Here is a 72089-nt window from a genome sequence, read left to right as displayed (position 1 = left end):
TTGTAGAAAATCCGAGCTGTGTCGGAAACAACAAACGAACGATTGCCGATTGTCACCGCTTCCCTTGCCGCTCTAACAGCTTTGCCAGTAAACCATCGTAAATATGTATGTTTATGTATGAGCATGCATATATGTATATCGACGCAGATTTTTGCGAGCCATATAAAAATATTTTAAAATTGTAAAATATTTTAAATCGACAAGAGCTATGTTGCCATTTTTGTCACTTTTTTCTGTGTTTGCCGGGTTGACACTTTTCCTTTCAAGAAGGAACATCAGAAAGTTGTTCAATTTATGATTTTTAGCTTTTGCCATCGTCGCGAAAAGACGCTTGTGGGCAAACACATGCTCGGGAAGATGTGTATGGTATGGCGTTTACTTTTATGAATGAGTCAACTTCGCTTGTTAAGAGTAAGCCTGCGTTCATGAATAAAAATGTTGTTGTTGTGTGATTTACTATAAATCTGGCTTCGACACATTGATTCTCTGGAATGAAAGCAAAAAAACGTGAAATTTCGCATGAAGCAATTAGTATACATATTTACATACATATGTACATATGTTGTAGGTAGACAGATATACAAAAAGTATGCGTTCTTTCATATTTGTTTAGATGCACACATAATTATATACATATATTTATATATATATGAGCATTAGACTGCTTTTTTTTTTGAACTATTTTTTTTTTCGATCCCATGGTAATATTTTGTTGGAAATACCAAAACAAAAATTCCGTAAAAATTTGGGACTTTAATTTTAATATTAAGTACTAGACCTAGGCCTGTAAAGATTTCCCATATAAAATACACGTAAAACTTGATTTTTTTTCTTTTTAATTTTATAACTCAGCGGCAGTTGATGGGATTATCTCACCCGTCATTAGGTATTCCTCAAAATTGAACGCTCTACAAAAGTCTCCTTTGCGGTAAAGTTATAACTTGCATCTGCGGGGTAGTACGGGCCCCCAAACCTAATTTTTTCATGAAATTCGCGTTTTTGTGGAATTATCTCGTAAACAACACTAGATACAGAAAAATTGTTAATAACAAAATTGTAGGAAATTTAGTATGGAATTTTTATAGATTTCTGAAACTCAGGTGAGGTCATACCACTTCAACTTAAAATCTCTGTATCTCAAAGAGTATTAATATTATCGATTTGGTGCCAAAGACTTTTTTGTAGGAAATTAAATTTCCTACAATTTTGTACTACCCCACAGGTGCAAGTTATAACTTTACCGCAATGGAGACTTTTGTAGAGCGTTCAATTCTGAGGAATACCTAACGACGGGTGAGATAATCCCATCAACTGCCGCTGAGTTATAAAATTAAAAAGAAACAAGTAAGGAAGGGCTAAGTTCGAATGTAACCGAACATTTTATACTCTCGCAAAGTCAAATGGTATACTCGTTTGAGATTTATTTGTGGATTGACTGATATTTTCGGTAGAAGGTCAACTATAGGCACTGGAGTCCACATATTTAGTAGGTTTGAACAGTTTTGGTTCGATTTAGAGAATTTATGACCACAAGGTGGCATACTTTAATTGCATTATTCACGCAAAGTTTTACCCCGATATAATCATTGTTACCTGATTTGCATAGTTGAAAGTGAAAGAATCAGATGGAATTGAAAATGGTGTTACATGGGAAGTAAGCGTGCATGTAGTCCGATTTCGCCCATTTTCACACTATGGCATAGAAACATGAAAAGAACGTTATGCACCGAATTTGGTTGAAATCGGTTGAGCAGATCTCAAGATATGGGTTTTCACCTAAAAGTGGGCTGTGCCACGCCCACTGCTTATTTTGAACGCGGTTCCTATAAAGCCAATTTATATCATCTCAGAGATAAAATTTAATGTCTCTGGCGTGTTTAGTGCTTGATTTATCGCGCTTTTAGTAGTTTTTAACAGTACCGTTATATGGGGAGTGGGCGGAGTTGCCACCCGATTTCAACTATTTTCACATCGTCAATAGAAGTGCTAAAATCATTTGCTTCTAGTGAATTATTATTATAGCATTAGCGGTTTAGGAAATATGCACATTAAACCTATTAGAGGCGGGACCACGCCCACTTTTTAAAAGAAAGTTTTAGTTGCAGATGCCCCTCCCTAATGTGATCCTGTGTACCAAATAACAATCTTGTATCTTATTGCGGAGCTTAGTTATGGCAAGTTATTTGTTTTTGATTAATGGCGTTTTGTGGGCGTGGCAGTGGTCCGATTACGCCCATCTGCAATACCAACCATCTCACGGTACCAAGTTTCATAAAGATATCTCAATTTTTACTCAAGTTAGAGCTTGCACGGACGGACGGACGGACGGACAGACAGTCACCCGGATTTCAACTCGTCTCTTCATCCTGATCATTTATATATATATAACCCTATATCTAACTCGATTAGTTTTAGGTGATACAAACAACCGTTAGGTGAACAAAACTATTATACTCTGTAGCAACAGGTTGCGAGAGTATAAAAGTAAGGAAGGGATAAGTTCGGATGTAACCGAACATTTTATACTCCCGCAAAGTTAAATGGTATATTCGTTTGAGACTTCTTTATATATTTTAATAATTAGAAGTAGGAACTGTTGCCTTAGTTATTTACTTTTCACTCACAGTGAAAATAATTAGAGCAATTTGTAAACTAAATTTACTCAAATTATGAGAAATCGTTCTTGTGCTTTTTGTATACGCTTATAATTGATTTTATATAGAATGCATTACAACTGTATTGAGAAGTATGAAAAGAAATCGGTTTTGAACAATGATTAACATTTTATATTTATTATATCGATATTATTATACATGTTTAGCTTAAAAATAATAAATATTAACAACTTTAAAAATGATATAATATTATTATATTAATTTGTATATAATATTTACAATATTAAACATAAATTTTTGTAGAGATTCTTACACATATATCCAAATTATATTTCTTTTTTCCTTATACTATTTAATTTCTATCATATATTTATACAATAATGTCATATATAATAACAAATTATATATATAATTTAAATTTTCTTAATTAGATTATTCACATATTTTTCTTAAAATTGTTTTAAAAACTACTGTCAAAATTCCTATACCATTCCAATTCGATTATATTTGGAAAAAAAAAATGAAGAACTATTGCACTAAGTCTGAAAACTTTAATTCGAAATAGACACACAAATACTGTCATGATAGCTGTGTACTGTCTCAAAAGTAATTGCATTTACACGGGAAGCATCCATGTTTGAAAATGCCCAATCAATTTGTGTACCGGCAGGTGTAGTTGAATATTCTGCACCAAGCAGGGAACTAAAGTTTTTTTCTTGGAGCAGATTTCTTATTGCAGTCCCTGTAGACATTAAACAAATGTTAAAATCTCCAACAATTACCACATTTTGATTGCCTAACTCAGAAGTACTTCCTGAAGTTCTACAATTAATTGTCTGACAGAGAAAGCTGAATTTCTATATAGAACCAGAATATTAATATTGAAACATTTAAACAAAACCGCTTCTAAAACTTTGCGGCCTGAATAAATTTTCTTTACAGCCTTTGATTATATAGAGCAAGCAATACTATGCTTTGCATATATTATAATGCCCCGTTTATTTCTGTTGGTTGTTTCCGTGCTATCTATCCTCAGCTCGTTAATTGGAGTAAATCCTGGTATATCAAAATTTTCGCAAGGATAACTCCAAGTTTCTACAAAACATAAAATATCTGAAGATAGCATCAAACAGTCGCTTTTTATATCATTAATGTGAGCGTGAAGACTCTGAACATTATGGAATAAAATTTGATGTCCTGATGTTCGGGAAATCATAAAATTGAAACTTGTTGTCAAAGCTTTATTTGTGTTCAATTCCCTCAGTTCCCTAAATACGGGATCCGATTCAGAAAATTTGTTAGGAGAAATAAAATTTCCTATGATGAATAGACCTTCTGCAGAAGTAGCTCGACTACAAGCGACATATATTGAAGCTCTAGGCATTCTGGGTCGAGTATGAACTACAACTTTATTATATGTGGCACCCTGACTTTTATGAATAGTTATTCCCTCAGCCGGAACAACTGGAAGCTGATTTCTTTCAATTGAAATTTGTTCATTTCTTTTATATTGAAAAGATTTTAGAACTTTTTCAGTTGGTGTCCAAGAACTTTCTAGAGGATGAGGCTTTTTTGATCGTGCTATCAAACCAACAGAAGGTTCCAAAAATTTAATCCACAGAATTGTTGGAAAAGAACAATGGAAATCAATTTGCATAAGTTGTCCAGCTGCCCCATTAACCAAGCCATCACACGTGTTTATGTTCACTGTAATCATATATTTGGCGGAGGTTTTTAGTGTCAATTCATAGGGCAGTCCCTGCGTTTCAGAAGTTTTGAAAAGTTTAACTCTTTCCAAAATATTATCACTTTCATTTATACCAATTCCTTTATTTGAGTCTTTTGCAGTTGAAAGGAAAGCTTCTGTTGGGATTCGACTGAGCTTAAGGGCATTGAAATTATTTGTCTCTTCATTGGACCAAAATAAATGTATGGCATCATCGGGAACTTCTTCGAAATTAACTACTCGAGTTTCAATGAGTGATATGTCCTCATTTGTCATAGTACCAGATGCCATATGATTTAATGCAATTGCAAAGGCCTGATCCTCCCGTTGTCTCATTATCTCTGTTAATTACAAGTATTTAAACAACTCCTACAAAGGGGAACCAACTAAAGTGCTGTATGCATCATTGGGATTAGAAGAGAATATCCACCTATCTCCAACAGGTTAGAGTTGCTTCAAATCACCAAACACTATGATCGGTATACCACCGAAGGGGCTGTCTGTTTTGAAAATTTGTTTTAATCTCGCATCAACAGAGCTAAACATACGAGCACCTACCATCGATATTTCATCAATTATGATTAATTTTAAATCGACAAGTCTGGAATACAATGAATTCACTGTGTCATTGCTAAGTGGCCTCAACTCTCTATTCAACTGATTAACAGGTAAAGAGAATATTGAATGAAGGGTCATTCCACCTATTCCGAATGCTGCTTTACTCGTAGGTGCGCAAAGAAGAACTTTTAAGGAACTTGGATTGGATCCAGGTGTAGAATTGTAACGATGGTTAAGAGCTTGATATATTGCAGATATCAAACGACTCTTTCCTACACCTGCACCGCCGCCAATGAACTCATAAAATGGGAGATTTCTTTTTAGGTGGTGCATCAAATGTGTCAAATAGGTTCTTTGCTTAGTATTTAGACTTTGAACTAAAGAAAATAATTCCTCAACTGGAATTAAAGGGGGTAGTTTAATAAGTCTTATATTGCAATCAGATTCAGTGCCATTATCTGTTGAATCTTCGCCATGCAAGTCTAGCAAATTTATATTTGGGTTTATTTCTGGAAGTGCCAACACTCGGAACTCATTTTCCACGATAGGTAGTTCATTTTGAGCACCTTCGTCCAAGTCTATTTCATTATAAAGACTTTCTAGAACATTTTCAAGTTCTCTTTGCTCAAAAACATCATATTTTCTTTGATTTTCCTCAATTATAATACGATGTGTTATGCAAGTCTGCTCATTATCGTTTTCAATGAGATCTTGCTGTTCATTCCGCCAAGGATAGTAAAGCATTAACATTTCGCGGAAATACTCAACTCTGCCCAAATCTGGGTTAAACCTTCTATACCGAATAATACAAGGTTTGGTACGTTTTTTCACAAAACCGCTACCGTCTTTAAGAGGTATGACAACTCCGCTTTCTGGTAAATTATCGTCTTCCCTCTCTTCTTCTTCATGATCACTATCTTGTGCTCTTCTACTAGATTTAAAAAATTTATACCTAGATGCAAAATCAGCTAAACAAAGAGTTTCTAACTGATCGGATCTTTGAACATAACGGTCTAAAATACCGGCTACGAATATTTCAGTCGAACCTGAAGGAAGGTTCTGAAGTTCCGCTCTAGGTTTTACCATTCGATCACGTTCCTCAGGTCGAGAGGTATTTATAAATATTTCTGCATTACTTGCTTCCGAAAGATGGAGCCCAATGCAGCAATATACTGCTTCTTGTGCAGATATTTCTGTGCCTGATATAAATTTGTGACCTATATGTTTAAGTTTTTGCTTAATAGTATAATTTCCAGCATTTACCTCTGATATAGCTTCATTTAAGAGCCTAGAAATTCCCCTGTTAGACTTGTTAATATAATTAATTATATATGAACAGCAAGCATATGCATCCAGTATATATTGGACATCCATATTTGCTCTATGGAGTTCCAAAATCAGAGGATTATAAGCGTTTATAAAACGATCCTGTAATTTTCTTTTTGGAAAAATTTTGGGTTTTGTTAAACTTGACCTAAGGGCAAACAAATAGTCATCAAAAGACATATTTATTGTACTATAAGACAGGAAGTGTTCAAAATCGTTTAAATTAGAAATAACTTATGTAGTCATATTTGAATTTAAAACGTTTTGAATTTTGAAAAAGTTTTCCTTGTGTCTTTCTGAATTTTGACTTGTTTCTGTAAGAGGTAACAGTATTTGCGTTGAAGGCATTGGTGGATATGGAATACCAAAACGACAAAACTGTTGTCCTCTTATTTCCCTAGTACAAGACCGACTGTGGTTATGCTTTTGATAACCCAAATAATTTTCTAAGTGGCTGATCGAACCATCAGTAGAAATATAATTGTCAATAAAACTAATGACATAAGGGAAAGTCTGAGGATCTTGAAGGTTGATCCTGGGAGCATTATTAAGCCAATACATGCCATGTACATGCGGGGAACCTCTCTGTTGAAACTCCACTCTCCAGTAGAAATTTGTAACAAAACTCTCTCCAAAAATGCCGGCGTTATCTTTAAAAAGCTTAAGAATTTGTCGATAGCGGTAGTCAAAATAACTAGCTCAAGTAACCGCGTCTGACCGAATTAAGCGATATATATCCAAAGCTCAAACCACTGATATTCTGCAGCCGATAAAGTGATAAAGAAATTTGGAAGCCCAAATTGGCGAATCATAGCGATTGCCTTTTTTTTCAGCTTCCCAGTGCGCAGGTGAGAATTTAACGCCTTTCAAAACCTTGTAACCATCATCGTGTCGAATCAAGTTGTGAACAAAGTTTTCGTTTAATAGATTTTGGGCCGTAACTCGGTTGCGACCTGAAAAGTTTCTAAGGCAAATGGATGTACTATTCTTAATTTGTAGCAGTTCTAATTTTTTATAATCATAGAACAACTTTGGAATGGTTATTAAATTCTGAAATCCAGTTTTCATTAATATGTATATTGTGCTCACGATACAGAGGGGTATTCACTAAGAACTGCAAAGCTTCCATAATCTTTGCGGGGCGTATGGTATCGATCATGTAATCATGATTGTATTCCAAACGCCTTCTTAAGTGAATTTGTATAACATGAGCCTCATCAAAGGACCTTGGTAGAGATGTCACAATATTGTTAACAGAAATTGTTATATTAACAACAGCACCTTTGAGCAAACTCTGACCTTGATATCCTAACGAACGGATTGTCATAAAAGGCAATCTAGACATTATGAGACGTTCTTCAATTGGAGTTAAACCTTTCAAACAATCCGGTATTTCAGGAAAGTCTAAAACGTTAGCTAACCATATTTTTGGAACGTTCTTTTTAACAATCGCATTTTTGCAAGTAGCACAAAAATTGTAATTTCCATCTTCTGAAAGAAATTTTTTCATTAAAAAAAAGGCGGATGCAGCATTCGGGTGACCTTGCGCAATAGTTTCGAAATTTAATTTGCGAACTTGGTGTGAAAACCATAAGCCGCCGCAGCAAATACATATTTCAGTAGGGCCCTTACTTATATTTTGTAAATAAATGTTTTTGAAATCTGTTAAATTGCCACTATTATCAGTTTCTATAACATTATTTTCTCTCGTTAATCGGATTCGTTGGGACTGCCTTTGGTTTTCAATTTGTCTATTGAGTGGGTTATCTCTACGAAGGCGAACTAGACCTTGTCTAAGACGTCTCTGATTCAAAATTTCTTCCCTCATACCCCTCCTACTAAGCTGTCGACGTTTTGTTTCTCTATCACGCTCCTCTCTCCTTATTTCAGGATTTCTTCTTGCATGTTCCCTTTGCATTTGATCACGAATGCGCTCTAAATTCCTATACTCAGGATTTCTTGCGCGAAGTTCTCTATGATCCCTAGTGTTCCTACTTTGTTCATCATAATGTACCTCAGGATTTTCCCGACGGGATCTATGACCTCGAGTATTTCTTATTTGCTCTTCAGAGCGAATTTGGGGATCTTGCCGCCTTGTTCTATGTTGAACAGTATTTGTAACTTGCTCAACAGATCGAACCTCGGGGTCTTCACGCCGAGATCTATGACCTCGAGTATTTCTTATTTGCTCTTCAGAGCGAATTTGGGGATCTCGCCGCCTTGTTCTATGTTGAACAGTATTTGCAACTTGCTCAACAGATCGAACCTCGGGGTCTTCACGCCGAAACCTATGACATCGAGTATTTCTTATTTGCTCTTCAGAGCGAATTTGGGGATCTTGCCGCCTTGTTCTATGTTGAACAGTATTTGCAATTTGCTCAACAGATCGATCCTCGGGGTCTTCACGCCGAGACCTATGACCTCGAGTATTTCTTATTTGCTCTTCAGAGCGAATTCGCGGATTTTCCCGCCTGGTTCTATGTTGATTTGTATTGATTATTTGTTCGGACAGACGTACATCGGAATCTAATCTACGATTAGCGTGACTTACAGTATTTTGTGACTGCTCACTATCTCTATATAAAGAGTTCGCACGAAGAACTCTCATACGTCTTCTATTCTGAAGACGACTTAGTAATATAGATTTTCTACTTAATCTAGGCATAATTAATTAATAATAAATGGGTTAATATATAAAATACTTATGGATAATACTTATATAATTCAGTCCGTTCGGGTGTTAAAAGTTGGATCCTAGGTGCTGCTCTCTTTCACTGTTTCCTTGTAAGTCCTTGCTATGCTATTGCTCGTCACTGTACACTGTACTGTATAATACACTAAAATTAGTTTGAATTAAGCACTTTGCTTGTAAAGACATCTAGTGAAACTGAAACTACAAACACAGTGTACTGATATTTATTATACTCTTGCAACATGTTGGTACAGGTACTTTTGTATACCTATATATTATTTAGCTATTTACTAACATAAGAATACATAATATTAATATTAAGTTCTCGGAAAATCCCTCCGTAAATTACTTTTGTTAAACGCTTTCTAAAACAGGGGGATCTATGGTACCTATTTTGAAGGGTCTACCCATGAAGGCTAAATTAACAATAACTTACATACATTTAATTATGGTATACACATATGTAGAACAGGTATGTAGATTTTCTTCTTTCTGTCTTAATATCTAAACCTTTCATAAGCTGCCAACGGCGCTAGGTAAAAATGTAATTTTCTTGAGTTTACAGTTCACTTCATGACCTTCATATTAAAATGTGTCGCTTTTGATACTACATTACTAATATTTATTTCATGCAATTTTTTGTAGAAAGATTTTTTGCTCTATACAAAGTCCAGCACTCTAAGAAACTTTTTTAGCATTGTTGTCTGGTATATTTTATAATAAGTTCAACATGATGGCTGAGAAAATATACCTAACCACTGATTATCACCAAATATTAGAAGAAATATATGTATATAGAAATCTATATCTATCACTTTAGGTGATGCAAACAACTCTTTGGTGAACAAAACTATACTCTGTTGCAACATGTTGCGAAAGTATAAAAATGTTGCGAATTCAACATTCATTAATCGATTATTATTTGGTATCTTATTAACTTATGTTATTGATCATAGATTGATTTTGTGTCAATACTATTTTTTTCTCCGAAATGTTAACTTTTATAAAAAGAAGCTATTTAACTCAAACATGGTATATGTGATATAAACTGAACCAAATGGGTTAGATTTAATATGTGGGGTATATGAGGTTGCTGTTGTAACAGAGGAGCGGAAATCAGTATATTAGGGTTATAAGGTTTAAACAAAGTCTAGACCAATTTCATTCATATGCAGCGATATACATTATTTTTAAGAAAAACTGTCCATTTAATTTCATTAAATTATCAAATTGACGAAAAAAATTATACCATAAGTAGTACATGTGAGCTGGGAAAATCAAAGACCAGAAAATTCCTCCAAACCGTATATTAAAAAATGTTGATTAAACATCCATTATTAAATGATATCGTGAATAATTTACAATCAAATTTGGTATCTTCTTGACTTATATTAAAGGCCATAAACTTAGTCTCAATTTTATTGCTTGAAGTGAGATATACATAAGTATGAATGTGATATTAACTCCACCAAAGTGGCTAAATTTTATATTATAAGCTTAGGTTAGCAAACGTCAACCAGAGAATCGGAATTCATTATATGAAGGTGTGAGGTTTAGACTTAGTATATACTAATTTTATTCTATTTCAGCGTCAAACCACATAATTGTTAAGAAATCTTTTCCACTTAATTTCGTTAAAATATCACGTTGATCAACCGGAACGGTGTAAAGTCAGGTGGAAAGACGGAAATCATATATACCTATATTGGGGATAGAGAAATATATTAATTTTGACATTGCTCAGCTATACTCGAGAACATATTTTAAAGCAATTTTATATATAAAAAAAAATATTAATACTCACTGACCGACATATTCGGCATAAAACTGGTTAGAATAACGAAAAGCATTATAAGTAGTATATGGAATTTGAAGGCAGTATTAACCCGATTTTATTAATTTTTTCCAATACCACATACTACTAACATGCCACAGACTAATAAAATGCTCCCACTGTTTCATTAAGGTACCTCACATACCATCACCAATCAAATGGAGTAAAGTCAGACGAATGTTCGAAAATCCTGATATTAGTTACATGGGGGCTAAGGAAAATTTTCACCCGATTTGATCTTGTTATGAGTAAAACACGCTCTCTCATTTTCATTGAGATAACTCACATATGCGGTATAAAGTCACGCGGAAGTTCAAAAATATTTATATTAGATATATGAGGGCTACGAGAACTATTGATCCGATTCAACCCATTTTTGAAACAAAGACAAACTATTATCGATAATTTCATTTATTTATTCTATTATATGAATTGCAATTATATATATTACACAATGGCCGATATTTACGGTAAAAAGTCAACTATAGGTACTGGGGTCCACATATTCAGTACCTAGGGGCTTGAACAGTTTTAATTCGATTTAGAGAATTTTTGGTCACAAGGTGGCATACTTTAAACGTATTATTCACGCAAAGTTTTACGCCGATATAATCATTGTTGCTTGATTTGCATAGTGGAAAGTGAAAGAATCAAGTGGTATTTAAAATGGTGTCATATGGAAAATAGGCGTGGTTGTAATCCGATTTTGCCCATTTTCGCACTATAACATAGAAACATAAAAAGAACGGTACGCACCCAATTTGGTTGAAATCGGTTAAGCAGATCTCAAGATATGGGTTTTCACCTAAAAGTGGGCTGTGCCACGCCCGCTGTCTAATTTTAAAAGCGGTCCCTATAAAGTTATCTTATACCATCTTAAAAATAAAATTTAATGTCTCTGGCGTGTTTAGTGCTTGATTTATCGCGCTTTTAGTAGTTTTTAACAGTACCGTTATATGGGGAGTGAACGGAGTTGCCACCCGATTTCAATTATTTTCACACCGTCAATAGAAGTGCTAAAAACATTTGCTTCTAGTGAATTTTGTTATTATAGCATTAGCGGTTTAGGAGATATGCACATTAAACCTATTAGAGGCGGGACCACGCCCACTTTTTAAAAAAAAGTTTTAACTGCAGATGCCCCTCCCTAATGTGATCCTGTGTGCTAAATAACAGTCTTGTATCTTATTGCGGAGCTTAGTTATGGCAAGTTATTTGTTTTTGATTAATGGCGTTTTGTGGGCGTGGCAGTGGTCCGATTACGCCCATCTGCAATACCAACCGTCTCACGGTACCAAGAAACATGTCTACCAAGTTTCATAAAGATATCTCAATTTTTACTCAAGTTAGAGCTTGCACGGACGGACGGACGGACGGACGGACAGACAGTCACCCGGATTTCAACTCGTCTCTTCATCCTGATCATTTATATATACATAACCCTATATCTAACTCGATTAGTTTTAGGTGATACAAACAACCGTTAGGTAAACAAAACTATTATACTCTGTAGCAACAGGTTGCGAGAGTATAAAAATGCCGGCGTTATCTTTAAAAAGCTTAAGAATTTGTCGATAGCGGCAGTCAAAATATCTAGCACAAGTAACCGCGTCTGACCGAATTAAGCGATATCTATCTTGGGTTGTTAAACTGTTGGCTTCCTCTTCCGAAATATCTTTAGAATCAACAGTTTTAGAGAGGATGACCAAACCCACTGAGATTCTGCAGCCGATAAAGTGATAAAGACGGTTGGAAGCCCAAATTGGCGAATCATAGCGATTGCCTTTTTCTTCTCAGCTTCCCAGTGCGCAGGTGAGGATCTAACGCCTTTCAGAACCTTGTAACCATCATCGTGTTGAATCAAGTTTTGAACAAAGTTTTCGTTTAATAGATTTTGGGCCGTAACTCGGTTGCGACCTGAAAAGTTTCTAAGGCAAATGGATGTACTATTCTTAATTTGTAGCAGTTCTAATTTTTTGTAATCATATAACAACTTTGGAATGGTACACGCTCTTCTGTCAAAACGACGAATTTCAGAACGTATTATCTTGCTATACGTTTCAGAGCATGTACGCTTCTGCCCAACGTATATTGTTCCAAATGACAACTCTTCTGAATTATTATCTTGAATTATGTCAATTGGTCTTTGTCCTTCACCTGGCGCTATAACTAAACGGTTATAGTCTAAGTTTTCTACAGGAATATTGTCCAAAAGAGTTTCTTGACCGCCTGGATTTAGCTCTGAAGGTAAAAGACCCGTGGGAATATTATTACCTGAGGGATTATCATAGGAAGTTTGTCCCGCATGAAAAGATTGAACCAATCGGGAATCCTCTGCAGATGCAACAAACGGAACTTCTTCTTAGTTATTAAATTCTGAAATCCAGTTTTCATTAATATGTATATTGTGCTCACGATACAGAGAGGTATTCACTAAGAACTGCAAAGCTTCCATAATCTTTGCGGGGCATATGGTATCGATCATGTAATCATGATTGTATTCCAAACGCCTTCTTAAGTGAATTTGTATAACATGAGCCTCATCAAAGGACCTTGGTAGAGATGTCACAATATTGTTAACAGAAATTGTTATATTAACAACAGCACCTTTGAGCAAACTCTGACCTTGATATCCTAACGGACGGATTGTCATAAAAGGCAATCTAGGCATTATGAGACGTTCTTCAATTGGGGTTAAACCTTTCAAACAATCCGGTATTTCAGGAAAGTCTAGACCGTTAGCTAAACATATTTCTGGAACGTTCTTTTTAACAATCGCATTTTTGCAAGTAGCACAAAAATTGTAATTTCCATCTTCTGAAGGAAATTTTTGCATTAAAAAGAAGGCGGATGCAGCATTCGGGTGACCTTGCGCAATAGTTTCGAAATTTAATTTGCGAACTTGCTGTGAAAACCATAAGCCGCCGCAGCAAATACATATTTCAGTAGGGCCCTTACTTATATTTTGTAAATAAATGTTTTTGAAATCTGTTAAATTGCCACTATTATCAGTTTCTATAACATTATTTTCTCTCGTTAATCGGATTCGTTGGGACTGCCTTTGGTTTTCAATTTGTCTATTGAGTGGGTTATCTCTACGAAGGCGAACTAGACCTTGTCTAAGACGTCTCTGATTCAAAATTTCTTCCCTCATACCCCTCCTACTAAGCTGTCGACGTTTTGTTTCTCTATCACGCTCCTCTCTCCTTATTTCAGGATTTCTTCTTGCATGTTCCCTTTGCATTTGATCACGAATGCGCTCTAAATTCCTATACTCAGGATTTCTTGCGCGAAGTTCTCTATGATCCCTAGTGTTCCTACTTTGTTCATCATAACGTACCTCAGGATTTTCTCGACGAGATCTATGACCTCGAGTATTTCTTATTTGCTCTTCAGAGCGAATTTGGGGATCTCGCCGCCATGTTCTATGTTGAACAGTATTTGTAGCTTGCTCAACAGATCGAACCTCGGGGTCTTCACGCCGAAACCTATGACCTCGAGTATTTCTTATTTGCTCTTCAAAGCGAATTTGTGGATCTTGCCGCCTTGTTCTATATTGAACAGTATTTGCAACTTGCTCAACAGATCGAACCTCGGGGTTTCACGCCGAAACCTATGACATCGAGTATTTCTTATTTGCTCTTCAGAGCGAATTTGGGGATCTTGCCGCCTTGTTCTATGTTGAACAGTATTTGTAACTTGCTCAACAGATCGAACCTCGGGGTCTTCACGCCGAGATCTATGACCTCGAGTATTTCTTATTTGCTCTTCAGAGCGAATTTGTTGATCTTGCCGCCTTGTTCTATGTTGAACAGTATTTGCAATTTGCTCAACAGATCGATCCTCGGGGTCTTCACGCCGAGACCTATGACCTCGAGTATTTCTTATTTGCTCTTCAGAGCGAATTCGCGGATTTTCCCGCCTGGTTCTATGTTGATTTGTATTGATTATTTGTGACTGCTCACTATCTCTATATAAAGAGTTCGCACGAAGAACTCTCATACGTCTTCTATTCTGAAGACGACTTAGTAATATAGATTTTCTACTTAATCTAGGCATAATTAATTAATAATAAATGGGTTAATATATAAAATACTTATGGATAATACTTATATAATTCAGTCCGTTCGGGTGTTAAAAGTTGGATCCTAGGTGCTGCTCTCTTTCACTGTTTCCTTGTAAGTCCTTGCTATGCTATTGCTCGTCACTGTACACTGTACTGTATAATACACTAAAATTAGTTTGAATTAAGCACTTTGCTTGTAAAGACATCTAGTGAAACTGAAACTACAAACACAGTGTACTGATATTTATTATACTCTTGCAACATGTTGGTACAGGTTACGTACTTTTGTATACCTATATATTATTTAGCTATTCACTAACATAAGAATACATAATATTTAGTTATATTTATATTTTAGAAATTAGTAGTTTATTTCATTGTATTGAAATTAAGTTCTCGGAAAATCCCTCCGTAAATTACTTTTGTTAAACGCTTTCTAAAACAGGGGGATCTATGGTACCTATTTTGAAGGGTCTACCCATGAAGGCTAAATTAACAATAACTTACATAAATTTAATTATGGTATACACATATGTAGAACAGGTATGTAGATTTTCTTCTTTCTGTCTTAATATCTAAACCTTTCATAAGCTGCCAACGGCGCTAGGTAAAAATGTAATTTTCTTGAGTTTACAGTTCACTTCATGACCTTCATATTAAAATGTGTCGCTTTTGATACTACATTACTAATATTTATTTCATGCAATTTTTTGTAGAAAGATTTTTTGCTCTATACAAAGTCCAGCACTCTAAGAAACTTTTTTAGCATTGTTGTCTGGTATATTTTATAATAAGTTCAACATGATGGCTGAGAAAATATACCTAACCACTGATTATCACCAAATATTAGAAGAAATATATGTATATAGAAATCTATATCTATCACTTTAGGTGATGCAAACAACTCTTTGGTGAACAAAACTTTACTCTGTTGCAACATGTTGCGAAAGTATAAAAATGTTGCGAATTCAACATTCATTACTCGATTATTATTTGGTATCTTATTAACTTATGTTATTGATCATAGATTTATTTTGTGTCAATACTATTTTTTTCTCCGAAATGTTAACTTTTATAAAAAGAAGCTATTTAACTCAAACATGGTATATGTGATATAAATTGAACCAAATGGGTTAGATTTAATATGTGGGGTATATGAGGTTGCTGTTGTAACAGAGGAGCGGAAATTAGTATATTAGGGTTATAAGGTTTAAACAAAGTCTAGACCAATTTCATTCATATGCAGCGATATACATTATTTTTAAGAAAAACTGTCCATTTAATTTCATTAAATTATCAAATTGACGAAAAAAATTATACCATAAGTAGTACATGTGAGCTGGGAAAATCAAAGACCAGAAAATTCCTCCAAACCGTATATTAAAAAATGTTGATTAAACATCCATTATTAAATGATATCGTGAATAATTTACAATCAAATTTGGTATCTTCTTGACTTATATTAAAGGCCATAAACTTAGTCTCAATTTTATTGCTTGAAGTGAGATATACATAAGTATGAATGTGATATTAACTCCACCAAAGTGGCTAAATTTTATATTATAAGCTTAGGTTAGCAAACGTCAACCAGAGAATCGGAATTCATTATATGAAGGTGTGAGGTTTAGACTTAGTATATACTAATTTTATTCTATTTCAGCGTCAAACCACATAATTGTTAAGAAATCTTTTCCACTTAATTTCGTTAAAATATCACGTTGATCAACCGGAACGGTGTAAAGTCAGGTGGAAAGACGGAAATCATATATACCTATATTGGGGATAGAGAAATATATTAATTTTGACATTGCTCAGCTATACTCGAGAACATATTTTAAAGCAATTTTATATATAAAAAAAAATATTAATACTCACTGACCGACATATTCGGCATAAAACTGGTTAGAATAACGAAAAGCATTATAAGTAGTATATGGAATTTGAAGGCAGTATTAACCCGATTTTATTAATTTTTTCCAATACCACATACTACTAACATGCCACAGACTAATAAAATGCTCCCACTGTTTCATTAAGGTACCTCACATACCATCACCAATCAAATGGAGTAAAGTCAGACGAATGTTCGAAAATCCTGATATTAGTTACATGGGGGCTAAGGAAAATTTTCACCCGATTTGATCTTGTAATGAGTAAAACACGCTCTCTCATTTTCATTGAGATAACTCACATATGCGGTATAAAGTCACGCGGAAGTTCAAAAATATTTATATTAGATATATGAGGGCTACGAGAACTATTGATCCGATTCAACCCATTTTTGAAACAAAGACAAACTATTATCGATAATTTCATTTATTTATTCTATTATATGAATTGCAATTATATATATTACACAATGGCCGATATTTACGGTAAAAAGTCAACTATAGGTACTGGGGTCCACATATTCAGTACCTAGGGGCTTGAACAGTTTTGGTTCGATTTAGAGAATTTTTGGTCACAAGGTGGCATACTTTAAACGTATTATTCACGCAAAGTTTTACGCCGATATAATCATTGTTGCTTGATTTGCATAGCGGAAAGTGAAAGAATCAAGTGGTATTTAAAATGGTGTCATATGGAAAATAGGCGTGGTTGTAATCCGATTTCGCTCATTTTCGCACTATAACATAGAAACATAAAAAGAACGTTACGCACCGAATTTGGTTGAAATCGGTTAAGCAGATCTCAAGATATGGGTGTTCACCTAAAAGTGGGCTGTGCCACGCCCACTGTCTAATTTTGAAAGCGGTCCCTATAAAGTCATCTTATACCATCTCAAAGATAAAATTTAATGTCTCTGGCGTGTTTAGTGCTTGATTTATCGCGCTTTTAGTAGTTTTTAACAGTACCGTTATATGGGGAGTGGACGGAGTTGCTACCCGATTTCAATTATTTTCACACCGTCAATAGAAGTGCTAAAAACATTTGCTTCTAGTGAATTTTGTTATTATAGCATTAGTGGTTTAGGAGATATGCACATTAAACCTATTAGAGGCGGGACCACGCCCACTTTTAAAAAAAAAAGTTTTAACTGCAGATGCCCCTCCCTAATGTGATCCTGTGTACTAAATAACAGTCTTGTATCTTATTGCGGAGCTTAGTTATGGCAAGTTATTTGTTTTTGATTAATGGCGTTTTGTGGGCGTGGCAGTGGTCCGATTACGCCCATCTGCAATACCAACCGTCTCACGGTACTAAGAAACATGTCTACCAAGTTTAGTTTCATAAAGATATCTCAAGGTTTACTCAAGTTAGAGCTTGCACGCACGGACGGACGGACAGACAGTCACCCGGATTTCAACTCGTCTCTTCATCCTGATCATTTATATATATATAACCCTATATCTAACTCGATTAGTTTTAGGTGATACAAACAACCGTTAGGTGAACAAAACTATTATACTCTGTAGCAACAGGTTGCGAGAGTATAAAAAAATCAAGTTTTACGTGTATTTTATATGGGAAATCTTTACTGGCCTAGGTCTAGTCTAGGTTAAAGTCCCAAGTTTTTAGGGAATTTTTTTTTTGGTATATCCAACAAAATTTCACCATGGGATCGAAAAAAAAATAGTTCAAAAAAAAAAGCAGTCTAATGAGCGCGTCTAACAATGTTCACCTCGTTTAGATGCTTAAATGTTAACCTCGAACTCTCCATAAGTACTCTCCTTTTCATACTTCATCGGCGTTCCGCTTGTCTTAAATCGAAACTCATTAAAACATGAGCGCTCACTGTTCACTTACAATGCGCCCCGGGACCCCCCAAATCCCTTACACGGGTCTATCTAAGCACCACAAGCACAAAACCACAAAATATACAAAAAATTCTCACGCTCGCATACACACAGACACACGGGAGCGCTGAGACAGTTTTGCGGTTTTGCAGTTTTGCGGCATTTCTATACTACTATGGGTTGAATCGGATCAATAGTTCTTGTAGCCCTCATATATCTAATATCAATATTTTTGAACTTCCGCGCGACTTTATACCGCATATGTGAGTTATCTCAATGAAAATGAGAGAGCGTGTTTTACTCATAACAAGATCAAATCGGGTGAAAATTTCCCTTAGCCGCCATGTAACTAATATCGGGATTTTCGAACATTCGTCTGACTTTACTCCATTTGATTGGTGATGGTATGTGAGGTACCTTAATGAAACAGTGGGAGCATTTTATTAGTCTGTGGCATGTTAGTAGTACGTGGTATTGGAAAAAATTAATAAAATCGGGTTAATACTACCCTAAAATTCCATATACTACTTATAATGCTTTTCGTTATTCTAACCAGTTTTATGTCGAATATGTCGGTCAGTGAGTATTAACATTTTTTTTTTATATAATATATAAAATTGCTTCCAAATATGTTCTCGAGTATAGCTGAGCAATGTCAAAATTAATATATTTCTCTATCCCCAATATATATATGATTTCCCTCTTTCCACCTGACTTTACACCGTTCCGGTTGATCAACGTGATATTTTAACGAAATTAAGTGGAAACGATTTCTTAAAAATTATGTGGTTTGACGCTGAATTAGAATGAAATTAGCATATACTAAACCTCTAAACCTCACACTTTCATATAATGAATTCCGATTCTCTGGTTGACGTTTGCCACCTAAGCTTATAATATAAAATTTAGCCACTTTGGTGGAGTTAATATCACATTCATACTTATGTATATCTCACTTCAAGCAATAAAACTGAGACTAAGTTTATGGCCTTTAATATAAGTCAAGAAGCTCACATGTACCACTTATGGTATAATTTTTTTCGTCAATTTGATAATTTAATGAAATTAAATGGACAGTTATTTTTTTAAAATAATGTATATTGCTGCATATGAATGAAATTGGTCTAGACTTTGTTTAAACCTTATAACCCTAATATACTGATCTCCGCTCCTCTGGTACAACAGCAACCTCATATACCCCACATATTAAATCTAACCCATTTGGTTCAGTTTATATCACATATACCATGTTTGAGTTAAATAGCTTCTTTTTATAAAAGTTAACATTTCGGAGAAAATATTAGTATTGACACAAAATAAATCTATGATCAATAACATAAGTTAATAAGATACCAAATAATAATCGAGTAATGAATGTTGAATTCGCAACATTTTTATACTTTCGCAACATGTTGCAACAGAGTATAGTTTTGTTCACCAAAGAGTTGTTTGCATCACCTAAAGTGATAGATATAGATTTCTATATACATATATTTCTTCTAATATTTGGTGATAATCAGTGGTTAGGTATATTTTCTCAGCCATCATGTTGAACTTATTATAAAATATACCAGACAACAATGCTAAAAAAGTTTCTTAGAGTGCTGGACTTTGTATAGAGCAAAAAATCTTTCTACAAAAAATTGCATGAAATAAATATTAGTAATGTAGTATCAAAAGGGCTAAAGACCCTTTTTATGTGGTTATTGCGACACGTTTTAATATGAAGGTCATGAGGTGAACTGTAAACTCAAGAAAATTACATTTTTACCTAGCGCCGTTGGCAGCTTATGAAAGGTTTAGATATTAAGACAGCTCTACATATGTGTATACCATACTTAATTATATGTAAGTTATTGTTAATTTAGCCTACATGGGTAGACCCTTCATAATAGGTACCATAGATACCCCTGTTTTAGAAAGCGTTTAACAAAAGTAATTTACGGAGGGGTTTTCCGAGAACTTAATTTCAATATAATGAAATAAACTATTAATTTCTAAAATATAAATATAACTAAATATTATGTATTATTATGTTAGTGAATAGCTAAGTATATATATATTATATATAGGTATACAAAAGTAGGTAAGCTGTACCAACATGTTGCAAGAGTATAATAAATATCAGTACACTATATTTGTAGTTTCAGTTTCACTAGATGTCTTTACCAGCAAAGTGCTTTATTCAAACTAATTTTAGTGTATTAGTTATATAGTGTTTAAAATATTATTATTAGTAGAAAATCTATATTACTAAGTCGTCTTCAGAATAGAATCATGCTAATCGTAGATTAGATTCCGATGTACGTCTGTCCGAACAAATTATCAATACAAATCAACATAGAACCAGGCGGGAGAATCTCGAGGTACGGTCTTTTGAGCAAATAAGAGATACTCGAGATCATAGGTCTCGGCGTAAAGACCCTGAGGTTCGATCTGTTGAGCAAGTTGCAAATACTCTTCAACATAGAACAAGGCGGCAAGATCCCCAAATTCGCTCTGAAGAGCAAATAAGAAATACTCGAGGTCATAGGTCTCGGCGTGAAGACCCCGAGGTTCGATCTGTTGAGCAAATTGCAAATACTGTTCAACATAGAACAAGGCGCGAAGATCCGCAAATTCGCTCTGAAGAGCAAATAAGAAACACTCGAGGTCATAGATCTCGTCGAGAAAATCCTGAGTTACGTTATGATGAACAAAGTAGGAACACTAGGGATCATGGAGAACTTCGCGCCAGAAATCCTGAGTATACGAATTTAGAGCGCATTCGTGATCAAATGCAAAGGGAACATGCAAGAAGAAATCCTAAAATAAGGAGAGAGGAGCGTTATAGAGAAACACAACGTCGACAGCTTAGTAGGAGGGGTATGAGGGAAGAAATTTTGAATCAGAGACGTCTTAGACAAGGTCAAGTTCGTCTTCGTAGAGATAACCCTCTCAATAGACAAATTGAAAACCAAAGGCAGTTCCAACGAATTCGATTAACGAGAGAAAATAATTTTATAGAAACTGATAATAGTGGCAATTTAACAGATTTCAAAAACATTTATTTACAAAATATAAGTAAGGGCCCTACTGAAATATGTATTTGCTGCGGCGGCTTATGGTTTTCACACCAAGTTCGCAAATTAAATTTCGAAACTATTGCGCAAGGTCACCCGAATGCTGCATCCGCCTTCTTTTTAATGCAAAAATTTCCTTCAGAAGATGGAAAGTACAATTTTTGTGCTACTTGCAAAAATGCGATTGTTAAAAAGAACGTTCCAGAAATATGTTTAGCTAACGGTCTAGACTTTCCTGAAATACCGGATTGTTTGAAAGGTTTAACCCCAATTGAAGAACGTCTCATAATGCCTAGATTGCCTTTTATGACAATCCGTCCGTTAGGATATCAAGGTCAGAGTTTGCTCAAAGGTGCTGTTGTTAATATAACAATTTCTGTTAACAATATTGTGACATCTCTACCAAGGTCCTTTGATGAGGCTCATGTTATACAAATTCACTTAAGAAGGCGTTTGGAATACAATCATGATTACATGATCGATACCATATGCCCCGCAAAGATTATGGAAGCTTTGCAGTTCTTAGTGAATACCTCTCTGTATCGTGAGCACAATATACATATTAATGAAAACTGGATTTCAGAATTTAATAACTAAGAAGAAGTTCCGTTTGTTGCATCTGCAGAGGATTCCCGATTAGTTCAATCTTTTCATGCGGCACAAACTTCTCATGATAATCCCTCAGGTAATAATACTCCCACGGGTCTTTTACCTTCAGAGCTAAATCCAGGCGGTCAAGAAACTCTTTTAGACCATATTCCTGAAGAAAACTTAGACTGTAACCGGTTAGTTATAGCGCCAGGTGAAAGAGACAAACCCCATTTGACATCATTAAAAAAGAGTTGTCATTTGGAACAATATACGTTGGGCAGAAACGTACATGCTCTGAAACATATGACAGCAAGATACTACGTTCTGAAATTCGCCGTTTTGACAGAAGAGCGTGTATCATTCCAAAGTTGTTCTATGATTATAAAAAATTAGAACTGCTAAAAATTAAATAGTACATCCATTTGCCTTAGAAACTTTTCAGGTCGCAACCGAGTTACCGATGATGGTTACAAGGTTTTGAAAGGCGTTAGATCCTCACCTGCGCACTGGGAAGCTGAGAAGAAAAAGGCAATCGCTATGATTCGCCAATTTGGGATTCCAACCTTCTCTATCACTTTATCGGCTGCAGAATCTCAGTGGGTTGAGCTTTTGGTCATCCTCTCTAAAACTGTTGATTCTAAAGATATTTCGGAAGAGGAAGCCAACAGTTTAACAACCCAAGATAGATATCGCTTAATTCGGTCAGACGCGGTTACTTGTGCTAGTTATTTTGACTACCGCTATCGACAAATTCTTAAGCTTTTTAAAGATAACGCCGGCATTTTTGGAGAGAATTTTGTTACAAATTTCTACTGGAGAGTGGAGTTTCAACAGAGAGGTTCCCCGCATGTACATGGCATGTATTGGCTTAATAATGCTCCCAGGATCAACCTTCAAGATCCTCAGACTTTCCCTTATGTCATTAGTTTTATTGACAATTATATTTCTACTGATGGTTCGATCAGCCACTTAGAAAATTATTTGGGTTATCAAAAGCATAACCACAGTCGGTCTTGTACTAGGGAAATAAGAGGACAACAGTTTTGTCGTTTTGGTATTCCATATCCACCAATGCCTTCAACGCAAATACTGTTACCTCTTACAGAAACAAGTCAAAATTCAGAAAGACACAAGGAAAACTTTTTCAAAATTCAAAACGTTTTAAATTCAAATATGACTACAGAAGTTATTTCTAATTTAAACGATTTTGAACACTACCTGTCTGATAGTAAAATAAATATGTCTTTTGATGACTATTTGTTAGCCCTTAGGTCAAGTTTAACAAAACCCAAAATTTTTCCAAAAAGAAAATTACAGGATCGTTTTATAAACGCTTATAATCCTCTGATTTTGGAACTCCATAGAGCAAATATGGATGTCCAATATATACTGGATGCATATGCTTGCTGTTCATATATAATTAATTATATTAACAAGTCTAACAGGGGAATTTCTAGGCTCTTAAATGAAGCTATATCAGAGGTAAATGCTGGAAATTATACTATTAAGCAAAAACTTAAACATATAGGTCACAAATTTATATCAGGCACAGAAATATCTGCACAAGAAGCAGTATATTGCTGCATTGGGCTCCATCTTTCGGAAGCAAGTAATGCAGAAATATTTATAAATACCTCTCGACCTGAGGAACGTGATCGAATGGTAAAACCTAGAGCGGAACTTCAGAACCTTCCTTCAGGTTCGACTGAAATATTCGTAGCCGGTATTTTAGACCGTTATGTTCAAAGATCCGATCAGTTAGAAACTCTTTGTTTAGCTGATTTTGCATCTAGGTATAAATATTTTAAATCTAGTAGAAGAGCACAAGATAGTGATCATGAAGAAGAAGAGAGGGAAGACGATAATTTACCAGAAAGCGGGGTTGTCATACCTCTTAAAGACGGTAGCGGTTTTGTGAAAAAACGTACCAAACCTTGTATTATTCGGTATAGAAGGTTTAACCCAGATTTGGCCAGAGTTGAGTATTTCCGCGAAATGTTAATGCTTTACTATCCTTGGCGGAAAGAACAGCAAGATCTCATTGAAAACGATAATGAGCAGACTTGCATAACACATTATAATTGAGGAAAATCAAAGAAAATATGATGTTTTTGAGCAAAGAGAACTTGAAAATGTTCTAGAAAGTGTTTATAATGAAATAGACTTGGACGAAGGTGCTCAAAATGAACTACCTATCGTGGAAAATGAGTTCCGAGTGTTGGCACTTCCAGAAATAAACCCAAATATAAATTTGCTAGACTTGCATGGCGAAGATTCAACAGATAATGGCACTGAATCTGATTGCAATATTAGACTTATTAAACTACCCCCTTTAATTCCAGTTGAGGAATTATTTTCTTTAGTTCAAAATCTAAATACTAAGCATAGAACCTATTTGACACATTTGATGCACCACCTAAAAAGAAATCTCCCATTTTATGAGTTCATTGGCGGCGGTGCAGGTGCAGGAAAGAGTCGTTTGATATCTGCAATATATCAAGCTCTTAACCATCGTTACAATTCTACACCCGGATCCAATCCAAGTTCCTTAAAAGTTCTTCTTTGCGCACCTACGAGTAAAGCAGCATTCGGAATAGGTGGAACGACCCTTCATTCAATATTTTCTTTACCTGTTAATCAGTTGAATAGAGAGTTGAGGCCACTTAGCAATGACACAGTTAGTTCATTGTATTCCAGACTTATTGATTTAAAATTATATTCTCTCCTAATCCCAATGATGCATACAGCACTTTAGTTGGTTCCCCTTTGTGGGAGTTATTTAAATACTTTAATTAACAGAGATAATGAGACAACGGGAGGATCAGGCCTTTGCAATTGCATTAAATCATATGGCTCTATACTATGACAAATGAGGACATATCACTCATTGAAACTCGAGTAGTTAATTTCGAAGAAGTTCTCGATGATGCCATACATTTATTTTGGTCCAATGAAGAGACAAATAATTTCAATGCCCTTAAGCTCAGTCGAATCCCAACAGAAGCTTTCCTTTCAACTGCAAAAGACTCAGTTAAAGGAATTGGTATAAATGAAAATGATAATATTTTGGAAAGAATTAAACTTTTCAAAACTTCTGAAACGCAGGGACTGCCCTATGAATTGACACTAAAAACCTCCGCCAAATATATGATTACAGTGAACATAAACACGTGTGATGGCTTGGTTAATGGGGCAGCTGGACAACTTATGCAAATTGATTTCCATTGTTCTCTTCCAACAATTCTGTAGGAAATTTGGTTTCCCCTAACAAATTTGTTGAATCGGATCCTGTATTCAAGGAACTGAAGGAATTGAACACAAATAAAGCTTTGACAACAAATTTCAATTTTATGATTTCCCGAACATCAGGACATCAAATTTTATTCCATAATGTTCAGAGTCTTCACGCTCACATTAATGATATAAAAAGCGACTGTTTGATGCTATCTTCAGATATTTTATGTTTTGTAGAAACTTGGAGTTATCCTTGCGAAAGTTTTGATATACCAGGATTTACTCCAATTAACGAGCTGAGGACAGATAGCACGGAAACAACCAACAGAAATAAACGGGGCATTACAATATATGCAAAGCATAGTATTGCTTGCTCTATAGAATCAAAGGCTGAAAATTTATTCAGGCCGCAAAGTTTCGTTTCAATATTAGTGTTTCAATATTAATATTCTGGTTCTATATAGAAATTCAGCTTTCTCTGTCAAACAATTAATTGTAGAGCTTCAGGAAGTCCTTATTTCTGAGTTAGGCAATCAAAATGTGCTATTTGTTGGAGATTTTGACATTTGTTTAATGTCTACAGGGACTGCAATAAGAAATCTGCTCCAAGAAAAAAACTTTAGTTCCCTGCTTGGTGCAGAATATTCAACTACACCTGCCGGTACACAAATTGATTGGGCATTTTCATACATGGATACTTCCAGTGTAAATGCAATTACTTTTGAGACAGTACACAGCTATCATGACAGTATTTGTGTGTCTATTTCGAATTAAAGTTTTCAGACTTAGTGCAATAGTTCTTCATTTTTTTTTCCAAATATAATCGAATTGGAATGGTATAGGAATTTTGACAGAAATTTTTAAGACAATTTTAAGAAAAATATAATATGTAAATAATCTAATTAAGAAAATTTAAATTATATATATAATTTGTTATTATATATGACATTATTGTATAAATATATGATAGAAATTAAATAGTATAAGGAAAAAAGAAATATAATTTGGATATATGTATAAGAATCTCTACAAAAATTTATGTTTAATATTGTAAATATTATATACAAATTAATATAATAATATTATATCATTTTTAAAGTTGTTAATATTTATTATTTTTAAGCTAAACATGTATAATAATATCGATATAATAAATAAAAAATGTTATTCGTTGTCCAAAAACGATTTCTTTTCATACTTCTCAATACAGTTGTAATGCATTCTATATAAAATCAATTATAAGCGTATACAAAAAGCCCAAGACCGATTTCTCATAATTTGAGTAAATTTTGTTTACAATTTGCTCTAATTATTTTCACTGTGAGTGAAAAGTAAATAACTAAGGCAACAGTTCCTACTTCTAATAAATAAAATATACAAAGAAGTTATGAATATGTCAATTCTGCAATAACAATATAATTTGACCATTGCTCAATTCAGTAAAATTCATGTTTTTCGGCTTAAGCGGTACAGTGCTCACGCAATTGACATACAATTTAGAAGAAAATCGACTTTAAGTCTAAAACTAAGGAAGTGCAATTTTTTCGGTTATATGAATATGTCAATTCTGCAATAACAATATAATTTGACTTTTGCTCTATTCAGTAAAATTCATGTTTTTCGGCTTAAGCGGTACAGTGCTTACGCAATTGACATAAAATTTAGAAGAAAATCGACTTTAAGTCTAAAACTAAGAAAGTGCAATTTTTTCGGTTATATGAATATGTCAATTCTGCAATAACAATATAATTTGACTTTTGCTCAATTCAGTAAAATTCATGTTTTTCGGCTTAAGCGGTACAGTGCTCACGCAATTGACATACAATTTAGAAGAACATCGACTTTAAGTCTAAAACTAAGAAAGTGCAATTTTTTCGGTTATATGAATATGTCAATTCTGCAATAACAATATAATTTGACTTTTGCTCAATTCAGTAAAATTCATGTTTTTCGGCTTAAGCGGTACAGTGCTCACGCAATTGACATACAATTTAGAAGAACATCGACTTTAAGTCTAAAACTAAGAAAGTGCAATTTTTTCGGTTATATGAATATGTCAATTCTGCAATAACAATATAATTTGACTTTTGCTCAATTCAGTAAAATTCATGTTTTTCGGCTTAAGCGGTACAGTGCTCACGCAATTGACATACAATTTAGGAGAAAATCGACCTTAAGTCTAAAACTAAGAAAGTGCAATTTTTTCGGTTATATGAATATGTCAATTCTGCAATAACAATAAATACATAACGTCATTTTCATATTTCTATGTTATAGTGCGAAAATGTGCCAAATCGGACTACAACCACGCCTATTTCCCATATAACACCATTTTCAATTCCATCTGATTCTTTCGAACCAAAACTGTTCAAGCCCCTAAGTAGTAAATATGTGGACCCCAGTGCCTATAGTTGACCTTCTACCGAAAATATCAGTCAATCCACAAAGAAATCTCAAACGAATATACCATTTAACTTTGCGAGAGTATAAAATGTTCGGTTACATCCGAACTTAGCCCTTCCTTACATGTTAAATATATAAAATTGTTTTTAATATTGCGATTCATAGCTTCCAAAGCATAGCTTGGTAGCTCAACACTTGCTGACCCCGATGTGATAGCTGTGTGTGCTTTCTCGTAAAAAAAGTAAAATTGACATTAAATATCAGATTACGAGTAATTAGTTCGTGTGCTGCAGTGTTAGCGTATTGTTAGTGAACATATTTTACATACAGTGAACGGCCGATACATCAAAGTCGTGTTTTAAATTCAATCTGATTTGTGGCGAAAACGTAAATTTGAAAACTTAATCAACGCAAATCGGGCGCTTTGTAACGTGGTATTCTACAAAACTATGGGCAGGGTGAACTTTTTGAAGTTGAAGACACATGCTAACAGAGGGTGAAGCGAGGATTACTGCATAGGGGAATATAATTTTTTTCACTAAATGCTGATTTGCCCTATATTGCTAAATCAGATACAAACAAGTAAGGAAGCTCTTAGTTCGGATGTAACCGAAATTTTATACTCTCGCAAAGTCAAATGGTATACTCGTTTGAGATTTCTTTGTGGATTGACTGATATTTTCGGTAGAAGGTCAACTATAATCACTGGGGTCCACATATTTACTACTTAGGGGCTTGAACAGTTTTGGTTCGAAAGAATCAGATGGAATTGAAAATGGTGTTATATGGGAAATAGGCGTGGTTGTAGTCCGATTTGGCACATTTTCGCACTATAACATAGAAATATGAAAATGACGTTATGTATTTATTGTTATTGCAGAATTGACATACTCATATAACCGAAAAAATTGCACTTTCTTAGTTTTAGACTTAAGGTCGATTTTCTCCTAAATTGTATGTCAATTGCGTGAGCACTGTACCGCTTAAGCCGAAAAACATGAATTTTACTGAATTGAGCAAAAGTCAAATTATATTGTTATTGCAGAATTGACATATTCATATAACCGAAAAAATTGCACTTTCTTAGTTTTAGACTTAAAGTCGATGTTCTTCTAAATTGTATGTCAATTGCGTGAGCACTGTACCGCTTAAGCCGAAAAACATGAATTTTACTGAATTGAGCAAAAGTCAAATTATATTGTTATTGCAGAATTGACATATTCATATAACCGAAAAAATTGCACTTTCTTAGTTTTAGACTTAAAGTCGATGTTCTTCTAAATTGTATGTCAATTGCGTGAGCACTTCACCGCTTAAGCCGAAAAACATGAATTTTACTGAATTGAGCAAAAGTCAAATTATATTGTTATTGCAGAATTGACATATTCATATAACCGAAAAAATTGCACTTTCTTAGTTTTAGACTTAAAGTCGATTTTCTTCTAAATTTTATGTCAATTGCGTAAGCACTGTACCGCTTAAGCCGAAAAACATGAATTTTACTGAATAGAGCAAAAGTCAAATTATATTGTTATTGCAGAATTGACATATTCATATAACCGAAAAAATTGCACTTCCTTAGTTTTAGACTTAAAGTCGATTTTCTTCTAAATTGTATGTCAATTGCGTGAGCACTGTACCGCTTAAGCCGAAAAACATGAATTTTACTGAATTGAGCAATGGTCAAATTATATTGTTATTGCAGAATTGACATATTCATATAACCGAAAAAAATGCACTTTCTTAGTTTTAGACTTAAAGTCGATATTCTTCTAAATTGTATGTCAATTGCGTGAGCACTGTACCGCTTAAGCCGAAAAACATGAATTTTACTGAATTGAGCAAAAGTCAAATTATATTTTTATTGCAGAATTGACATATTCATATAACCGAAAAAATTGCACTTTCTTAGTTTTAGACTTAAAGTCGATTTTCTTCTAAATTGTATGTCAATTGCGTGAGCACTGTACCGCTTAAGCCGAAAAACATGAATTTTACTGAATTGGGCAAAAGTCAAATTATATTGTTATTGCACAATTGACATATTCATATAACCGAAAAAATTGCACTTTCTTAGTTTAAGACTTAAAGTCGATTTTCTTCTAAATTGTATGTCAATTGCGTGAGCACTGTACCGCTTAAGCCGAAAAACATGAATTTTACTGAATTGAGCAAAAGTCAAATAATATTGTTATTGCAGAATGGACATATTCATATAACCGAAAAAATTGCACTTTCTTAGTTTTAGACTTAAAGTCGATGTTCTTCTAAATTGTATGTCAATTGCGTGAGCACTGTACCGCTTAAGCCGAAAAACATGAATTTTACTGAATTGAGCAAAAGTCAAATTATATTGTTATTGCAGAATTGACATATTCATATAACCGAAAAAATTGCACTTTCTTAGTTTTAGACTTAAAGTCGATTTGCTTCTAAATTTTATGTCAATTGCGTAAGCACTGTACCGCTTAAGCCGAAAAACATGAATTTTACTGAATTGGAGCAAAAGTCAAATTATATTGTTATTGCACAATTGACATATTCATATAACCGAAAAAGTTGCACTTTCTTAGTTTTAGACTTAAAGTCGATTTTCTTCTAAATTGTATGTCAATTGCGTGAGCACTGTACCGCTTAAGCCGAAAAACATGAATTTTACTGAATTGAGCAAAAGTCAAATTATATTTTTATTGCAAAATTGACATATTCATATAACCGAAAAAATTGCACTTTCTTAGTTTTAGACTTAAAGTCGATTTACTTCTAAATTGTATGACAATTGCGTGAGCACTGTACCGCTTAAGCCGAAACACATGAATTTTACTGAATTGGGCAAAAGTCAAATTATATTGTTATTGCACAATTGACATATTCATATAACCGAAAAAATTGCACTTTCTTAGTTTTAGACTTAAAGTCGATTTTCTTCTAAATTGTATGTCAATTGCGTAAAGTAAACATTTCATTTTATTTCAGGATTAACAATTGTATGTGAATTACGTGATCGCTGTACCGCTTAAGCCGAAATATTATTTCCGGATTAACAAATTAATATAACCGAAAAAATTGCACTTTCTTAGGTTTAAAATTAAAGTCCATTTTCTTGTAAATTGTATGTCAACTGCGGTACACTGTACTGCTTAAGCCGCAAACCATCGATTTTACTGATTTGCCCTAAAGTCAAACTTTCATATAATTTCAGGATTAACAAATTAATATAACCGAAAAATTTGCACTTTCTTAGATTTAGACTTAAAGCCGATTTTCTTGTAAATTGTATGTCAGTTGCGTGAGCACTGTACTGCTTAAGCCGAAAAACATAAATTTTACTGATTTGAGCAAAAGTCAAATTATATTGTTATAAAACTATAATGTTATGGCAGGATTAACAAATTAATATAAAAAAAAGAAAAGAAAAAATTGAACTTTCTTAGATTTTTACTTAAAGCCGATTTTCTTGTAAATTGTATGTTAACTGCGGTAGCACTGTACTGCTTAAGCCGCAAATAATCGATTTTACTGATTTGCGCTTAAGTCAAACTTTCATATAATTTCAGGATTAAAGAATTAATATAACCAAACTTTTCGCACTTTCTTAGATTTAGACTTAAAGTCGATTTTCTTGTAAATTGTATGTTAATTACTTGAGCACTGTACCGCTTAAGCCGAAAAACATGAATTTTACTGATTTGAGCGAAGTCAAATTATATTGTTATTGCAAAATTTACATATTCATGTAACCGAAAAAATTGTACTTTCTTAGTTTTAGACTTAAAGTCGATTTTCTAATAAATTGTATGTGAATTGCGGTAGGACTGTACCGCTTAAGCCGAAAAACATGAATGTTATTGATTTGAGCGAAAGTCCAATTATATTGCTATTGCAGAATTGACAAATTAATATAACCGAAAAAATTGCACTTTCTTAGTTTTAGACTTAAAGCCGATTTTATTGTAAATTGTATGTCAATTGCGTTAGCACTATACCGCTTAAGCCGAAAAACATGAATTTTACTGATTTGAGCACAAGTCAAATTATAATATTATTGCAAAATTTACATATTCATGTAACCGAAAAAATTGTACTTTCTTAGTTTTAGACTTAAAGTCGATTTTCTAGTAAATTGTATGTGAATTGCGGTAGGACTGTACCGCTTAAGCCGAAAAACATGAATGTTATTGATTTGAGCGAAAGTCCAATTATATTGCTATTGCAGAATTGACAAATTAATATAACCAAAAAAATTGCACTTTCTTAGGCTTAGACTTAAAGTCGATTTTCTTGTAAATTGTATGTTAATCACTTGAGCGCTGTACCGCTTAGGCCGAAAAACATCAATTTTACTGATTTGCGCTAAAAGCAAACTTTCATTTTATTTCAGGATTAACAAATTAATATAACCGAAAAAATTGCACTTTCTTAGATTTAGACTTAAAGCCGATTTTCTTGTAAATTGTATATCAGTTGCTTGAGGACTGTACTGCTTAAGCCTAAAAACATCAATTTTACTGGTTTGAGCGAAAGTCAAATTATATTGTTATTGCAGAATTGACATATTCATATAACCGAAAAAATTGCACTTTTTTAGTTTCAGACTTAAAGTCGATTTTCTTGTAAATTGTAAGTTAATTGCGTGAGCACTGTACCGCTTAAGCCGAAAAACATCGATTTTACTGATTTGATCAAAAGTCAAACTTTCATATAATTTCAGGATTAACAAATTAATATAACCGAAAAAATTGCACTTTCTTAGATTTAGACTTAAAGCCGATTTTCTTGTAAATTGTATATCAGTTGCTTGAGGACTGTACTGCTTAAGCCTAAAAACATCAATTTTACTGGTTTGAGCGAAAGTCAATTTATATTGTTATTGCAGAATTGACATATTCATATAACCGAAAAAATTGCACTTTTTTAGTTTCAGACTTAAAGTCGATTTTCTTGTAAATTGTAAGTTAATTGCGTGAGCACTGTACCGCTTAAGCCGAAAAACATGAATTTTACTGAATTGAGCAAAAGTCAAATTATATTGTTATTGCAGAATTGACATATTCATATAACCGAAAAAATTGCACTTTCTTAGTTTTAGACTTAAAGTCGATTTTCTTCTAAATTGTATGTCAATTGCGTGAGCACTGTACCGCTTAAGCCGAAAAACATGAATTTTACTGAATTGAGCAAAAGTCAAATAATATTGTTATTGCAGAATTGACATATTCATATAACCGAAAAAATTGCACTTTCTTAGGTTTGATTTAAAGTCGATTTACTTGTAAATTGTATGTCAATTGCGTGAGCACTGTACCGCTTAAGCCGAAAAACATGAATTTTACTGAATTGAGCAAAAGTCAAATTATATTGTTATTGCAGAATTGACATATTCATATAACCGAAAAAATTGCACTTTCTTAGTTTTAGACTTAAAGTCGATTTTCTTCTAAATTGTATGTCAATTGCGTGAGAACTGTACCGCTTAAGCCGAAAAACATGAATTTTACTGAATTGAGCAAAAGTCAAATAATATTGTTATTGCGGAATTGACATATTCATATAACCGAAAAAATTGCACTTTCTTAGGATTAGATTTAAAGTCGATTTACTTGTAAATTGTATGTCAATTGCGTGAGCACTGTACCGCTTAAGCCGAAAAACATGAATTTTACTGAATTGAGCAAAAGTCAAATTATATTGTTATTGCAGAATTGACATATTCATATAACCGAAAAAATTGCACTTTCTTAGTTTTAGACTTAAAGTCGATTTTCTTCTAAATTGTATGTCAATTGCGTGAGCACTGTACCGCTTAAGCCGAAAAACATGAATTTTACTGAATTGAGCAAAAGTCAAATAATATTGTTATTGCAGAATTGACATATTCATATAACCGAAAAAATTGCACTTTCTTAGGTTTAGATTTAAAGTCGATTTACTTGTAAATTGTATGTCAATTGCGTGAGCACTGTACCGCTTAGGCCGAAAAACATCAATTTTACTGATTTGCGCTAAAGTAAAAATTTCATATTATTTCAGGATTAACAATTGTATGTGAATTACGTGATCGCTGTACCGCTTAAGCCGAAATGTTATTTCCGGATTAACAAATTAATATAACCGAAAAAATTGCACTTTCTTAGGTTTAAAATTAAAGTCCATTTTCTTGTAAATTGTATGTCAACTGCAGTACACTGTACTGCTTAAGCCGAAAAACATAAATTTTACTGATTTGAGCAAAAGTCAAATTATATTGTTATAAAACTATAATGTTATGGCAGGATTAACAAATTAATATAAAAAAAAAGAAAAGAAAAAATTGAACTTTCTTAGATATTTACTTAAAGCCGATTTTCTTGTAAATTGTATGTCAACTGCGGTAGCACTGTACCGCTTAAGCCGCAAACCATCGATTTTACTGATTTGCTCTTAAGTCAAACTTTCATATAATTTCAGGATTAAAGAATTAATATAACCAAGCTTTTCGCACTTTCTTAGGCTTAGACTTAAAGTCGATTTTCTTGTAAATTGTATGTTAATCACTTGAGCGCTGTACCGCTTAGGCCGAAATGTTATTTCAGGATTAACAAATTAATATAACCGAAAAAATTGCACTTTCTTAGGTTTAAAATTTAAGTCCATTTTCTTGTAAATTATATGTCAACTGCGATAGCACTGTACTGTTTAAGCCGCAAAACATCTATTTTACTGATTTGAGCGAAAGTCAAATTATATTGTTATTGCAGAATTGACATATTCATATAACGGAAAAAATTGCACTTTTTTAGTTTCAGACTTAAAGTCGATTTTCTTGTAAATTGTAAGTTAATTGCGTGAGCACTGTACCGCTTAAGCCGAAAAACATCGATTTTTACTGATTTGATCAAAAGTCAAACTTTCATATAATTTCAGGATTAACAAATTAATATAACCGAAAAAATTGCACTTTCTTAGATTTAGACTTAAAGTCGATTTACTTGTAAATTGTATGTCAATTGCTTGAGGACTGTACTGCTTAAGCCTAAAAACATCAATTTTACTGGTTTGAGCGAAAGTCAAATTATATTGTTATTGCAGAATTGACATATTCATATAACCGAAAAAATTGCACTTTTTTAGTTTCAGACTTAAAGTCGATTTTCTTGTAAATTGTAAGTTAATTGCGTGAGCACTGTACCGCTTAAGCCGAAAAACATGAATTTTACTGAATTGAGCAAAATTCAAATTATATTGTTATTGCAGAATTGACATATTCATATAACCGAAAAAATTGCACTTTCTTAGTTTTAGACTTAAAGTCGATTTTCTTCTAAATTGTATGTCAATTGCGTGAGCACTGTACCGCTTAAGCCGAAAAACATGAATTTTACTGAATTGGGCAAAAGTCAAATTATATTGTTATTGCACAATTGACATATTCATATAACCGAAAAAATTGCACTTTCTTAGTTTTAGACTTAAAGTCGATTTTCTTCTAAATTGTATGTCAATTGCGTGAGCACTGTACCGCTTAAGCCGAAAAACATGAATTTTACTGAATTGGGCAAAAGTCAAATTATATTGTTATTGCACAATTGACATATTCATATAACCGAAAAAATTGCACTTTCTTAGTTTTAGACTTAAAGTCGATTTTCTTCTAAATTGTATGTCAATTGCGTGAGCACTGTACCGCTTAGGCCGAAAAACATTAATTTTACTGATTTGCGCTAAAGTAAACATTTCATTTTATTTCAGGATTAACAATTGTATGTGAATTACGTGATCGCTGTACCGCTTAAGCCGAAATGTTATTTCCGGATTAACAAATTAATATAACCGAAAAAATTGCACTTTCTTAGGTTTAAAATTAAAGTCCATTTTCTTGAAAATTGTATGTCAACTGCGGTACACTGTACTGCTTAAGCCGCAAACCATCGATTTTACTGATTTGCCCTAAAGTCAAACTTTCATATAATTTCAGGATTAACAAATTAATATAACCGAAAAATTTGCACTTTCTTAGATTTAGACTTAAAGCCGATTTTCTTGTAAATTGTATGTCAGTTGCGTGAGCACTGTACTGCTTAAACCGAAAAACATAAATTTTACTGATTTGAGCAAAAGTCAAATTATATTGTTATAAAACTATAATGTTATGGCAGGATTAACAAATTAATATAAAAAAAAGAAAAGAAAAAATTGAACTTTCTTAGATTTTTACTTAAAGCCGATTTTCTTGTAAATTGTATGTTAACTGCGGTAGCACTGTACTGCTTAAGCCGCAAATAATCGATTTTACTGATTTGCGCTTAAGTCAAACTTTCATATAATTTCAGGATTAAAGAATTAATATAAATAAACTTTTCGCACTTTCTTAGATTTAGACTTAAAGTCGATTTTCTTGTAAATTGTATGTTAATTACTTGAGCACTGTACCGCTTAAGCCGAAAAACATGAATTTTACTGAATTGAGCAAAATTCAAATTATATTGTTATTGCAGAATTGACATATTCATATAATCGAAAAAATTGCACTTTCTTAGTTTTAGACTTAAAGTCGATTTTCTTCTAAATTGTATGTCAATTGCGTGAGCACTGTACCGCTTAAGCCGCAAACCATCGATTTTACTGATTTGCCCTAAAGTCAAACTTTCATATAATTTCAGAATTAAAGAATTAATATAACCAAACTTTTCGCACTTTCTTAGATTTAGACTTAAAGTCGATTTTCTTGTAAATTGTATGTTAATTACTTGAGCACTGTACCGCTTAAGCCGAAAAACATGAATTTTACTGAATTGAGCAAAATTCAAATTATATTGTTATTGCAGAATTGACATATTCATATAACGGAAAAAATTGCACTTTTTTAGTTTCAGACTTAAAGTCGATTTTCTTGTAAATTGTAAGTTAATTGCGTGAGCACTGTACCGCTTAAGCCGAAAAACATCGATTTTTACTGATTTGATCAAAAGTCAAACTTTCATATAATTTCAGGATTAACAAATTAATATAACCGAAAAAATTGCACTTTCTTAGATTTAGACTTAAAGTCGATTTACTTGTAAATTGTATGTCAATTGCTTGAGGACTGTACTGCTTAAGCCGAAAAACATTAATTTTACTGATTTGCGCTAAAGTAAACATTTCATTTTATTTCAGGATTAACAATTGTATGTGAATTACGTGATCGCTGTACCGCTTAAGCCGAAATGTTATTTCCGGATTAACAAATTAATATAACCGAAAAAATTGCACTTTCTTAGGTTTAAAATTAAAGTCCATTTTCTTGTAAATTGTATGTCAACTGCGGTACACTGTACTGCTTAAGCCGCAAACCATCGATTTTACTGATTTGCCCTAAAGTCAAACTTTCATATAATTTCAGGATTAACAAATTAATATAACCGAAAAATTTGCACTTTCTTAGATTTAGACTTAAAGCCGATTTTCTTGTAAATTGTATGTCAGTTGCGTGAGCACTGTACTGCTTAAGCCGAAAAACATAAATTTTACTGATTTGAGCAAAAGTCAAATTATATTGTTATAAAACTATAATGTTATGGCAGGATTAACAAATTAATATAAAAAAAAGAAAAGAAAAAATTGAACTTTCTTAGATTTTTACTTAAAGCCGATTTTCTTGTAAATTGTATGTTAACTGCGGTAGCACTGTACTGCTTAAGCCGCAAATAATCGATTTTACTGATTTGCGCTTAAGTCAAACTTTCATATAATTTCAGGATTAAAGAATTAATATAACCAAACTTTTCGCACTTTCTTAGATTTAGACTTAAAGTCGATTTTCTTGTAAATTGTATGTTAATTACTTGAGCACTGTACCGCTTAAGCCGAAAAACATGAATTTTACTGAATTGAGCAAAATTCAAATTATATTGTTATTGCAGAATTGACATATTCATATAATCGAAAAAATTGCACTTTCTTAGTTTTAGACTTAAAGTCGATTTTCTTCTAAATTGTATGTCAATTGCGTGAGCACTGTACCGCTTAAGCCGCAAACCATCGATTTTACTGATTTGCCCTAAAGTCAAACTTTCATATAATTTCAGGATTAACAAATTTTTATAACCGAAAAATTTGCACTTTCTTAGATTTAGACTTAAAGCCGATTTTCTTGTCAATTGTATGTCAGTTGCGTGAGCACTGTACTGCTTAAGCCGAAAAACATGAATTTTACTGATTTGAGCGAAGTCAAATTATATTGTTATTGCAAAATTTACATATTCATATAACCGAAAAAATTGTACTTTCTTAGTTTTAGACTTAAAGTCGATTTTCTTGTAAATTGTATGTTAATCACTTGAGCGCTGTACCGCTTAGGCCGAAAAACATCAATTTTACTGATTTGCGCTAAAAGCAAACTTTCATTTTATTTCAGGATTAACAAATTAATATAACCGAAAAAATTGCACTTTCTTAGATTTAGACTTAAAGTCGATTTTCTTGTAAATTGTTTGTTAATTACTTGAGCACTGTACCGCTTAAGCCGAAAAACATGAATTTTACTGAATTGAGCAAAATTCAAATTATATTGTTATTGCAGAATTGACATATTCATATAACCGAAAAAATTGCACTTTCTTAGTTTTAGACTTAAAGTCGATTTTCTTCTAAATTGTATGTCAATTGCGTGAGCACTGTACCGCTTAGGCCGAAAAACATTAATTTTACTGATTTGCGCTAAAGTAAACATTTCATTTTATTTCAGGATTAACAATTGTATGTGAATTACGTGATCGCTGTACCGCTTAAGCCGAAATGTTATTTCCGGATTAACAAATTAATATAACCGAAAAAATTGCACTTTCTTAGGTTTAAAATTAAAGTCCATTTTCTTGTAAATTGTATGTCAACTGCGGTACACTGTACTGCTTAAGCCGCAAACCATCGATTTTACTGATTTGCCCTAAAGTCAAACTTTCATATAATTTCAGGATTAACAAATTTTTATAACCGAAAAATTTGCACTTTCTTAGATTTAGACTTAAAGCCGATTTTCTTGTCAATTGTATGTCAGTTGCGTGAGCACTGTACTGCTTAAGCCGAAAAACATGAATTTTACTGATTTGAGCGAAGTCAAATTATATTGTTATTGCAAAATTTACATATTCATGTAACCGAAAAAATTGTACTTTCTTAGTTTTAGACTTAAAGTCGATTTTCTAATAAATTGTATGTGAATTGCGGTAGGACTGTACCGCTTAAGCCGAAAAACATGAATGTTATTGATTTGAGCGAAAGTCCAATTATATTGCTATTGCAGAATTGACAAATTAATATAACCGAAAAAATTGCACTTTCTTAGTTTTAGACTTAAAGCCGATTTTATTGTAAATTGTATGTCAATTGCGTTAGCACTATACCGCTTAAGCCGAAAAACATGAATTTTACTGATTTGAGCACAAGTCAAATTATAATATTATTGCAAAATTTACATATTCATGTAACCGAAAAAATTGTACTTTCTTAGTTTTAGACTTAAAGTCGATTTTCTAGTAAATTGTATGTGAATTGCGGTAGGACTGTACCGCTTAAGCCGAAAAACATGAATGTTATTGATTTGAGCGAAAGTCCAATTATATTGCTATTGCAGAATTGACAAATTAATATAACCAAAAAAATTGCACTTTCTTAGGCTTAGACTTAAAGTCGATTTTCTTGTAAATTGTATGTTAATCACTTGAGCGCTGTACCGCTTAGGCCGAAAAACATCAATTTTACTGATTTGCGCTAAAAGCAAACTTTCATTTTATTTCAGGATTGACAAATTAATATAACCGAAAAAATTGCACTTTCTTAGATTTAGACTTAAAGCCGATTTTCTTGTAAATTGTATATCAGTTGCTTGAGGACTGTACTGCTTAAGCCTAAAAACATCAATTTTACTGGTTTGAGCGAAAGTCAAATTATATTGTTATTGCAGAATTGACATATTCATATAACGGAAAAAATTACACTTTTTTAGTTTCAGACTTAAAGTCGATTTTCTTGTAAATTGTAAGTTAATTGCGTGAGCACTGTACCGCTTAAGCCGAAAAACATCGATTTTACTGATTTGATCAAAAGTCAAACTTTCATATAATTTCAGGATTAACAAATTAATATAACCGAAAAAATTGCACTTTCTTAGATTTAGACTTAAAGCCGATTTTCTTGTAAATTGTATATCAGTTGCTTGAGGACTGTACTGCTTAAGCCTAAAAACATCAATTTTACTGGTTTGAGCGAAAGTCAAATTATATTGTTATTGCAGAATTGACATATTCATATAACGGAAAAAATTACACTTTTTTAGTTTCAGACTTAAAGTCGATTTTCTTGTAAATTGTAAGTTAATTGCGTGAGCACTGTACCGCTTAAGCCGAAAAACATCGATTTTACTGATTTGATCAAAAGTCAAACTTTCATATAATTTCAGGATTAACAAATTAATATAACCGAAAAAATTGCACTTTCTTAGATTTAGACTTAAAGTCGATTTAACTGTAAATTGTATGTCAATTGCTTGAGGACTGTACTGCTTAAGCCGAAAAACATGAATGTTATTGATTTGAGCGAAAGTCCAATTATATTGCTATTGCAGAATTGACAAATTAATATAACCAAAAAAATTGCACTTTCTTAGGCTTAGACTTAAAGTCGATTTTCTTGTAAATTGTATGTTAATCACTTGAGCGCTGTACCGCTTAGGCCGAAAAACATCAATTTTACTGATTTGCGCTAAAAGCAAACTTTCATTTTATTTCAGGATTGACAAATTAATATAACCGAAAAAATTGCACTTTCTTAGATTTAGACTTAAAGCCGATTTTCTTGTAAATTGTATATCAGTTGCTTGAGGACTGTACTGCTTAAGCCTAAAAACATCAATTTTACTGGTTTGAGCGAAAGTCAAATTATATTGTTATTGCAGAATTGACATATTCATATAACCGAAAAAATTGCACTTTTTTAGTTTCAGACTTAAAGTCGATTTTCTTGTAAATTGTAAGTTAATTGCGTGAGCACTGTACCGCTTAAGCCGAAAAACATGAATTTTACTGAATTGAGCAAAATTCAAATTATATTGTTATTGCAGAATTGACATATTCATATAACCGAAAAAATTGCACTTTCTTAGTTTTAGACTTAAAGTCGATTTTCTTCTAAATTGTATGTCAATTGCGTGAGCACTGTACCGCTTAAGCCGAAAAACATGAATTTTACTGAATTGAGCAAAAGTCAAATAATATTGTTATTGCAGAATTGACATATTCATATAACCGAAAAAATTGCACTTTCTTAGGTTTAGATTTAAAGTCGATTTACTTGTAAATTGTATGTCAATTGCGTGAGCACTGTACCGCTTAAGCCGAAAAACATGAATTTTACTGAATTGAGCAAAAGTCAAATTATATTGTTATTGCAGAATTGACATATTCATATAACCGAAAAAATTGCACTTCCTTAGTTTTAGACTTAAAGTCGATTTTCTTCTAAATTGTATGTCAATTGCGTGAGCACTGTACCGCTTAAGCCGAAAAACATGAATTTTACTGAATTGAGCAAAAGTCAAATTATATTGTTATTGCAGAATTGACATATTCATATAACCGAAAAAAATGCACTTTCTTAGTTTTAGATTTAAAGTCGATATTCTTCTAAATTGTATGTCAATTGCGTGAGCACTGTACCGCTTAAGCCGAAAAACATGAATTTTACTGAATTGAGCAAAAGTCAAATTATATTTTTATTGCAGAATTGACATATTCATATAACCGAAAAAATTGCACTTTCTTAGTTTTAGACTTAAAGTCGATTTTCTTCTAAATTGTATGTCAATTGCGTGAGCACTGTACCGCTTAAGCCGAAAAACATGAATTTTACTGAATTGGGCAAAAGTCAAATCATATTGTTATTGCACAATTGACATATTCATATAACCGAAAAAATTGCACTTTCTTAGTTTTAGACTTAAAGTCGATTTTCTTCTAAATTGTATGTCAATTGCGTGAGCACTGTACCGCTTAAGCCGAAAAACATGAATTTTACTGAATTGAGCAAAAGTCAAATAATATTATTATTGCAGAATTGACATATTCATATAACCGAAAAAATTGCACTTTCTTAGTTTTAGACTTAAAGTCGATGTTCTTCTAAATTGTATGTCAATTGCGTGAGCACTGTACTGCTTAAGCCTAAAAACATCAATTTTACTGGTTTGAGCGAAAGTCAAATTATATTGTTATTGCAGAATTGACATATTCATATAACCGAAAAAATTGCACTTTTTTAGTTTCAGACTTAAAGTCGATTTTCTTGTAAATTGTAAGTTAATTGCGTGAGCACTGTACCGCTTAAGCCGAAAAACATGAATTTTACTGAATTGAGCAAAATTCAAATTATATTGTTATTGCAGAATTGACATATTCATATAACCGAAAAAATTGCACTTTCTTAGTTTTAGACTTAAAGTCGATTTTCTTCTAAATTGTATGTCAATTGCGTGAGCACTGTACCGCTTAAGCCGAAAAACATGAATTTTACTGAATTGAGCAAAAGTCAAATAATATTGTTATTGCAGAATTGACATATTCATATAACCGAAAAAATTGCACTTTCTTAGTTTTAGACTTAAAGTCGATTTTCTTCTAAATTGTATGTCAATTGCGTGACCACTGTACCGCTTAAGCCGAAAAACATGAATTTTACTGAATTGAGCAAAAGTCAAATTATATTGTTATTGCAGAATTGACATATTCATATAACCGAAAAAATTGCACTTTCTTAGTTTTAGACTTAAAGCCGATTTTCTTCTAAATTTTATGTCAATTGCGTAAGCACTGTACTGCTTAAGCCGAAAAACATGAATTTTACTGAATAGAGCAAAAGTCAAATTATATTGTTATTGCAGAATTGACATATTCATATAACCGAAAAAATTGCACTTCCTTAGTTTTAGACTTAAAGTCGATTTTCTTCTAAATTGTATGTCAATTGCGTGAGCACTGTACCGCTTAAGCCGAAAAACATGAATTTTACTGAATTGAGCAAAAGTCAAATAATATTATTATTGCAGAATTGACATATTCATATAACCGAAAAAATTGCACTTTCTTAGTTTTAGACTTAAAGTCGATGTTCTTCTAAATTGTATGTCAATTGCGTGAGCACTGTACTGCTTAAGCCTAAAAACATCAATTTTACTGAATAGAGCAAAAGTCAAATTATATTGTTATTGCAGAATTGACATATTCATATAACCGAAAAAATTGCACTTTCTTAGTTTTAGACTTAAAGTCGATTTTCTTCTAAATTGTATGTCAATTGCGTGAGCACTGTACCGCTTAAGCCGAAAAACATGAATTTTACTGAATTGAGCAAAAGTCAAATAATATTATTATTGCAGAATTGACATATTCATATAACCGAAAAAATTGCACTTTCTTAGTTTTAGACTTAAAGTCGATGTTCTTCTAAATTGTATGTCAATTGCGTGAGCACTGTACTGCTTAAGCCTAAAAACATCAATTTTACTGAATAGAGCAAAAGTCAAATTATATTGTTATTGCAGAATTGACATATTCATATAACCGAAAAAATTGCACTTCCTTAGTTTTAGACTTAAAGTCGATTTTCTTCTAAATTGTATGTCAATTGCGTGAGCACTGTACCGCTTAAGCCGAAAAACATGAATTTTACTGAATTGGGCAAAAGTCAAATCATATTGTTATTGCACAATTGACATATTCATATAACCGAAAAAATTGCACTTTCTTAGTTTTAGACTTAAAGTCGATTTTCTTCTAAATTGTATGTCAATTGCGTGAGCACTGTACCGTTTAAGCCGAAAAACATGAATTTTACTGAATTGAGCAAAAGTCAAATAATATTATTATTGCAGAATTGACATATTCATATAACCGAAAAAATTGCACTTTCTTAGTTTTAGACTTAAAGTCGATGTTCTTCTAAATTGTATGTCAATTGCGTGAGCACTGTACCGCTTAAGCCGAAAAACATGAATTTTACTGAATTGAGCAAAAGTCAAATTATATTGTTATTGCAGAATTGACATATTCATATAACCGAAAAAATTGCACTTTCTTAGTTTTAGACTTAAAGTCGATGTTCTTCTAAATTGTATGTCAATTGCGTGAGCACTGTACCGCTTAAGCCGAAAAACATGAATTTTACTGAATTGAGCAAAAGTAAAATTATATTGCTATTGCAGAATTGACAAATTAATATAACCGAAAAAATTGCAATTTCTTACAATAGCTTTAGATTTAAAGTCGATTTTCTTGTAAATTGTATTTCAGTTGCGTGAGCACTGTACCGCTTAAGCCGAAAAACATGAATTTTACTGAATTGGGCAAAAGTCAAATTATATTGTTATTGCACAATTGACATATTCATATAACCGAAAAAATTGCACTTTCTTAGTTTTAGACTTAAAGTCGATTTTCTTCTAAATTGTATGTCAATTGCGTGAGCACTGTACCGCTTAAGCCGAAAAACATGAATTTTACTGAATTGAGCAAAAGTCAAATTATATTGTTATTGCAGAATTGACATATTCATATAACCGAAAAAAATGCACTTTCTTAGTTTTAGACTTAAAGTCGATATTCTTCTAAATTGTATGACAATTGCGTGAGCACTGTACCGCTTAAGCCGAAAAACATGAATTTTACTGAATTGGGCAAAAGTCAAATTATATTGTTATTGCACAATTGACATATTCATATAACCGAAAAAATTGCACTTTCTTAGTTTTAGACTTAAAGTCGATTTTCTTCTAAATTGTATGTCAATTGCGTGAGCACTGTACCGCTTAGGCCGAAAAACATTAATTTTACTGATTTGCGCTAAAGTAAACATTTCATTTTATTTCAGGATTAACAATTGTATGTGAATTACGTGATCGCTGTACCGCTTAAGCCGAAATGTTATTTCCGGATTAACAAATTAATATAACCGAAAAAATTGCACTTTCTTAGGTTTAAAATTAAAGTCCATTTTCTTGTAAATTGTATGTCAACTGCGGTACACTGTACTGCTTAAGCCGCAAACCATCGATTTTACTGATTTGCCCTAAAGTCAAACTTTCATATAATTTCAGGATTAACAAATTAATATTACCGCAAAAGTTGCACTTTCTTAGTTTTAGACTTAAAGTCGATTTTCTTGTAAATTGTATGTCAATTGCGGTAGCACTGTACTGCTTAAGCCGCAAAACATCGATTTTACTGATTTGCGCTAAAAACAAACTTTCATTTTATTTCAGGATTAACAATTGTATGTTAATTACTTGAGCGCTTTATCGCTTAGGCCGAAAAACATCAATTTTACTGATTTGCGCTAAAAGCAAACTTTCATTTTATTTCAGGATTAACAATTGTATGTTACTTACTTGATCGCTGTACCGCTTAAGCCGAAATGTTATTTCAGGATTAACAAATTAAAATAACCGAAAAAATTGCAATTTCTTAGGTTTAAAATTTAAATCCATTTTCTTGTAAATTGTATGTCAACTGCGGTAGCACTGTACTGCTTAAGCCGCAAAACATCGATTTTACTGATTTGATCTAAAGTCAAACTTTCATATAATTTCAGGATTAACAAATTAATATAACCGAAAAATTTGCACTTTCTTAGATTTAGACTTAAAGCCGATTTTCTTGTAAATTGTATGTCAGTTGCGTGAGCACTGTACTGCTTAAGCCGAAAAACATAAATTTTACTGATTTGAGCAAAAGTCAAATTATATTGTTATAAAACTATAATGTTATGGCAGGATTAACAAATTAATATAAAAAAAAAGAAAAGAAAAAATTGAACTTTCTTAGATTTTTACTTAAAGCCGATTTTCTTGTAAATTGTATGTTAACTGCGGTAGCACTGTACTGCTTAAGCCGCAAATAATCGATTTTACTGATTTGCGCTTAAGTCAAACTTTCATATAATTTCAGGATTAAAGAATTAATATAACCAAACTTTTCGCACTTTCTTAGAATTAGACTTAAAGTCGATTTTCTTGTAAATTGTATGTTAATTACTTGAGCACTGTACCGCTTAAGCCGAAAAACATGAATTTTACTGATTTGAGCGAAGTCAAATTATATTGTTATTGCAAAATTTACATATTCATGTAACCGAAAAAATTGTACTTTCTTAGTTTTAGACTTAAAGTCGATTTTCTAATAAATTGTATGTGAATTGCGGTAGGACTGTACCGCTTAAGCCGAAAAACATGAATGTTATTGATTTGAGCGAAAGTCCAATTATATTGCTATTGCAGAATTGACAAATTAATATAACCGAAAAAATTGCACTTTCTTAGTTTTAGACTTAAAGCCGATTTTATTGTAAATTGTATGTCAATTGCGTTAGCACTATACCGCTTAAGCCGAAAAACATGAATTTTACTGATTTGAGCACAAGTCAAATTATAATATTATTGCAAAATTTACATATTCATGTAACCGAAAAAATTGTACTTTCTTAGTTTTAGACTTAAAGTCGATTTTCTAGTAAATTGTATGTGAATTGCGGTAGGACTGTACCGCTTAAGCCGAAAAACATGAATGTTATTGATTTGAGCGAAAGTCCAATTATATTGCTATTGCAGAATTGACAAATTAATATAACCAAAAAAATTGCACTTTCTTAGGCTTAGACTTAAAGTCGATTTTCTTGTAAATTGTATGTTAATCACTTGAGCGCTGTACCGCTTAGGCCGAAAAACATCAATTTTACTGATTTGCGCTAAAAGCAAACTTTCATTTTATTTCAGGATTAACAAATTAATATAACCGAAAAAATTGCACTTTCTTAGATTTAGACTTAAAGCCGATTTTCTTGTAAATTGTAAGTTAATTGCGTGAGCACTGTACCGCTTAGGCCGAAAAACATCAATTTTACTGATTTGCGCTAAAGTAAAAATTTCATATTATTTCAGGATTAACAATTGTATGTGAATTACGTGATCGCTGTACCGCTTAAGCCGAAAAACATGAATGTTATTGATTTGAGCGAAAGTCCAATTATATTGCTATTGCAGAATTGACAAATTAATATAACCGAAAAAATTGCACTTTCTTAGTTTTAGACTTAAAGCCGATTTTATTGTAAATTGAAGGTGAATTGCGTTAGCACTATACCGCTTAAGCCGAAAAACATGAATTTTACTGATTTGAGCACAAGTCAAATTATAATATTATTGCAAAATTTACATATTCATGTGACCGAAAAAATTGTACTTTCTTAGTTTTAGACTTAAAGTCGATTTTCTAGTAAATTGTATGTGAATTGCGGTAGGACTGTACCGCTTAAGCCGAAAAACATGAATGTTATTGATTTGAGCGAAAGTCCAATTATATTGCTATTGCAGAATTAACAAATTAATATAACCGAAAAAATTGCACTTTCTTAGGTTTAAAATTAAAGTCCATTTTCTTGTAAATTGTATGTCAACTGCGGTACACTGTACTGCTTAAGCCGCAAACCATCGATTTTACTGATTTGCCCTAAAGTCAAACTTTCATATAAGTTCAGGATTAACAAATTAATATAACCGAAAAATTTGCACTTTCTTAGATTTAGACTTAAAGCCGATTTTCTTGTAAATTGTATGTCAGTTGCGTGAGCACTGTACCGCTTAAGCCGAAAAACATGAATTTTACTGAATTAAGCAAAATTCAAATTATATTGTTATTGCAGAATTGACATATTCATATAACCGAAAAAATTGCACTTTCTTAGTTTTAGACTTAAAGTCGATTTTCTTCTAAATTGTATGTCAATTGCGTGAGCACTGTACCGCTTAAGCCGAAAAACATGAATTTTACTGAATTGAGCAAAAGTCAAATAATATTGTTATTGCAGAATTGACATATTCATATAACCGAAAAAATTGCACTTTCTTAGGTTTAGATTTAAAGTCGATTTACTTGTAAATTGTATGTCAATTGCGTGAGCACTGTACCGCTTAAGCCGAAAAACATGAATTTTACTGAATTGAGCAAAAGTCAAATTATATTGTTATTGCAGAATTGACATATTCATATACGAAAAAATTGCACTTTCTTAGTTTTAGACTTAAAATCGATTTTCTTCTAAATTGTATGTCAATTGCGTGAGCACTGTACCGCTTAAGCCGAAAAACATGAATTTTACTGAATTGAGCAAAAGTCAAATAATATTGTTATTGCAGAATTGACATATTCATATAACCGAAAAAATTGCACTTTCTTAGGTTTAGACTTAAAGTCGATTTACTTGTAAATTGTATGTCAATTGCGTGAGCACTGTACCGCTTAAGCCGAAAAACATGAATTTTACTGAATTGAGCAAAAGTCAAATTATATTGTTATTGCAGAATTGACATATTCATATAACCGAAAAAATTGCACTTTCTTAGTTTTAGACTTAAAGTCGATTTTCTTCTAAATTGTATGTCAATTGCGTGAGCACTGTACCGCTTAAGCCGAAAAACATGAATTTTACTGAATTGAGCAAAAGTCAAATAATATTGTTATTGCAGAATTGACATATTCATATAACCGAAAATATTGCACTTTCTTAGGTTTAGATTTAAAGTCGATTTACTTGTAAATTGTATGTCAATTGCGTGAGCACTGTACCGCTTAGGCCGAAAAACATCAATTTTACTGATCTGCGCTAAAGTAAAAATTTCATATTATTTCAGGATTAACAATTGTATGTGAATTACGTGATCGCTGTACCGCTTAAGCCGAAATGTTATTTCCGGATTAACAAATTAATATAACCGAAAAAATTGCACTTTCTTAGGTTTAAAATTAAAGTCCATTTTCTTGTAAATTGTATGTCAACTGCGGTACACTGTACTGCTTAAGCCGCAAACCATCGATTTTACTGATTTGCCCTAAAGTCAAACTTTCATATAAGTTCAGGATTAACAAATTAATATAACCGAAAAATTTGCACTTTCTTAGATTTAGACTTAAAGCCGATTTTCTTGTAAATTGTATGTCAGTTGCGTGAGCACTGTACTGCTTAAGCCGAAAAACATAAATTTTACTGATTTGAGCAAAAGTCAAATTATATTGTTATAAAACTATAATGTTATGGCAGGATTAACAAATTAATATAAAAAAAAAGAAAAGAAAAAATTGAACTTTCTTAGATATTTACTTAAAGCCGATTTTCTTGTAAATTGTATGTCAACTGCGGTAGCACTGTACTGCTTAAGCCGCAAACCATCGATTTTACTGATTTGCTCTTAAGTCAAACTTTCATATAATTTCAGGATTAAAGAATTAATATAACCAAACTTTTCGCACTTTCTTAGATTTAGACTTAAAGTCGATTGTCTTGTAAATTATATGTTAATTACTTGAGCACTGTACCGCTTAAGCCGAAAAACATGAATTTTACTGATTTGAGCACAAGTCAAATTATAATATTATTGCAAAATTTACATATTCATGTAACCGAAAAAATTGCACTTTCTTAGTTTTAGACTTAAAGTCGATTTTCTAGTAAATTGTATGTGAATTGCGGTAGGACTGTACCGCTTAAGCCGAAAAACATGAATGTTATTGATTTGAGCGAAAGTCCAATTATATTGCTATTGCAGAATTGACAAATTAATATAACCAAAAAAATTGCATTTTCTTAGGCTTAGACTTAATGTCGATTTTCTTGTAAATTGTATGTTAATCACTTGAGCACTGTACCGCTTAAGCCGAAAAACATCAATTTTACTGATTTGCGTGAAAGTAAAACTATAATGTTATGGCAGGATTAACAAATTAATATAAAAAAAGGAAAGAAATAATTGAACTTTCTCAGATTTTTACTTAAAGCCGATTTTCTTGTAAATTGTAAGTTAATTACTTGAGCGCTGTACCGCTTAGGCCGAAAAACATCAATTTTACTGATTTGCGCTATAAGCAAACTTTCATTTTATTTCAGGATTAACAATTGTATGTTAATTGCTTGATCGCTGTACCGCTTAGGCCGAAATGTTAATTCAGAGTTAACAAATTAATATAACCGAAAAAATTGCACTTTCTTAGGTTTAAAATTTAAGTCCATTTTCTTGTAAATTATATGTCAACTGCGGTAGCACTGTACTGTTTAAGCCGCAAAACATCTATTTTACTGAGTTGAGCGAAAGTCAAATTATATTGTTATTGCAGAATTGACATATTCATATAACGGAAAAAATTGCACTTTTTTAGTTTCAGACTTAAAGTCGATTTTCTTGTAAATTGTGAGTTAATTGCGTGAGCACTGTACCGCTTAAGCCGAAAAACATCGATTTTACTGATTTGATCAAAAGTCAAACTTTCATATAATTTCAGGATTAACAAATTAATATAACCGAAAAAATTGCACTTTCTTAGATTTAGACTTAAAGCCGATTTTCTTGTAAATTGTATATCAGTTGCTTGAGGACTGTACTGCTTAAGCCTAAAAACATCAATTTTACTGGTTTGAGCGAAAGTCAAATTATATTGTTATTGCAGAATTGACATATTTATATAACCGAAAAAATTGCAGTTTCTTAGTTTTAGACTTAAAGCCGATTTTCTTGTAAATTGTATGTCAATTGCGTTAGCACTGTACCGCTTAAGCCGAAAAACATGAATTTTACTGATTTGAGCACAAGTCAAATTATAATATTATTGCAAAATTTACATATTCATGTAACCGAAAAAATTGTACTTTCTTAGTTTTAGACTTAAAGTCGATTTTCTTGTAAATTGTATATCAATTGCGGTAGGACTGTACCGCTTAAGCCGAAAAACATTTTATTGAATTAAGCGAAAGTAAAACTATAATGTTATGGCAGGATTAACAAATTAATATAAAAAAAGGAAAGATATAATTGAACTTTCTTAGATTTTTACTTAAATCCGATTTTCTTGTAAATTGTATGTTAATTACTTGAGCGCTATACCGCTTAGGCCGAAAAACATCAATTTTACTGATTTGAAATCAAACTTTCAATTTATTTCAGGATTAACAATTGTATGTTAATTACTTGATCGCTGTACCGCTTAAGCCGAAATGTTATTTCAGGATTAACAAATTAATATAACCGAAAAAATTGCACTTTCTTAGGTTTAAAATTTAAGTCAATTTTCTTGTAAATTATATGTCAGCTGCGGTAGCACTGTACTGCTTAAGCCGAAAAACATGAATTTTACTGATTTGAGCGAAAGTCAAATTATATTATTATTGCAGGATTAACAAATTAATATTACCGCAAAGGTTGCAATTTCTTAGTTTTAGACTTAAAGTCGATTTTCTTGTAAATTGTATGTCAATTGCGGTAGCACTGTACTGCTTAAGCCAAAAAACATCGATTTTACTGATTTGATCAAAAGTCAAACTTTCATATAATTTTAGGATTAACAAATTAATATAACCGAAAAAATTGCACTTTCTTATTTAGACTTAAAGCCGATTTTCTTGTAAATTGTATATCAGTTGCTTGCGGACTGTACCGCTTAAGCCGAAAAACATCAATTTTACTGGTTTGAGCGAAAGTCAAATTATATTGTTATTGCAGAATTGACATACTCATATAACCGAAAAAATTGCACTTTCTTAGATTTAGACTTAAAGCCGATTTTCTTGTAAATTGTATATCAGTTGCTTGCGGACTGTACCGCTTAAGCCGAAAAACATAAATTTTACTGGTTTGAGCGAAAGTCAAATTATATTGTTATTGCAGAATTGACATACTCATATAACCGCAAAAATTGCACTTTCTTAGATTTAGACTTAAAGCCGATTTTCTTGTAAATTGTATGTCAATTGCGGTAGCACTGTACTGCTTAAGCCGAAAAACATCGATTTTACTGATTTGATCAAAAGTCAAACTTTCATATAATTTCAGAATTAACAAATTAATATTACCGCAAAAGTTGCACTTTCTTAGTTTTAGACTTAAAGTCGATTTTCTTGTAAATTGTATGTCAATTGCGGTAGCACTGTACTGCTTAAGCCGAAAAACATCGATTTTACTGATTTGATCAAAAGTCAAACTTTCATATAATTTCAGGATTAACAAATTAATATAGCCGAAAAAATTGCACTTTCTTAGATTTAGACTTAAAGCCGATTTTCTTGTAAATTGTATATCAGTTGCTTGAGGACTGTACCGCTTAAGCCGAAAAACATAAATTTTACTGGTTTGAGCGAAAGTCAAATTATATTGTTATTGCAGAATTGACATATTCATATAACCGAAAAAATTGCACTTTCTTAGATTTAGACTTAAAGCCGATTTTCTTGTAAATTGTATGTCAATTGCGGTAGCACTGTACTGCTTAAGCCGAAAAACATCGATTTTACTGATTTGATCAAAAGTCAAACTTTCATATAATTTCAGAATTAACAAATTAATATTACCGCAAAAGTTGCACTTTCTTAGTTTTAGACTTAAAGCCGATTTTCTTGTAAATTGTATGTCAATTGCGGTAGCACTGTACTGCTTAAGCCGAAAAACATCGATTTTACTGATTTGATCAAAAGTCAAACTTTCATATAATTTCAGGATTAACAAATTAATATAGCCGAAAAAATTGCACTTTCTTAGATTTAGACTTAAAGCCGATTTTCTTGTAAATTGTATATCAGTTGCTTGAGGACTGTACCGCTTAAGCCGAAAAACATCAATTTTACTGGTTTGAGCGAAAGTCAAATTATATTGTTATTGCAGAATTGACATATTCATATAACCGAAAAAATTGCACTTTCTTAGATTTAGACTTAAAGCCGATTTTCTTGTAAATTGTATGTCAATTGCGGTAGCACTGTACTGCTTAAGCCGAAAAACATCGATTTTACTGATTTGATCAAAAGTCAAACTTTCATATAATTTCAGAATTAACAAATTAATATTACCGCAAAAGTTGCACTTTCTCTGTTTTAGACTTAAAGTCGATTTTCTTGTAAATTGTATGTCAATTGCGGTAGCACTGTACTGCTTAAGCCGAAAAACATCGATTTTACTGATTTGATCAAAAGTCAAACTTTCATATAATTTCAGGATTAACAAATTAATATAGCCGAAAAAATTGCACTTTCTTAGATTTAGACTTAAAGCCGATTTTCTTGTAAATTGTATATCAGTTGCTTGAGGACTGTACCGCTTAAGCCGAAAAACATCAATTTTACTGGTTTGAGCGAAAGTCAAATTATATTGTTATTGCAGAATTGACATACTCATATAACCGAAAAAATTGCACTTTCTTAGATTTAGACTTAAAGCCGATTTTCTTGTAAATTGTATATCAGTTGCTTGAGGACTGTACCGCTTAAGCCGAAAAACATAAATTTTACTGGTTTGAGCGAAAGTCAAATTATATTGTTATTGCAGAATTGACATACTCATATAACCGCAAAAATTGCACTTTCTTAGATTTAGACTTAAAGCCGATTTTCTTGTAAATTGTATGTCAATTGCGGTAGCACTGTACTGCTTAAGCCGAAAAACATCGATTTTACTGATTTGATCAAAAGTCAAACTTTCATATAATTTCAGAATTAACAAATTAATATTACCGCAAAAGTTGCACTTTCTTAGTTTTAGACTTAAAGCCGATTTTCTTGTAAATTGTATGTCAATTGCGGTAGCACTGTACTGCTTAAGCCGAAAAACATCAATTTTACTGGTTTGAGCGAAAGTCAAATTATAATGTTACGGCAGGATTAACAAAATAATATAAAAAAAAGAAAAGAAAAAATGGAACTTTCTTAGATTTTTACTTAAAGCCGATTTTCTTGTAAATTGTATGTCAACTGCGGTCTCACTGTACTTCTTAAGCCGCAAACCATCGATTTACTGATTTGCTCTTAAGTCAAACTTTCATATAATTTCAGGATTAAAAAATTAATATAACCGAAAAATTTGCACTTTCTTAGATTTAGACTTAAAGTCGATTTTCTTGTTTCTTGTATGTTAATTACTTGAGCACTGTACCGCTTAAGCCGAAAAACATGAACTTTACTGATTTGAGCGAAGTCAAATTATATTGTTATTGGAGAATTGACATACTCATATAACCGAAAAAATTGCACTTTCTAAGGTTTAGACTTAAAGCCGATTTTCTTGTAAATTGAATGTCAATTGCGTGAGCACTGTACTGCTTAAGCCGAAAAACATCGATTTTACTGATTTGATCAAAAGTCAAACTTTCATATAATTTCAGGATTAAAAAATTAATATAACCGAAAAATTTGCACTTTCTTAGATTTAGACTTAAAGTCGATTTTCTTGTTAATTGTATGTTAATTACTTGAGCACTGTACCGCTTAAGCCGAAAAACATGAACTTTACTGATTTGAGCGAAGTCAAATTATATTGTTATTGCAGAATTGACATACTCATATAACCGAAAAAATTGCACTTTCTTAGATTTAGACTTAAAGCCGATTTTCTTGTAAATTGGATATCAGTTGCTTGAGGACTGTACTGCTTAAGCCGAAAAACATCAATTTTACTGATTTTAGCGAAAGTCAAACTATATTGTTGTTGCAGATTTGAGATATTCTTATAACCGAAAAAATTGCACTTTCTTAGGTTTAGACTTAAAGCCGATTTTCTTGTAAATTGTATGTCAATTATTATTACCGCTTAAGCCGAAAAACATGAATTTTACTGATTTGAGCGAAAGTAAAACTATAATGTTATGGCAGGATTAACAAATTAATATAAAAAAAAAGAAAAGAAAAAATTGAACTTTCTTAGATTTTTACTTAAAGCCGATTTTCTTGTAAATTGTATGTCAACTGCGGTCTCACTGTACTGCTTAAGCCGCAAACCATCGATTTTACTGATTTGCTCTTAAGTCAAACTTTCATATAATTTCAGGATTAAAAAATTAATATAACCGAAAAATTTGCACTTTCTTAGATTTAGACTCAAAGTCGATTTTTTTGTTACTTGTATGTTAATTACTTGAGCACTGTACCGCTTAAGCCGAAAAACATGAACTTTACTGATTTGAGCGAAGTCAAATGATATTGTTATTGCAGAATTGACATATTCATATAACCGAAAAAATTGCACTTTCTTAGTTTTAGACTTAAAGCCGATTTTCTTGTAAATTGTATGTCAATTGCGTGAGCACTGTACCGCTTAAGCCGAAAAACATGAATTTTACTTATTTGAGCAAAAGTCTATTTATAATATTATTGCAAAATTTACATATTCATGTAACCGAATAAATTGTACTTTCTTAGTTTTAGACTTAAAGTGGGTTTTCTTGTAAATTGTATGTCAATTGCCGTAGGACTGTACCGCTTAAGCCGAAAAACATGAATTTTATTGATTTGAGCGAAAGTCCAATTATATTGCTATTGCAGAATTTACAAATTAATATAACTGAAAAAATTGCACTTTCTTAGATTTAGACTCAAAGTCGATTTTCTTGTTACTTGTATGTTAATTACTTGAGCACTGTACCGCTTAAGCCGAAAAACATGAACTTTACTGATTTGAGCGAAGCCAAATGATATTGTTATTGCAGAATTGACATATTCATATAACCGAAAAAATTGCACTTTCTTAGTTTTAGACTTAAAGCCGATTTTCTTGTAAATTGTATGTCAATTGCGTGAGCACTGTACCGCTTAAGCCGAAAAACATGAATTTTACTTATTTGAGCAAAAGTCAATTTATAATATTATTGCAAAATTTACATATTCATGTAACCGAATAAATTGTACTTTCTTAGTTTTAGACTTAAATTCGATTTTCTTGTAAATTGTATGTTAATCACTTGAGCACTGTACCGCTTCAGCCGAAAAACATCAATTTTACTGATTTGCGCGAAAGTAAAACTGTAATGTTATGGCAGGATTAACAAATTAATATAAAAAAAAGGAAAGAAATAATTGAACTTTCTTAGATTTTTACTTAAAGCCGATTTTCTTGTAAATTGTATGTTAATTACTTGAGCGCTGTACCGCTTAGGCCGAAAAACATAAATTTTACTGGTTTGAGCGAAAGTCAAATTATATTGTTATTGCAGAATTTACATATTCATATAACCGAAAAAATTGCACTTTCTTAGATTTAGACTTAAAGCCGATTTTCTTGTAAATTGTATATCAGTTGCTTAAGGACTGTACCGCTTAAGCCGAAAAACATAAATTTTACTGGTTTAAGCGAAAGTCAAATTATATTGTTATTGCAGGATTTACATATTCATATAACCGAAAAAATTGCACTTTCTTAGGTTTAGACTTAAAGCCGATTTTCTTGTAAATTGTATGTCAATTGCGGTAGCACTGTACTGCTTAAGCCGAAAAACATCGATTTTACTGATTTGATCAAAAGTCAAACTTTCATATAATTTCAGGATTAACAAATTAATATTACCGCAAAAGTTGCACTTTCTTAGTTTTAGACTTAAAGTAGATTTTCTTGTAAATTGTATGTCAATTGCGGTAACACTGTACTGCTTAAGCCGAAAAACATCGATTTTACTGATTTGATCAAAAGTCAAACTTTCATATAATTTCAGGATTAACAAATTAATATAACCGAAAAAATTGCACTTTCTTAGATTTAGACTTAAAGCCGATTTTCTTGTAAATTGTATATCAGTTGCTTGAGGACTGTACCGCTTAAGCCGAAAAACATGAATTTTACTGATTTGAGCGAAAGTAAAACTATAATGTTATGGCAGGATTAACAAATTAATATAAAAAAAAAGAAAAGAAAAAATTGAACTTTCTTAGATTTTTACTTAAAGCCGATTTTCTTGTAAATTGTATGTCAACTGCGGTCTCACTGTACTGCTTAAGCCGCAAACCATCGATTTTACTGATTTGCTCTTAAGTCAAACTTTCATATAATTTCAGGATTAAAAAATTAATATAACCGAAAAATTTGCACTTTCTTAGATTTAGACTCAAAGTCGATTTTTTTGTTACTTGTATGTTAATTACTTGAGCACTGTACCGCTTAAGCCGAAAAACATGAACTTTACTGATTTGAGCGAAGTCAAATGATATTGTTATTGCAGAATTGACATATTCATATAACCGAAAAAATTGCACTTTCTTAGTTTTAGATTTAAAGCCGATTTTCTTGTAAATTGTATGTCAATTGCGTGAGCACTGTACCGCTTAAGCCGAAAAACATGAATTTTACTTATTTGAGCAAAAGTCTATTTATAATATTATTGCAAAATTTACATATTCATGTAACCGAATAAATTGTACTTTCTTAGTTTTAGACTTAAAGTGGGTTTTCTTGTAAATTGTATGTCAATTGCCGTAGGACTGTACCGCTTAAGCCGAAAAACATGAATTTTATTGATTTGAGCGAAAGTCCAATTATATTGCTTTGCAGAATTGACAAATTAATATAACCGAAAAAATTGCACTTTCTTAGATTTAGACTCAAAGTCGATTTTCTTGTTACTTGTATGTTAATTACTTGAGCACTGTACCGCTTCAGCCGAAAAACATCAATTTTACTGATTTGCGCGAAAGTAAAACTGTAATGTTATGGCAGGATTAACAAATTAATATAAAAAAAAGGAAAGAAATAATTGAACTTTCTTAGATTTTTACTTAAAGCCGATTTTCTTGTAAATTGTATGTTAATTACTTGAGCGCTGTACCGCTTAGGCCGAAAAACATAAATTTTACTGGTTTGAGCGAAAGTCAAATTATATTGTTATTGCAGAATTTACATATTCATATAACCGAAAAAATTGCACTTTCTTAGATTTAGACTTAAAGCCGATTTTCTTGTAAATTGTATATCAGTTGCTTAAGGACTGTACCGCTTAAGCCGAAAAACATAAATTTTACTGGTTTGAGCGAAAGTCAAATTATATTGTTATTGCAGAATTTACATATTCATATAACCGAAAAAATTGCACTTTTTTAGGTTTAGACTTAAAGCCGATTTTCTTGTAAATTGTATGTCAATTGCGGTAGCACTGTACTGCTTAAGCCGAAAAACATCGATTTTACTGATTTGATCAAAAGTCAAACTTTCATATAATTTCAGGATTAACAAATTAATATTACCGCAAAAGTTGCACTATCTTAGTTTTAGACTAAAAGTCGATTTTCTTGTAAATTGTATGTCAATTGCGGTAACACTGTACTGCTTAAGCCGAAAAACATCGATTTTACTGATTTGATCAAAAGTCAAACTTTCATATAATTTCAGGATTAACAAATTAATATAACCGAAAAAATTGCACTTTCTTAGATTTAGACTTAAAGCCGATTTTCTTGTAAATTGTATGTCAATTGCGTTAGCACTGTACCGCTTAAGCCGAAAAACATCAATTTTACTGATTTTAGCGAAAGTCAAACTATATTGTTGTTGCAGATTTGAGATATTCTTATAACCGAAAAAATTGCACTTTCTTAGGTTTAGACTTAAAGCCGATTTTCTTGTAAATTGTATGTCAATTATTATTACCGCTTAAGCCGAAAAACATGAATTTTACTGATTTGAGCGAAAGTAAAACTATAATGTTATGGCAGGATTAACAAATTAATATAAAAAAAAAGAAAAGAAAAAATTGAACTTTCTTAGATTTTTACTTAAAGCCGATTTTCTTGTAAATTGTATGTCAACTGCGGTCTCACTGTACTGCTTAAGCCGCAAACCATCGATTTTACTGATTTGCTCTTAAGTCAAACTTTCATATAATTTCAGGATTAAAAAATTAATATAACCGAAAAATTTGCACTTTCTTAGATTTAGACTCAAAGTCGATTTTTTTGTTACTTGTATGTTAATTACTTGAGCACTGTACCGCTTAAGCCGAAAAACATGAACTTTACTGATTTGAGCGAAGTCAAATGATATTGTTATTGCAGAATTGACATATTCATATAACCGAAAAAATTGCACTTTCTTAGTTTTAGATTTAAAGCCGATTTTCTTGTAAATTGTATGTCAATTGCGTGAGCACTGTACCGCTTAAGCCGAAAAACATGAATTTTACTTATTTGAGCAAAAGTCTATTTATAATATTATTGCAAAATTTACATATTCATGTAACCGAATAAATTGTACTTTCTTAGTTTTAGACTTAAAGTGGGTTTTCTTGTAAATTGTATGTCAATTGCCGTAGGACTGTACCGCTTAAGCCGAAAAACATGAATTTTATTGATTTGAGCGAAAGTCCAATTATATTGCTTTGCAGAATTGACAAATTAATATAACCGAAAAAATTGCACTTTCTTAGATTTAGACTCAAAGTCGATTTTCTTGTTACTTGTATGTTAATTACTTGAGCACTGTACCGCTTCAGCCGAAAAACATCAATTTTACTGATTTGCGCGAAAGTAAAACTGTAATGTTATGGCAGGATTAACAAATTAATATAAAAAAAAGGAAAGAAATAATTGAACTTTCTTAGATTTTTACTTAAAGCCGATTTTCTTGTAAATTGTATGTTAATTACTTGAGCGCTGTACCGCTTAGGCCGAAAAACATAAATTTTACTGGTTTGAGCGAAAGTCAAATTATATTGTTATTGCAGAATTTACATATTCATATAACCGAAAAAATTGCACTTTCTTAGATTTAGACTTAAAGCCGATTTTCTTGTAAATTGTATATCAGTTGCTTAAGGACTGTACCGCTTAAGCCGAAAAACATAAATTTTACTGGTTTGAGCGAAAGTCAAATTATATTGTTATTGCAGAATTTACATATTCATATAACCGAAAAAATTGCACTTTTTTAGGTTTAGACTTAAAGCCGATTTTCTTGTAAATTGTATGTCAATTGCGGTAGCACTGTACTGCTTAAGCCGAAAAACATCGATTTTACTGATTTGATCAAAAGTCAAACTTTCATATAATTTCAGGATTAACAAATTAATATTACCGCAAAAGTTGCACTATCTTAGTTTTAGACTAAAAGTCGATTTTCTTGTAAATTGTATGTCAATTGCGGTAACACTGTACTGCTTAAGCCGAAAAACATCGATTTTACTGATTTGATCAAAAGTCAAATTATATTGTTATTGCAGAATTGACAAATTAATATAACCGAAAAAATTGCACTTTCTTAGATTTAGACTCAAAGTCGATTTTCTTGTTACTTGTATGTTAATTACTTGAGCACTGTACCGCTTCAGCCGAAAAACATCAATTTTACTGATTTGCGCGAAAGTCAAATTATATTGTTATTGCAGAATTTACATATTCATATAACCGAAAAAATTGCACTTTCTTAGATTTAGACTTAAAGCCGATTTTCGTGTAAATTGTAAGTTAATTGCGTGAGCACTGTACCGCTTAAGCCGAAAAACATCGATTTTACTGATTTGATCAAAAGTCAAACTTTCATATAATTTCAGGATTAAATTATATTGTTATTGCAGAATTTACATATTCATATAACCGAAAAAATTGCACTTTCTTAGATTTAGACTTAAAGCCGATTTTCTTGTAAATTGTATATCAGTTGCTTGAGGACTGTACTGCTTAAGCCTAAAAACATCAATTTTACTGGTTTGAGCGAAAGTCAAATTATATTGTTATTGCAGAATTGACATATTTATATAACCGAAAAAATTGCAGTTTCTTAGTTTTAGACTTAAAGCCGATTTTCTTGTAAATTGTATGTCAATTGCGTTAGCACTGTACCGCTTAAGCCGAAAAACATGAATTTTACTGATTTGAGCACAAGTCAAATTATAATATTATTGCAAAATTTACATATTCATGTAACCGAAAAAATTGTACTTTCTTAGTTTTAGACTTAAAGTCGATTTTCTTGTAAATTGTATATCAGTTGCTTGAGGACTGTACTGCTTAAGCCTAAAAACATCAATTTTACTGGTTTGAGCGAAAGTCAAATTATATTGTTATTGCAGAATTTACATATTCATATAACCGAAAAAATTGCACTTTCTTAGATTTAGACTTAAAGCCGATTTTCTTGTAAATTGTATATCAGTTGCTTAAGGACTGTACCGCTTAAGCCGAAAAACATAAATTTTACTGGTTTAAGCGAAAGTCAAATTATATTGTTATTGCAGAATTTACATATTCATATAACCGAAAAAATTGCACTTTCTTAGGTTTAGACTTAAAGCCGATTTTCTTGTAAATTGTATGTCAATTGCGGTAGCACTGTACTGCTTAAGCCGAAAAACATCGATTTTACTGATTTGATCAAAAGTCAAACTTTCATATAATTTCAGGATTAACAAATTAATATTACCGCAAAAGTTGCACTTTCTTAGTTTTAGACTTAAAGTAGATTTTCTTGTAAATTGTATGTCAATTGCGGTAACACTGTACTGCTTAAGCCGAAAAACATCGATTTTACTGATTTGATCAAAAGTCAAACTTTCATATAATTTCAGGATTAACAAATTAATATAACCGAAAAAATGGCACTTTCTTAGATTTAGACTTAAAGCCGATTTTCTTGTAAATTGTATATCAGTTGCTTGAGGACTGTACCGCTTAAGCCGAAAAACATGAATTTTACTGATTTGAGCGAAAGTAAAACTATAATGTTATGGCAGGATTAACAAATTAATATAAAAAAAAGGAAAGAAAAAATTTAACTTTCTTAGATTTTTACTTAAAGCCGATTTTCTTGTAAATTGTATGTCAACTGCGGTCTCACTGTACTGCTTAAGCCGCAAACCATCGATTTTACTGATTTGCTCTTAAGTCAAACTTTCATATAATTTCAGGATTAAAAAATTAATATAACCGAAAAATTTGCACTTTCTTAGATTTAGACTCAAAGTCGATTTTTTTGTTACTTGTATGTTAATTACTTGAGCACTGTACCGCTTAAGCCGAAAAACATGAACTTTACTGATTTGAGCGAAGTCAAATGATATTGTTATTGCAGAATTGACATATTCATATAACCGAAAAAATTGCACTTTCTTAGTTTTAGACTTAAAGCCGATTTTCTTGTAAATTGTATGTCAATTGCGTGAGCACTGTACCGCTTAAGCCGAAAAACATGAACTTTACTTATTTGAGCAAAAGTCTATTTATAATATTATTGCAAAATTTACATATTCATGTAACCGAATAAATTGTACTTTCTTAGTTTTAGACTTAAAGTGGGTTTTCTTGTAAATTGTATGTCAATTGCCGTAGGACTGTACCGCTTAAGCCGAAAAACATGAATTTTATTGATTTGAGCGAAAGTCCAATTATATTGCTATTGCAGAATTGACAAATTAATATAACCGAAAAAATTGCACTTTCTTAGATTTAGACTCAAAGTCGATTTTCTTGTTACTTGTATGTTAATTACTTGAGCACTGTACCGCTTCAGCCGAAAAACATCAATTTTACTGATTTGCGCGAAAGTCAAATTATATTGTTATTGCAGAATTTACATATTCATATAACCGAAAAAATTGCACTTTCTTAGATTTAGACTTAAAGCCGATTTTCTTGTAAATTGTAAGTTAATTGCGTGAGCACTGTACCGCTTAAGCCGAAAAACATCGATTTTACTGATTTGATCAAAAGTCAAACTTTCATATAATTTCAGGATTAACAAATTAATATAACCGAAAAAATTGCACTTTCTTAGATTTAGACTTAAAGCCGATTTTCTTGTAAATTGTATATCAGTTGCTTGAGGACTGTACTGCTTAAGCCTAAAAACATCAATTTTACTGGTTTGAGCGAAAGTCAAATTATATTGTTATTGCAGAATTGACATATTTATATAACCGAAAAAATTGCAGTTTCTTAGTTTTAGACTTAAAGCCGATTTTCTTGTAAATTGTATGTCAATTGCGTTAGCACTGTACCGCTTAAGCCGAAAAACATGAATTTTACTGATTTGAGCACAAGTCAAATTATAATATTATTGCAAAATTTACATATTCATGTAACCGAAAAAATTGTACTTTCTTAGTTTTAGACTTAAAGTCGATTTTCTTGTAAATTGTATATCAATTGCGGTAGGACTGTACCGCTTAAGCCGAAAAACATTTTATTGAATTAAGCGAAAGTAAAACTATAATGTTATGGCAGGATTAACAAATTAATATAAAAAAAAGGAAAGATATAATTGAACTTTCTTAGATTTTTACTTAAAGCCGATTTTCTTGTAAATTGTATGTTAATTACTTGAGCGCTATACCGCTTAGGCCGAAAAACATCAATTTTACTGATTTGAAATCAAACTTTCAATTTATTTCAGGATTAACAATTGTATGTTAATTACTTGATCGCTGTACCGCTTAAGCCGAAATGTTATTTCAGGATTAACAAATTAATATAACCGAAAAAATTGCACTTTCTTAGGTTTAAAATTTAAGTCAATTTTCTTGTAAATTATATGTCAGCTGCGGTAGCACTGTACTGCTTAAGCCGAAAAACATGAATTTTACTGATTTGAGCGAAAGTCAAATTATATTATTATTGCAGGATTAACAAATTAATATTACCGCAAAGGTTGCAATTTCTTAGTTTTAGACTTAAAGTCGATTTTCTTGTAAATTGTATGTCAATTGCGGTAGCACTGTACTGCTTAAGCCAAAAAACATCGATTTTACTGATTTGATCAAAAGTCAAACTTTCATATAATTTTAGGATTAACAAATTAATATAACCGAAAAAATTGCACTTTCTTATTTAGACTTAAAGCCGATTTTCTTGTAAATTGTATATCAGTTGCTTGCGGACTGTACCGCTTAAGCCGAAAAACATCAATTTTACTGGTTTGAGCGAAAGTCAAATTATATTGTTATTGCAGAATTGACATACTCATATAACCGAAAAAATTGCACTTTCTTAGATTTAGACTTAAAGCCGATTTTCTTGTAAATTGTATATCAGTTGCTTGCGGACTGTACCGCTTAAGCCGAAAAACATAAATTTTACTGGTTTGAGCGAAAGTCAAATTATATTGTTATTGCAGAATTGACATACTCATATAACCGCAAAAATTGCACTTTCTTAGGTTTAGACTTAAAGCCGATTTTCTTGTAAATTGTATGTCAATTGCGGTAGCACTGTACTGCTTAAGCCGAAAACATCGATTTTACTGATTTGATCAAAAGTCAAACTTTCATATAATTTCAGAATTAACAAATTAATATTACCGCAAAAGTTGCACTTTCTTAGTTTTAGACTTAAAGTCGATTTTCTTGTAAATTGTATGTCAATTGCGGTAGCACTGTACTGCTTAAGCCGAAAAACATCGATTTTACTGATTTGATCAAAAGTCAAACTTTCATATAATTTCAGGATTAAAAAATTAATATAACCGAAAAATTTGCACTTTCTTAGATTTAGACTCAAAGTCGATTTTTTTGTTACTTGTATGTTAATTACTTGAGCACTGTACCGCTTAAGCCGAAAAACATGAACTTTACTGATTTAAGCGAAGTCAAATTATATTGTTATTGCAGAATTGACATACTCATATAACCGAAAAAATTGCACTTTCTTAGATTTAGACTTAAAGCCGATTTTCTTGTAAATTGTATATCAGTTGCTTGAGGACTGTACTGCTTAAGCCGAAAAACATCAATTTTACTGATTTTAGCGAAAGTCAAACTATATTGTTGTTGCAGATTTGAGATATTCTTATAACCGAAAAAATTGCACTTTCTTAGATTTAGACTTAAAGTCGATTTTCTTGTTTCTTGTATGTTAATTACTTGAGCACTGTACCGCTTAAGCCGAAAAACATGAACTTTACTGATTTGAGCGAAGTCAAATTATATTGTTATTGCAGAATTGACATACGCATATAACCGAAAAAATTGCACTTTCTAAGGTTTAGACTTAAAGCCGATTTTCTTGTAAATTGAATGTCAATTGCGTGAGCACTGTACTGCTTAAGCCGAAAAACATCGATTTTACTGATTTGATCAAAAGTCAAACTTTCATATAATTTCAGGATTAAAAAATTAATATAACCGAAAAATTTGCACTTTCTTAGATTTAGACTTAAAGTCGATTTTCTTGTTAATTGTATGTTAATTACTTGAGCACTGTACCGCTTAAGCCGAAAAACATGAACTTTACTGATTTGAGCGAAGTCAAATTATATTGTTATTGCAGAATTGACATACTCATATAACCGAAAAAATTGCACTTTCTTAGATTTAGACTTAAAGCCGATTTTCTTGTAAATTGTATATCAGTTGCTTGAGGACTGTACTGCTTAAGCCGAAAAACATCAATTTTACTGATTTTAGCGAAAGTCAAACTATATTGTTGTTGCAGATTTGAGATATTCTTATAACCGAAAAAATTGCACTTTCTTAGGTTTAGACTTAAAGCCGATTTTCTTGTAAATTGTATGTCAATTATTATTACCGCTTAAGCCGAAAAACATGAATTTTACTGATTTGAGCGAAAGTAAAACTATAATGTTATGGCAGGATTAACAAATTAATATAAAAAAAAAGAAAAGAAAAAATTGAACTTTCTTAGATTTTTACTTAAAGCCGATTTTCTTGTAAATTGTATGTTAACTGCGGTCTCACTGTACTGCTTAAGCCGCAAACCATCGATTTTACTGATTTGCTCTTAAGTCAAACTTTCATATAATTTCAGGATTAAAAAATTAATATAACCGAAAAATTTGCACTTTCTTAGATTTAGACTCAAAGTCGATTTTTTTGTTACTTGTATGTTAATTACTTGAGCACTGTACCGCTTAAGCCGAAAAACATGAACTTTACTGATTTGAGCGAAGTCAAATGATATTGTTATTGCAGAATTGACATATTCATATAACCGAAAAAATTGCACTTTCTTAGTTTTAGACTTAAAGCCGATTTTCTTGTAAATTGTATGTCAATTGCGTGAGCACTGTACCGCTTAAACCGAAAAACATGAATTTTACTTATTTGAGCAAAAGTCTATTTATAATATTATTGCAAAATTTACATATTCATGTAACCGAATAAATTGTACTTTCTTAGTTTTAGACTTAAAGTGGGTTTTCTTGTAAATTGTATGTCAATTGCCGTAGGACTGTACCGCTTAAGCCGAAAAACATGAATTTTATTGATTTGAGCGAAAGTCCAATTATATTGCTATTGCAGAATTTACAAATTAATATAACTGAAAAAATTGCACTTTCTTAGATTTAGACTCAAAGTCGATTTTCTTGTTACTTGTATGTTAATTACTTGAGCACTGTACCGCTTAAGCCGAAAAACATGAACTTTACTGATTTGAGCGAAGTCAAATGATATTGTTATTGCAGAATTGACATATTCATATAACCGAAAAAATTGCACTTTCTTAGTTTTAGACTTAAAGCCGATTTTCTTGTAAATTGTATGTCAATTGCGTGAGCACTGTACCGCTTAAGCCGAAAAACATGAATTTTACTTATTTGAGCAAAAGTCAATTTATAATATTATTGCAAAATTTACATATTCATGTAACCGAATAAATTGTACTTTCTTAGTTTTAGACTTAAATTCGATTTTCTTGTAAATTGTATGTTAATCACTTGAGCACTGTACCGCTTCAGCCGAAAAACATCAATTTTACTGATTTGCGCGAAAGTAAAACTGTAATGTTATGGCAGGATTAACAAATTAATATAAAAAAAAGGAAAGAAATAATTGAACTTTCTTAGATTTTTACTTAAAGCCGATTTTCTTGTAAATTGTATGTTAATTACTTGAGCGCTGTACCGCTTAGGCCGAAAAACATAAATTTTACTGGTTTGAGCGAAAGTCAAATTATATTGTTATTGCAGAATTTACATATTCATATAACCGAAAAAATTGCACTTTCTTAGATTTAGACTTAAAGCAGATTTTCTTGTAAATTGTATATCAGTTGCTTAAGGACTGTACCGCTTAAGCCGAAAAACATAAATTTTACTGGTTTAAGCGAAAGTCAAATTATATTGTTATTGCAGAATTAACATATTCATATAACCGAAAAAATTGCACTTTCTTAGGTTTAGACTTAAAGCCGATTTTCTTGTAAATTGTATGTCAATTGCGGTAGCACTGTACTGCTTAAGCCGAAAAACATCGATTTTACTGATTTGATCAAAAGTCAAACTTTCATATAATTTCAGGATTAACAAATTAATATTACCGCAAAAGTTGCACTTTCTTAGTTTTAGACTTAAAGTAGATTTTCTTGTAAATTGTATGTCAATTGCGGTAACACTGTACTGCTTAAGCCGAAAAACATCGATTTTACTGATTTGATCAAAAGTCAAACTTTCATATAATTTCAGGATTAACAAATTAATATAACCGAAAAAATTGCACTTTCTTAGATTTAGACTTAAAGCCGATTTTCTTGTAAATTGTATATCAGTTGCTTGAGGACTGTACCGCTTAAGCCGAAAAACATGAATTTTACTGATTTGAGCGAAAGTAAAACTATAATGTTATGGCAGGATTAACAAATTAATATAAAAAAAAGGAAAGAAAAAATTTAACTTTCTTAGATTTTTACTTAAAGCCGATTTTCTTGTAAATTGTATGTCAACTGCGGTCTCACTGTACTGCTTAAGCCGCAAACCATCGATTTTACTGATTTGCTCTTAAGTCAAACTTTCATATAATTTCAGGATTAAAAAATTAATATAACCGAAAAATTTGCACTTTCTTAGATTTAGACTCAAAGTCGATTTTTTTGTTACTTGTATGTTAATTACTTGAGCACTGTACCGCTTAAGCCGAAAAACATGAACTTTACTGATTTGAGCGAAGTCAAATGATATTGTTATTGCAGAATTGACATATTCATATAACCGAAAAAATTGCACTTTCTTAGTTTTAGACTTAAAGCCGATTTTCTTGTAAATTGTATGTCAATTGCGTGAGCACTGTACCGCTTAAGCCGAAAAACATGAATTTTACTTATTTGAGCAAAAGTCTATTTATAATATTATTGCAAAATTTACATATTCATGTAACCGAATAAATTGTACTTTCTTAGTTTTAGACTTAAAGTGGGTTTTCTTGTAAATTGTATGTCAATTGCCGTAGGACTGTACCGCTTAAGCCGAAAAACATGAATTTTATTGATTTGAGCGAAAGTCCAATTATATTGCTATTGCAGAATTGACAAATTAATATAACCGAAAAAATTGCACTTTCTTAGATTTAGACTCAAAGTCGATTTTCTTGTTACTTGTATGTTAATTACTTGAGCACTGTACCGCTTCAGCCGAAAAACATCAATTTTACTGATTTGCGCGAAAGTCAAATTATATTGTTATTGCAGAATTTACATATTCATATAACCGAAAAAATTGCACTTTCTTAGATTTAGACTTAAAGCCGATTTTCTTGTAAATTGTATATCAGTTGCTTAAGGACTGTTCCGCTTAAGCCGAAAAACATAAATTTTACTGGTTTGAGCGAAAGTCAAATTATATTGTTATTGCAGAATTTACATATTCATATAACCGAAAAAATTGCACTTTCTTAGGTTTAGACTTAAAGCCGATTTTCTTGTAAATTGTATATCAGTTGCTTAAGGACTGTTCCGCTTAAGCCGAAAAACATAAATTTTACTGGTTTGAGCGAAAGTCAAATTATATTGTTATTGCAGAATTTACATATTCATATAACCGAAAAAATTGCACTTTCTTAGGTTTAGACTTAAAGCCGATTTTCTTGTAAATTGTATATCAGTTGCTTGAGGACTGTACCGCTTAAGCCGAAAAACATGAATTTTACTGATTTGAGCGAAAGTAAAACTATAATGTTATGGCAGGATTAACAAATTAATATAAAAAAAAGGAAAGAAATAATTGAACTTTCTTAGATTTTTACTTAAAGCCGATTTTCTTGTAAATTGTATGTTAATTACTTGAGCGCTGTACCGCTTAGGCCGAAAAACATAAATTTTACTGGTTTGAGCGAAAGTCAAATTATATTGTTATTGCAGAATTTACATACTCATATAACCGAAAAAATTGCACTTTCTTAGATTTAGACTTAAAGCCGATTTTCTTGTAAATTGTATATCAGTTGCTTAAGGACTGTTCCGCTTAAGCCGAAAAACATAAATTTTACTGGTTTGAGCGAAAGTCAAATTATATTGTTATTGCAGAATTTACATATTCATATAACCGAAAAAATTGCACTTTCTTAGGTTTAGACTTAAAGCCGATTTTCTTGTAAATTGTATGTCAATTGCGGTAGCACTGTACTGCTTAAGCCGAAAAACATCGATTTTACTGATTTGATCAAAAGTCAAACTTTCATATAATTTCAGGATTAACAAATTAATATTACCGCAAAAGTTGCACTTTCTTAGTTTTAGACTTAAAGTCGATTTTCTTGTAAATTGTATGTCAACTGCGGTCTCACTGTACTGCTTAAGCCGCAAACCATCGATTTTACTGATTTGCTCTTAAGTCAAACTTTCATATAATTTCAGGATTAAAAAATTAATATAACCGAAAAATTTGCACTTTCTTAGATTTAGACTCAAAGTCGATTTTTTTGTTACTTGTATGTTAATTACTTGAGCACTGTACCGCTTAAGCCGAAAAACATGAACTTTACTGATTTGAGCGAAGTCAAATGATATTGTTATTGCAGAATTGACATATTCATATAACCGAAAAAATTGCACTTTCTTAGTTTTAGACTTAAAGCCGATTTTCTTGTAAATTGTATGTCAATTGCGTGAGCACTGTACCGCTTAAGCCGAAAAACATGAATTTTACTTATTTGAGCAAAAGTCTATTTATAATATTATTGCAAAATTTACATATTCATGTAACCGAATAAATTGTACTTTCTTAGTTTTAGACTTAAAGTGGGTTTTCTTGTAAATTGTATGTCAATTGCCGTAGGACTGTACCGCTTAAGCCGAAAAACATGAATTTTATTGATTTGAGCGAAAGTCCAATTATATTGCTATTGCAGAATTGACAAATTAATATAACCGAAAAAATTGCACTTTCTTAGATTTAGACTCAAAGTCGATTTTCTTGTTACTTGTATGTTAATTACTTGAGCACTGTACCGCTTAAGCCGAAAAACATGAACTTTACTGATTTGAGCGAAGTCAAATGATATTGTTATTGCAGAATTGACATATTCATATAACCGAAAAAATTCCACTTTCTTAGTTTTAGACATAAAGCCGATTTTCTTGTAAATTGTATGTCAATTGCGTGAGCACTGTACCGCTTAAGCCGAAAAACATGAATTTTACTTATTTGAGCAAAAGTCAATTTATAATATTATTGCAAAATTTACATATTCATGTAACCGAATAAATTGTACTTTCTTAGTTTTAGACTTAAATTCGATTTTCTTGTAAATTGTATGTTAATCACTTGAGCACTGTACCGCTTCAGCCGAAAAACATCAATTTTACTGATTTGCGCTAAAAGCAAACTTTCATTTTATTTCAGGATTAACAATTGTATGTTACTTACTTGATCGCTGTACCGCTTAAGCCGAAATGTTATTTCAGGATTAACAAATTAATATAACCGAAAAAATTGCACTTTCATAGGTTTAAAATTTAAGTCCATTTTCTTGTAAATTATATGTCAACTGCGGTAGCACTATACTGCTTAAGCCGCAAAATATCGATTTTACTGGTTTGAGCGAAAGTCAAATTATATTGTTATTGCAGAATTGACATATTCATATAACCGAAAAAATTGCACTTTCTTAGGCTTAGACTTAAAGTCGTTTTTCTTGTAAATTGTATGTTAATCGCTTGAGCACTGTACCGCTTAAGCCGAAAAACATCAATTTTACTGATTTGCGCGAAAGTAAAAATGTAATGTTATGGCAGGATTAACAAATTAATATAAAAAAAAGGAAAGAAAAAATTTAACTTTCTTAGATTTTTACTTAAAGCCGATTTTCTTGTAAATTGTATGTCAACTGCGGTCTCACTGTACTGCTTAAGCCGCAAACCATCGATTTTACTGATTTGCTCTTAAGTCAAACTTTCATATAATTTCAGGATTAAAAAATTAATATAACCGAAAAAATTGCACTTTCTTAGATTTAGACTCAAAGTCGATTTTTTTGTTACTTGTATGTTAATTACTTGAGCACTGTACCGCTTAAGCCGAAAAACATGAACTTTACTGATTTGAGCGAAGTCAAATGATATTGTTATTGCAGAATTGACATATTCATATAACCGAAAAAATTGCACTTTCTTAGTTTTAGACTTAAAGCCGATTTTCTTGTAAATTGTATGTCAATTGCGTGAGCACTGTACCGCTTAAGCCGAAAAACATGAATTTTACTTATTTGAGCAAAAGTCTATTTATAATATTATTGCAAAATTTACATATTCATGTAACCGAATAAATTGTACTTTCTTAGTTTTAGACTTAAAGTGGGTTTTCTTGTAAATTGTATGTCAATTGCCGTAGGACTGTACCGCTTAAGCCGAAAAACATGAATTTTATTGATTTGAGCGAAAGTCCAATTATATTGCTATTGCAGAATTGACAAATTAATATAACCGAAAAAATTGCACTTTCTTAGATTTAGACTCAAAGTCGATTTTCTTGTTACTTGTATGTTAATTACTTGAGCACTGTACCGCTTAAGCCGAAAAACATGAACTTTACTGATTTGAGCGAAGTCAAATGATATTGTTATTGCAGAATTGACATATTCATATAACCGAAAAAATTCCACTTTCTTAGTTTTAGACATAAAGCCGATTTTCTTGTAAATTGTATGTCAATTGCGTGAGCACTGTACCGCTTAAGCCGAAAAACATGAACTTTACTGATTTGAGCGAAGTCAAATGATATTGTTATTGCAGAATTGACATATTCATATAACCGAAAAAATTGCACTTTCTTAGTTTTAGACTTAAAGCCGATTTTCTTGTAAATTGTATGTCAATTGCGTGAGCACTGTACCGCTTAAGCCGAAAAACATGAATTTTACTTATTTGAGCAAAAGTCTATTTATAATATTATTGCAAAATTTACATATTCATGTAACCGAATAAATTGTACTTTCTTAGTTTTAGACTTAAAGTGGGTTTTCTTGTAAATTGTATGTCAATTGCCGTAGGACTGTACCGCTTAAGCCGAAAAACATGAATTTTATTGATTTGAGCGAAAGTCCAATTATATTGCTATTGCAGAATTGACAAATTAATATAACCGAAAAAATTGCACTTTCTTAGATTTAGACTCAAAGTCGATTTTCTTGTTACTTGTATGTTAATTACTTGAGCACTGTACCGCTTAAGCCGAAAAACATGAACTTTACTGATTTGAGCGAAGTCAAATGATATTGTTATTGCAGAATTGACATATTCATAT

This window comes from Bactrocera oleae, chromosome X (assembly GCF_042242935.1).
Source record: "Bactrocera oleae isolate idBacOlea1 chromosome X, idBacOlea1, whole genome shotgun sequence".
NCBI lineage: Eukaryota > Metazoa > Arthropoda > Insecta > Diptera > Tephritidae > Bactrocera > Bactrocera oleae.
This window is presented reverse-complemented; position numbering follows the sequence as displayed.